The following is a 68,416-nucleotide window of genomic DNA, read 5'->3' as shown; positions in this document are numbered from 1 at the left end:
TTTTTTTTTTTTTTTTTTTTTTTTTTTGCCTACAAGTTTTGGGATTAATCTGTTTTGTCATTTTTTTGTTGGGGATAAATAAGCTTAAATATTGAATTTTGGATTGATTCCTTGATGGGTTTTTTATTTTCAGGTGTTGATTTTGTAAGAGGAGCTTAAAGATCACTGTTTTGATATGAATCTTCCTTTGTGATTTTTTGGATGAGTTTGCAGTTTTGGTTGGACTTTGTCTTTGATGGGTTTTTCTTGTATATTAATCTAGAAGTAGGGGCTGAAAGATCACTGCTTGACAAGGATTTTTCTTTGTGATTTTGGGAGATATAGTTGACGAAATACATAGTTTCAGATCGATTTGCTCGTGGGTCAAGCTTAGATTTTGATATAAGTCACATCTTGAAGTATAAGCAGTTGTGGATTAGTTGAGAGTTGAGAAAGTGGTATTGAAAATGGAGAATCAGGCAGTTCATGTGAATATCGTCAGGGAAGAGGATGAAGAAGATTTTTGTAGTTGTTGCGAAGATGAGGAAGTGTGGAAGGAGACTGAAGAATTGGTGAAGGAAGAGTCAAAAGAAGATCTTGATGAATTTTCAGTGAAGATGTTCTTCAAGGGCATCTCAATATCTGATGTTGAAGACTCTGGTTCTGGGATTTCTGGAATTGGAGTGGTCATGGAAAGATCAGCCAATGTTCCTGTTATTCAGGTGCAGAAAAAGCTTGATCTTTATGTTGAGGAATCTGTGGCTGAATACTTAGCTCTAATGGATGGTCTGGTGGAGGCTGCCCAAAATAACATCAGGAGGGTATATGCTTTTACCGATTCCGAGTTGTTGTTTGACCAGGTGAGCCATTCATTCATTCTGAAATTGGCATTGCTCTTCTAAAATTCTTAAAAATTTCTCAATCTCAGATGATAAGGTTTGCATAATCAAATTTGAAAATCGTTGCCATTGTTGATATAAGTTTTGCATGAGGTTTTAGAAATTGGCATTGTTATATGAGTATATTGCCATTGTTTTATCATTTTATAGTTTGTCATTCTTCAGAATTTCTTGATGCAAAACATAGAATTTTATTATTTTCTTTTTCAGTTTTGTTGCTTTTTTAATTTCTATACGCTGAAATTTAATTTTGTGTGGGTGTGTGTGTGTTTTTTTAAATTAATTCTGGTTTACTTTCATTTGTTATAAGGGGGGTTGTTTCTTTCTTTGGAGGGACAATTTTACGGGTTCATTACGAAATGTAATTTCAGCATTATGTATTCCACTTAAGAAAAATGAGACCAGTTTATATTTTTCGTGCGTCTATAACTTTCCTCTAATGATGAATTGCCTTGGCAAAGTTGTTCCTTTGGGTTGTAACTTGTAACTCCTATGCTTCTTGGGGCACAAGAATAGTGGATAATCTTGTAAACATGGTTCTAAATGAATCTCAGCATTAGCTCTTACTTAAAAGACAATATAAGAAGGAATTTGGGATTTGGTGACAAGGTATGGCAGGGAAAGTATTGAAGTATTCTTCTGGCTTAATAATTGAATCAGTCGTTGTCATTGACATTGAATTGGAGAATTATTTTTTAGTGAAAAAATGGTGCAAAAATGAACCTTTAGAACCAAGTATGAAGAGAAAAAATCACAATTATCTCTTTCTGGATTTACTTGAACCCATGAATTATGAACCTGTCATTAACATCGTTGTCAAGCATGAGCTTCTTTGATTTGGTCTGGATATGAAGTTGGTAGTATTTATTAATCTAAAAAAATTAATAAACAATGGATTTTCTATCAATCCATAGTTGCATGAGGTATGTATTCTCCAGACAAACTAAGATAGCACTACAGCTTGCTCACAAATGGTTAAACTGGCACTAAACTTGATCTTTTCTAATTTGGAATAAATAAGATCATGTCACATGGAGCCTACTACATTAATACCAATGGTTGTCTCTAATGGAAGGACAATTTTGAGACAAGAGGTAGGGAGGGGACATTGATAAGATTGAAAATTTAGGGAGGAGATGTAAAGTCTGAAAACTCCAAAGTTTTGGTTTGCTAGATAATTTATCTGTTTCTGGAATAAAAGATGGTGTCATGTCATTGCTTATGGGGAATTTCTTGATTTTACCTTACATGGATTTAATTGCAATAATGCATTTTTCAGCATGATTGTTATTGCATGTGATTGATAGCTAACAACACAAATAGTGTGTCTATATATATATATATATATATTTGAGTTTTTAAATGTGATTTGGTGATGTGGTGTGAATCTCTTACAGTTATCACATGAGGAAAAGCTTGAGATCCCGCTTCTGATGGCACTTAGGGAAAGGATTCTAGAACATGCCAGTAATCTTGAAGCTTTTGATTTGAAACTTGTTCCCAGTATTGATCTTGAGCAGCCTTTGCAATTAGCCCAAGTGGCAATTGGGGTTGTTTCTCTTCCTTCCCTGGGTGATAAATCACTTGAAAACTGTTTTATCTGTCGTGATGACAAGCAATCGCTGATGATGATTACTATGAAATGTTCTCACAAGTTCTGCTCGAATTGTATGAGAACCTATGTTGATGGGAAAGTGCAGTCCTCTCAAGTCCCAATAAAATGCCCTCAGATGGGATGCAAATATTACATCTCTACCGCTGAGTGCAGATCCTTTCTTCCAGTCACTTCCTTTGAATCTTTAGAGAGAGCACTTGCTGAAGCAAATGTTCTCCATTCAGATAGAATCTACTGCCCATATTCAAATTGTTCTGTCCTGCTTGATCCTCATGAATGTTTGTCAACCAGAGCAAGTTCATCTAGTCAATCAGATACTAGCTGTGTTGACTGCCCAGTTTGCCATAGGCTTATCTGCTGGGTATGTGGTGTTCCTTGGCATTCTTCGATGAGATGTGAAGACTACCAAAACCTCCCATTGGAAGAGAGAGATGATGCAGACATTACCTTGCATCGCTTGGCACAAAATCAAAGGTGGAAACGATGTCAGCAGTGCCGTAGAATGATTGAGCTTACTCAAGGTTGCTACCACATGACCTGCCGGTATGGGACTTTCTTTCTACTTTTTTCTGAGATTCTTATTTTAGAGAAGTTCATTTATTGAATGATGTAAAGCTGATCTGACCATGATTTATTCTTGGAATCTTAGAAACTGATTTTGATGTAGTAGCAGTGTGTTTTAGATATTGACCTTATAAATTAAATGCATCGGTAGCCTACAAACCTACCTTTATTGATGACAGAACAAATAATTTATTGCCCAGATCCAACCCAAATAGAAAGTGTTGTGACTACACTTACAAGTTACAGCAACAACAAAGGCCTAGTCCCAAATTTTTTGGGGTCAGCTATGGATCCTCTACAGATTAGTTAGGGTCAGCCACGTCTATTCTTTTCCTCCATCTTATTCAATCCAGCCATAAAAAACAATATAATCATTCTCTCTCACCTACATATCCCTTACCATCATATTGTACTTGTATAGATTATATTATTATTTCTAAAAAGTATCCTAACAAAAGCTGAATGGATAATAAGTAAAATATTAAGTCAATTTCGAAACTCTCAATGTTCATGCAGTCAAAGCTTTAAGAATAGAATTTTCTTCTTGTGATTATTAAACTTCAGACAATGCAACAGTTCCTGCAGGGATTTTAAGGTATCCAGTGCAGCTGATCCAAATATCAGTCCAGCCAATTAAAAAATGATAATCAATCTTTCTTGATAATTAAATTTTTACACCAGGTTTGGTAACATCAGATCTTTTCCAAAAATCATGTATAAATTATAGTGTCGATGTTTCGTTTATAATAGTAAGAGAACCAATCTGCCTTGGTCCTATTGAGCCCCAATTTGGCATCACACATGCTTAGGAGTATAAATATTGGCCTTAATGATGCTCCACAACCAAGAAAGGAATTGAAAGCTGAGAGAGAGAGATGCAAATTTTTCTTGATGTGGTGAATCTAACTTCTCAAGTTCTTTTGATGCCCATATTTTTCTTAGCTCTCTGGATAAGTGATTGGATTAGAAAATTTAGATACTAATTTTAAGAAAGTTGATTTCTATGTACATCATATTCGCCTTTGTATTTGTTAAGATTAACCTGGATTCATTTTGTTCTCTTTCTGCTGGGAGATGACACCTGGAGTGAACTAAATTTAGATCTTTACTCGTTGAATTTCCTTCCATACTTGGAAGCTTTCTTTTAATTTAACAAATGGAGTGGGATTTTCTGTTACTGCATCTTATGATTTGATTAAGGTGGGAGTAAGCTGTTGATGATTCATGTTAACACTCAAAGCACAGCTGCAACCATAAAGTTCAAAATGTTTATTTCTTATAATTAAACTCAAAATAACCCAGCCAAACCTTTATAAAAGTGTAAACTAAGTATGATGATTTTTAAGGTAAAGACAATAAGTTTAAAAACTAAATATTTTGATTCTGGTACCTTAGGAAAGATTTAGGATTGTTACGTCACTTTGCTTGGTATTCTTTCAATATTTTGTATGCACAAATGCACTGCATTATAGTGCTGAATTATGGATTATATTTATATTCAACTTTGATGGCATGATTTTAAGTTGCCAGAGACAATTTTGTTAACATCTCTCATTTTCAGGTGTGGACATGAGTTCTGTTATTCTTGTGGTGCGGAATATAGTGAAGGCCAACAGACCTGTCAATGTGCCTTTTGGGATGAAGACAACTCTGAAGACTTTACCCACTCTATGCAAGAATCGGAACAATGGGCATGGGAGACTTTCAATTCGCTCCCTATGATTATGGATGCATACTCGGAACAAGATTATGAGATATATCAATGAAGCAAAGACAGGATTCCTCTTGAAATTAGGAAAATAAGTTGCAGCTTCCCAATAATGCTTAAAGGGAGGGAGAGAGTTTCTCACTCTACTCCTCCAACTTCATTCACAGCCCCATGCAGAAATTGGCTCTTTTCTTTCTATGGAGTTTTCTTAGTCATTACATACTGGAAAATTGTGATTCCGATGGTCCTTGCATAAAATTGAGGAGGAGAATTTATGCTTGATCCATGGCTTTCTTCTCGAAAGAAAAGGAAATAGAATAGAGAACATTTCTTATGTAAGTGAACTGAGAATATTTACTATGTCACTGAATTTAAAAGTAAAGCTAATGAAATATATATTTCCATTTTAAAGACTGACATCTGTGGTTAGATGAGCAATGTTTTGGTAAATCATTCAAAACTGGTGCTCTTCTATGTTATCTTATAGGAGTTGCTGAAATTTACATTGTTGAGCTTCTTATAACCAGTTGTTTTGGACCAAATGGCATCTCGCATTCTCATACTTTGGTGGAGGGTGAGGTCATGGATGCAATCACAGATGGGTGTCCCAGTTGTATTTGCTAATCAGTTTAGCTTGGTGGTATGTTCATTTACTAGTGTGTAGCAATATCATGCTCCGTTTGAAATTGTACATTTTCAAAGTAACAACTTTTAAAAACTTCATATTTGGAATGTTTATTATAGGCATGGCTTTTTCAAACAGCCAATGTTTAAAAAGCTGAAAAAACAAAGGGTGTAACAAGAGTGATGGTTATTGTAGTGTTATTTATGCAAATTTTTGTGGGTGCATTTGGACAGATCAATGGTGTGGGGATTCTTCACTTCAATTGACTTTTCCGGTTGTGTATGAGATTGCCTCCAATAAAGGGGCATTAGTGGCCTCTTCTCTTGAACAGTTGGGGATAGAGGAACGGAGAAGTTGGAATGTTCGTTTCATTCGGAGACCAAATGATTGGGAAATGGGTGGTGTGGATGCATTTTTTTGTACCTTGGCTCTAATTTACTTCCAACTAAGAATGGAGATCGTATGCAATGGAAGTTGACAAAAAATGAGGATTTTGATATCCGATCGTTTTATAATAAGTTAAGAGGACTCGTGCCCATTATATTTCCTTGGAAAAGTGTTTGGAAGATTAAGGCTCCTCAGCGTGTTTCTTTCTTTATGTGGACTGCTATACATGATAAAATCCTTACAGGCGACAATTTGAAGGGTAAAGGGATAGACTTTGTTGACTAGTGCATTATGTGTCGTTGTAATGGGGAAACGGTAGATCATTTGCTACTGCATTGTGGTAAGGCTTACCGGTTGTGGAGTTTGGTGTTTAGATCTTTTGGAATTTCTTGGGTTTTGCTAAGATCAATTGTAGATACTCTCTTTGGTTGGTGGAATTGGTTTGAGAAGCATTCGTCTAATATTTGAAATTTAGCTCCGTTGTGCTTAATGTGATGTTTGTGGAGGGAGCAAAATTGGAGGATGTTTGAGGACATGAAAAGTTCCAATGATCAATTATTGGCATCTTTCAGTGGCTCCCTTTTTATTGATCTAGGTCTTGGGGACTCTCCTCTAGTGATTCTCTTCCTATGTTCGTTAGCTCCCTTCTTTGTAATTAGTATCTTTTCTTTCGGTTTTTATCATCTTTTTTTTACTTTTTATCTCTGTCTTATGATTTTCTTCATGAGTCAGTATTTTTGAATATACATCTTTCTTACTTATCAAAAAAAAGAATTTGGGGATGATATGACTTTGCTTGCATTGCACCACCATATTCTTGCTATTGAGTCCTATAAACAGGCTATAGTTCATAACCTAATATACATGTGAATTCAGAAAGAATCATGCATCATTTGATGAAAATCCAGCAATTATTTCTGTGGCTGTAGTGAAGTCTTTGCGAGTTACGCCCAACACTACTACCGGATTCCTAATTGTAGATGCTGATTTGAAGAAATGATGAGACGTGCTTAACAAGTAACAACAACCCAGAAATTACCAATTACAAATAACCAGACTGCAATGTACAAATATTCATTACCCAATTCCTAAATACAATCTTTATTATTAACAAGCAAGTCAAGAGAGCCGGTTGGCTACAATCTAAAACAGTAATCACAAGCTCGGGGCCTAAGTATAGAAGATAGATACTAAATACAGTGGCAAAACATTGGATACCCGATCTACCACCTCCATATTCACATCATAATCTTATAGAGTTATAGTACCTACCATGTATTTCATTTCAACGGGGAATCCTAATTCCTAACACCTCCCATTGACTCCACTCATAGCTTCCTTCAACAAATAGGTACTACTTTAAAGGCTGAATAGTCTGGCATAACTAACCCAAAGAAAACATGCAATTGCATTTACTGCCTTAGGGAAAAATTGTCACGCAGGTCAGTGGCCTTGAAAGTTGAAGCTTTTATCAAAAGGCCACACCTACTAACAGACAAAGAAATGGATTCCATTATTCATGAATTATGCTAGGCACACAAATTTTTTTCACAACTGTTAACATGGAAAATTGTGATTAGAAAATCACTTTCACACTGACAACACTTTTATTTGCACTATGACAGTATGTCAAAAAATAGAATCTCCATCCTGTATTTTGTGTTAAGAACATAATTGAAAGATTCTTATATAATATAAACAGCAAGAAACAAAAAACAATTGAAGCAGAGAGTAGACTCAAGTACTTTACTCACCCAACTAAAAGGTCATTCAAATAGCTTTTAGTACTAATCATTTCAAGTATGATGTAAACTAATTAGTAAAAGCCTACAATTAAAGGCCTGGTTGACTGGTTCAGTCTTATACCAACTAAGTTAGGACTGCATTTATTTATTTATTTATGATTTTATCTGCAGTCATGTCATAAACTGCTCTAGTTAAATTATTCAAGCCCCAGTGTTGAGATTTAATGGAAGAGTGTGGCTATCGTGACCTCAAATTTAACTAAAAAGGCAATCAAACAAGGTCCTATGTTACTAAGGCACATGTTTTCTCAGATATTTAATCGAATAAAATGATAGGCCTAGCACTTAAACCACAATAATGCATAGTGATGCCAGTCAATTGAGACAGCCTGATTAGAGCAGCTACTCAAGATAAATAGCAAGACACGCCATTAAAGCCACACTCCACTTACCTAAACTTCTGAGCGTAAATGTTTTCCACTTCCACTCAAGGACTCTAGGATTATCTAAATGTTCAGTAAAAGCACCATACCATAAAATAAAACAAAGAGGATACGCCAAAAGACTCTTTGCATTTGACTATCAGGAGGGACCATAATTCCTTAATTAATGTGGAGGTGACAAAGTGGGTGACTGGCTAAACCTTTTCCTTGCTGCACCAACCTTCAAGTAAAAGAAAGAAGGAATAAAGAGGAGAGAAAAGCTCAGAAAGCAGAGGATCATTGAGAAGTAAGCAACCTGGAGATCCCCCATATTCCAATTGTCATTTTGCTGAACTCCTATGATATGATTTTCTCTTACAATAATAATGTCTAATCAATTTAAAATCAATGCAATTGCTGAAGTACAAAATATATACTAGACTCTTTGATTCACCAAGTCCTTTATCAATGAAAATGATGGCATAAATGCAACATTACTCGTACCATTTGTAATAAGAGATAATTACGCATAACAAATGTACTTTAAAAATGCAAAATAAAACGCATAACAATTTATATATGCAAGTTCAGGAAATTTGTAAATGCACGATCAGGGAAATTTTACAACTTTATAAGATTAACTTTGACTTTTATTATGCAAGAACTAATGCAGGATCTGAGAAATTTTGCAACTCTAAAGATTAACTATGACTTCATTGGACAGGAACAGGTAAAGATGACATTTTGCATATGGGGTCTAAATCTAATTGCATGTGCAAGATCAAGAAATTTTGCGACTTTATAAGATTAACTTTGACTTCCATTGGGCATGAACAGGTAAAGATGACATTTTGCACATGGGGGCTAATTTGCACGTGCAAAATCAGGAAATGTTGCAACTTTATAAGATGAACTTTGACTTCCATTTGGCAAAAATAGGTAAAGATGACATTATGCATAAGAGGGCTAATTTGCATAATTGTATGTGCAAGATCAGGAAAATTTTGCAACTTTATAAGATGAAGTTTGACTTCCATTTGGCAAGAACAGGTGACAATAACATATTCTAAATGAAAGTTTAGGACAAAGATGAATGTAAGTAACTTAAGAATCAAATCCATCAAGAGTAAAAGTTGGATCCTCAGCACAATAGACTGCCTCTGAACGTCAAATTAACTATGAAAATGAAGGTTCAAAAATGGAAATTAGAAGAAAAAAAAAAAAAAAGCAGGCGCCGCAAGGGGGGTGGGGTGGAGAGAGAGAGAAAGGAAACCCTGTGTTTGAGTTCTTGGAAGATCAGCAAACTGAGACAGACCTAGCATACCAGTGCCACTCAATTCAAATTTTCTTTTCATTTCCCTCAGACTCACAGTATTGCCCACAAAAGAGAAATAGTTAGGACGTTTGTTCTCTAAATAGCAGCCTGCACAAAATTTAAGGCTCCCCAAGATCATTATAATTACTGGATCCAACTTTTCCAAAAAGCACAACATATTTACCTTCAACAACATAGAAAATCCAACAAGTAATGTGAAATCTGAAGGGATCTCTATTACTGAATAATAAATGTACAAGTGATTACGTAAGTGTGCTGTAGGAAAATCTACAAAAGATGTAGCCANAAGAAAGATCACAGCTGGCATTGATCCAACGGTTCCTTGCCGGAGGTTTTAGTTTGAGTGACCATCACCCCTACCAATCCCCACCCCGCTGTACAGACTCCTACGTAGATGCTATGAAAGATATCCATCAGCTTCCTTGGCTTGAGAGGTTTGTTTCTGTGATAAGTGACAACTACTATGAAGACTATATCCAATGAAGCAAAGACAGGATTCCTCTTGAAATTAGGAAAATAAGTTGCAGCTTCCCAATAATGCTTAAAGGGAGGGAGAGAGTTTCTCACTCTACTCACTCCAACTTCATTCACAGCCCCATGCAGAAATTGGCTCTTTTCTTTCTATGGAGTTTTCTTAGTCATTACATACTGGAAAATTGTGATTCGATGGTCCTTGCATAAAATTGAGGAGGAGAATTTATGCTTGATCCATGGCTTTCTTCTCGAAAGAAAAGGAAATAGAATAGAGAACATTTCTTATGTAAGTGAACTGAGAATATTTACTATGTCACTGAATTTAAAAGTAAAGCTAATGAAATATATATTTCCATTTTAAAGACTGACATCTGTGGTTAGATGAGCAATGTTTTGGTAAATCATTCAAAACTGGTGCTCTTCTATGTTATCTTATAGGAGTTGCTGAAATTTACATTGTTGAGCTTCTTATAACCAGTTGTTTTGGACCAAATGGCATCTCGCATTCTCATACTTTGGTGGAGGGTGAGGTCATGGATGCAATCACAGATGGGTGTCCCAGTTGTATTTGCTAATCAGTTTAGCTTGGTGGTATGTTCATTTACTAGTGTGTAGCAATATCATGCTCCGTTTGAAATTGTACATTTTCAAAGTAACAACTTTTAAAAACTTCATATTTGGAATGTTTATTATAGGCATGGCTTTTTCAAACAGCCAATGTTTAAAAAGCTGAAAAAACAAAGGGTGTAACAAGAGTGATGGTTATTGTAGTGTTATTTATGCAAATTTTTGTGGGTGCATTTGGACAGATCAATGGTGTGGGGATTCTTCACTTCAATTGACTTTTCCGGTTGTGTATGAGATTGCCTCCAATAAAGGGGCATTAGTGGCCTCTTCTCTTGAACAGTTGGGGATAGAGGAACGAGAAGTGGAATGTTCGTTTCATTCGGAGACCAAATGATTGGGAAATGGGTGGTGTGGATGCATTTTTTTGTACCTTGGGCTCTAATTTACTTCCAACTAAGAATGGAGATCGTATGCATGGAAGTTGACAAAAAATGAGGATTTTGATATCCGATCGTTTTATAATAAGTTAAGAGGACTCGTGCCCATTATATTTCCTTGGAAAAGTGTTTGGAAGATTAAGGCTCCTCAGCGTGTTTCTTTCTTTATGTGGACTGCTATACATGATAAAATCCTTACAGGCGACAATTTGAAGGGTAAAGGGATAGACTTTGTTGACTAGTGCATTATGTGTCGTTGTAATGGGGAAACGGTAGATCATTTGCTACTGCATTGTGGTAAGGCTTACCGGTTGTGGAGTTTGGTGTTTAGATCTTTTGGAATTTCTTGGGTTTTGCTAAGATCAATTGTAGATACTCTCTTTGGTTGGTGGAATTGGTTTGAGAAGCATTCGTCTAATATTTGAAATTTAGCTCCGTGTGCTTAATGTGATGTTTGTGGAGGGAGCAAAATTGGAGGATGTTTGAGGACATGAAAAGTTCCAATGATCAATTATTGGCATCTTTCAGTGGCTCCCTTTTTATTGATCTAGGTCTTGGGGACTCTCCTCTAGTGATTCTCTTCCTATGTTCGTTAGCTCCCTTCTTTGTAATTAGTATCTTTTCTTTCGGTTTTTTATCATCTTTTTTTACTTTTTATCTCTGTCTTATGATTTTCTTCATGAGTCAGTATTTTTGAATATACATCTTTCTTACTTATCAAAAAAAAGAATTTGGGGATGATATGACTTTGCTTGCATTGCACCACCATATTCTTGCTATTGAGTCCTATAAACAGGCTATAGTTCATAACCTAATATACATGTGAATTCAGAAAGAATCATGCATCATTTGATGAAAATCCAGCAATTATTTCTGTGGCTGTAGTGAAGTCTTTGCGAGTTACGCCCAACACTACTACCGGATTCCTAATTGTAGATGCTGATTTGAAGAAATGATGAGACGTGCTTAACAAGTAACAACAACCCAGAAATTACCAATTACAAATAACCAGACTGCAATGTACAAATATTCATTACCCAATTCCTAAATACAATCTTTATTATTAACAAGCAAGTCAAGAGAGCCGGTTGGCTACAATCTAAAACAGTAATCACAAGCTCGGGGCCTAAGTATAGAAGATAGATACTAAATACAGTGGCAAAACATTGGATACCCGATCTACCACCTCCATATTCACATCATAATCTTATAGAGTTATAGTACCTACCATGTATTTCATTTCAACGGGGAATCCTAATTCCTAACACCTCCCATTGACTCCACTCATAGCTTCCTTCAACAAATAGGTACTACTTTAAAGGCTGAATAGTCTGGCATAACTAAACCAAAGAAAACATGCAATTGCATTTACTGCCTTAGGGAAAAATTGTCACGCAGGTCAGTGGCCTTGAAAGTTGAAGCTTTTATCAAAAGGCCACACCTACTAACAGACAAAGAAATGGATTCCATTATTCATGAATTATGCTAGGCACACAAATTTTTTTCACAACTGTTAACATGGAAAATTGTGATTAGAAAATCACTTTCACACTGACAACACTTTTATTTGCACTATGACAGTATGTCAAAAAATAGAATCTCCATCCTGTATTTTGTGTTAAGAACATAATTGAAAGATTCTTATATAATATAAACAGCAAGAAACAAAAACAATTGAAGCAGAGAGTAGACTCAAGTACTTTACTCACCCAACTAAAAGGTCATTCAAATAGCTTTTAGTACTAATCATTTCAAGTATGATGTAAACTAATTAGTAAAAGCCTACAATTAAAGGCCTGGTTGACTGGTTCAGTCTTATACCAACTAAGTTAGGACTGCATTTATTTATTTATTTATGATTTTATCTGCAGTCATGTCATAAACTGCTCTAGTTAAATTATTCAAACCCCAGTGTTGAGATTTAATGGAAGAGTGTGGCTATCGTGACCTCAAATTTAACTAAAAAGCGAATCAAACAAGGAAAATCTACAAAAGATGTAGCCACTGAGTTGAAGAAAAAAAAAAAAAGCAATACACAAAATTACATAAAGGCAAAATGTACCAATTCAGTATCAAACTGCTATCTGGACATTATCTATCACTGATTTTGTCTATGAAAAAATAAATAAATAAAAATCCCTGTTAAATTGTAACTATACCAACCAATTCTGCCAGTGTATGACAGTGTAACTATCTATATATTTCAAAAAGGAAAGCAACCTCAATAACTCCATCAAATGGGAAAGATCGCAGCAGAATCACATACCATGAACATCAACAAGAGATGTCATTAGAGCCATAGCTAATAGCTTGAAGGCTTGAATCTGACATATTTGTCATCCAGCTTCGAGGGCCCTTCGATTCCCCTAATATGTTATACGCATATGATGGCCACCTTACATGCATCCCGCACGAGCTTGTGACGCCCATTTTGATCATCTTCTGTGTTCTCTCAAGAGCTATGAGACTTGAAAATGTAGAAAAGCTGTTGCCAACAAAGACATCAGCCCTTAAACACACTTCATAATCAATTGCTGATTGAATGAGATAGGGATACTTCTTGTAAATTCCATCAACACCCAATTTCTTCTTCTCCAAAGGAAGCAAGCCTTCCTTCCAACCATTCAATATAGAAGAATCTTCAAGAAGACTATCAGCCACAGCAAGGTAAACAACAGTTGGGGTCTTCAGGCCCACAATGTTACCCACTCTTTCAATAATCTCCTCCTTGCTGCTACAAATTTGGCTTATGTTTAATCTCTGCTCTAACTTCTTACAGTGAATCATCCAATCTATCTCTATCCTCATATGGACAGCTACATAAGGCACTAGCTGCAATGTAGACCCCTCAGAATTAGCCCCATCTTGTACAGGCTTGGTATTGCTTCTCAACTCCATTACTTTCTCTCTAATCTTTGTTACAACTTTATCTGCTTCTTTGGTAATCTCATCCACCAAAACTAAGCACTCAAAGACCTTGGCATAGTCCTCAACAGGCCAATGATCATGCCACAAAAAGGGGTTCTTCCCAACTATGCGTATCACCTCATATCCATCAATAGGGTCCTCTGTATGCTGTCTCAACTGATCTAAATCTCTCTCAATTGTCCACTTCCTTCCACTTCCTTTATGAAGCTCAAACACTCCAGTCTGATTAAAAAGATCCGAGTATCGACCCAATCGGACAAATCCAGCGCAGAGTGAATTGAACTTGTCAAATTGGAACACTTTATCAAAGGAAATTGGTTTCAAGAGATCAACTTCTTTGTAAAACAAGGAAGCACTTAAGCTAGGCATCAAAAGAGTTCGGTTCAGCATTCTAGCAGTTAGACAAGCTCTTGCTAATGCAATCTTTTGATTGTTCAAACCCCATACAATCTGAGGAACCTCCAAGAACTTATCTTTTCGAATTCCCAAGTCAGAATTTACTGACAAAGAGCGGTTGTGGAGTAAGACCAAGCTTTTCTGCTCAATTCCACCAGAGCCAGAGAATGTAATAGTAGGAAGTAGAGCAGCTCTAACAACCAGAGAAATCACAACCAAAATAACACATTTGCATGCTATTGAATTCAAATGCCGGCCAAAGAATTTGGATTGCCTACAATTAGACGATGATATGTCCATTTAAGATTCACTTGTAAATACTCAATCCCATGGGTTCAAGTCCAACACAACCAACTTGAATACCACAAGAAATCCACATCAATCCAGAGAAAAGTTGCACACAATCGGCCTAACCCTGAAAATTAACAGAACCATAAATCAATAAAAAGATCCAAAGAAAAAAAGGGGTTGATCTAAAACAGGACTAGGGATGAAAAAATTTGACAGGCTTTGCATTGCACCTGAATTCAAATGGGAAATGAAATGGGTGAAAGAAGCAAAAGGCATCCAAACCCAGATGCCAAACTCAAGGCAGAAAGCGCCAAGATATTCCCACGTGATACTCTCATCAAACTGCGTTCAGGTAAAGCATCATCAAAAGTCAAAACCATCTCTTTGAAAACACCAGAATTCACAAGAAAACAACAAAGTACTAGGAATGAGAAAGAATCGCGTGCAATGCTAAAAGAACTTCGAGGTGTCACGAGAGAGATAGAGACAGAGAGAGAGAGACTGGGGGTGTCTGTTGTTGTGTCTATGTTTGTTTCCAATGAAAAAACCAAAAACTGCAACAACAAAAAAATCTCACCTTTTTAGAACGCAATAACTTCTGAATCCAAATAAGCTTATGAGAAAAAAGGAATCTGAATTTTTTTTCTGGATTCTGAGCCAAAACGCAGAGACCCCAAAAGAGAGAGAAAGAAAAAGACAAAAAGAAAAATAATCATGCATGAAGAAAACGAATCCACAAAAGCCTGGATTCACGCAAACCAAAAGCAACCAGCCAAACCCATCAATGTCAACCGAAAAATCAAAACCAATATGATAAAGACTTTAAAAAACAACCCAAAAAAATCAAAACTAAATCTTTTTCTTTTCTTTTTTTAAGTAAAACCCGAAAAGAAATATTGGGATGATGGTTTAAACAGAAGAGGAAATAAAAAGAAAAGCAAAGGGGAAGTGAAAAGGAGTCAGAAGAAATAAGGGATGTGTACAGATGAGAGAGAAAGCAGAGAGAGAGAGAGATTGAAGGGTAATTGTCTAATCAGGGTGAGGCAAAAGGACATATTGAGATTTCATTCACAGTCAGACCAGAGGATTACCTGTACCAGTCAGTCAGTCCCACAAAAATTGACAAAAGGCCAAAGTTGGAAGGGAACCATGAGCTCCTAATTATGAGTTTTTTTAAACAAAGCAACTACTCCTATAAAGTATTGTATTGTATTGTATGCCTAAAAAGGTGTCTTCGACAGTTGGTACTCACTTGGCCACTTGATGCAGGTGAGCCTGGCCCTTTTGAGCTGTTTTTGTTTTTTTTTTTTTGTTTTGTTTTGGGAGAAAGCCCTTTTGAGCTGTTGAAATAGGCACTAGTTACATTTCTCACTAAAATATAATATAATATAATATAATATATGGTCCCTCTTTTGCCTTCAACTTGATGTTCACAAATATATATAAGTTTTGATCCACACGATTTTTTAATTCTCAATTCTCAATTCTCAAGGAAGCTGTTGTCGTCGTCATCGTCGTTGTTTTTTTTTTTTTTTTTTAATAAATTTTATAATTGAGCAAGGAAGTAAAAGTTGTTAAATTATTAACTAGAAATGCTAAATGATGTCCTTAAGATAGGAAAATTATTAGGTATTTTTAGAGTATTATAAATACGTAGTCTCTCATCTCATATGAATTAGTGGAATCCATTATTTATGCGAGATGAGGAAATACACATTTATGATACTTTAGGAGTATACAATGATTTCCCCTTAGGCTTCGCTTGGGAGGAGGGAATGGAATGGAATAGAATTAAATACAAAGAATAATTTTAGAATATTCTTCTCTTCTCTTATTTGGGAGTTTTAATGGAGGGAATGAGAAGTCCATTCCCTTGTTTGGGAGTTTAAGTGGGAGGGAATAGAATGAGTAAGAGGAAATACTCATTCCTCTCTATTCCCTCAAAACCTCAAATTTTATTCCTCTCGAAATTGGAAGGAATGAAAGGGAATGGAATTAGATTTAATGATTTTTTCACTAAAACTCCCAAAATACCCCTGTATATTCAACCATTTATTTTAAAATAGGGGTCTAATAGTAATATTGTCATAAAATGATTTCATTCCATTCCCTCTATGTTGCTCCCAAACAAGATTACTTACATTCCATTCATTTTCATTCCTTTCCATTCCTTCATTTTAAAACATCCAATTAAGGTTACTAAATTCCATTCCATTTCATTCTTTTCCATTCCTTTCCCTTACTAAAATACATTCCATTCCTTTCCATTCCCTTATGATCATCTCATTTCATTTCATTCCATTCCCTTATGAACTCCCAAGCGAAGCCTTAGGGTAATGGTTAACAATCCAATAAAAAAAAAAATTATGGGAAAAGAAAAAAAAAAGTGATTAATGTTTTGATAGCTTTTTCTATTTCCCAAAAGAGTGATGTCAAAATTTTCCTAAAATTGATTGATAACATTTTCTCAAAAAAAAAAAAAAAAAAATGATTGATAACCATTCTTCTAAGGGCACCCGTTAGCATGACCTATTATTAATAGAAAAATGCTAATGAGTGTCGTTAGGGCATTGGTTAATAATTTATTTAAAGAAAATTTTTATGAAAAAAATAATAATAATTAATATTTTAACAGCTTTTTTTTATTTTTCATAAAAAGCAGTATCAAAACTTCCCTTATTAATATCATATACAAAAATATTATGCCATGTTGCTATTAATTATGCTCATTATTTCAAATTATTAGCTGTCATTATTTGGGAATATTACCCCTCTCAGTATGGAGCTGGTATCTCATGCGCTCGGGATATGAGATTTATGTCTCATTAATATGTGTAGGGCTTACATGTCATGAGACATAAGTCTCATAGGTCGAGTGCATACAAAACTTTCACTGGGGTGTGTGGAGTTCGAGCTATTTCAAACTAAATACGAGTTAACTTCAGTATACTGGAATTGATACGATATAGACACGTGTTTAATTTTTGCTAAGTATTTGCATTGTGTGGAGTAATGAAGCTAACCCCTATCCAATCACTATATATATATATATATATATATATTGATTATGAATAATAAAATTTACTATTGTTTTCTAATTTTTTTTTTTTTAAATGAAGAATGAGTTTGTTATTACTATTGGGAGGGTTGTTTTTTGGAAACACATACTCTTAGTGTGGAAATAGTGTTGTCGAATAGATTTGGAGAAATTTTAGGGAGATTGGAGTAAATACCCAAGCTAGCATTAACATTTTTCACTATATATATATATATATAAATAATAAATAGAGGCAAACTTACTGAAATCTTTAAGTAACAAATAGTAAGCATGTCTATTTACAAATTTATTAAAAATGAATAAACATAGGATTATAAATAAAAAATGAAGTTTAACAAAATTATAAAGTAATTAATTAAAAGAAATGAGATAGAGCAAATGCATAGTAAGAAATGTTATGTTTACAACATTTTTATAACAAATCATACGTGGCAGGTTATTACCAATTGTTATTGATTAACAAAAAACTAATTTTAGCGGTAGATTTAAATTAAAACCAATAATAATTAACAACCTATGAATTATTGTAAAAATGTTATGATTGTAGCACTTTCCAATATATAGTTACAACAATTCGAGGAAGGGAAAGGAATTCTAAAATGCACCAAAATAGTGAATGACTCATCAAAAGATTCAAAACATATGTTCCAGAATCCAATAAGAGGAAGGGAAATGAATTCTAAAATGTACCAAAATAGTGAGATGGATGTTTTGCAATGGTCACACATAATCTCATATAGAAAATTCCAATGCTACTCTATTTTACAATTCTAAAAAGTTTCTTTATCATTATAGCATACCATTTTACAATACCTCCACATCCTAAACTTCTACTTCCCTCTTTTACTCATTAAAATAATATATCTACATAATAAAATAATATATCTCAAAATTATATATTTTCTCTCTCATCTCTCTCCTCTCTCTACATAATAAAATATTATTATTTTTTTACAATACTTGCTACAATGCAATTCTATGTTTAGAATTGTACTGTAACAGTATTGCAAAAAAATTTGCAATACTGCAGTTTAGCATTCTCCAATGCAGATGGTTTTGGAGTTTAAAATTTCAAATTTTCCTTAAATTTGGCATTAGCATTTCTCAATGCTAATGCTCTGACATTGCAATTGCAAGTTTCCAATTCATCCATCCCTTAAAATAATGTGAGCATGTGATTATTATTTATTTTATTGTAATAATTAATTGTTAATAATAATAAATAGCTACTTGCACATGAAAAAGGACATGCACAGATCACAACCTTCTGATGTATGGAGGGCGGTTTATGAAGGGGAGGGGGGTCCTATACGTGGATTTCCACTAATACCCCTTTTGACATTCTTACCTCAAAGTTTACAAAATTAAATGTTTATCCGCTATTTATTGAAGCTAGTACGTGTTTTTGACGCTCTATATTTTTTTAGATTTTATTTTAGTTTTTTAATTTACTTTTATTTATTTCAGTCTTTTAAATTTTAAATTTATTCAATTAAAATTTTTTTATTAACTTTTGTTAAATTTTTTTAAAAAAATCTGAAAAATATTTTTTATCATTAATTGAGTTTTTTTTTAATTTAAAAAATTTTAAAAAAAAATTTTAAATTGAAAAATTAACCACAACATATAGCAAATGTTAATAAAAAATATTAATTAAATAAACTTAATAGTTAAATGACTGAGATAAATGAAAACAAATTTAAGGGATTGAAATAAAATTTGAAAAAACTTAATTAATTTTTTTGCATTTTAACCAAAAATAATAATAATAAAAATAATCTCTATGTGAGAATTTTAACTTAATTTAAAAAGAAAAAGAAGAAAAAAATATAGAGATTATTTGTTGTCAATGTCATCACTCATCAATTTGCAGGTTGGAAAGTTATTGGACAGGTAGTAGTTGCTTTAATGAAGGCAAACTCATCGCTCATCATTCATTGTGGGAAAGTTTCGTTTTTTGCGAGGGCAAACTTATAAATTTCAAAACAACAGAGAAACAATTTTATGGCAGTACAACTCAATATATGATGACTGATGATTACACAGTACGTTGCAATAATATACTCAAGACTTGTGCTTATCTCAATTCTTTTAAATTACCTTAATTACTGGATGATGTATATAACAGTCTATTTTCTACTCTTAATTATAAACCCCATTCTCCCAGTTAATATGAGCCTAGTACATAAAACACTGTAACTCGTAGTTGGAGGAATATCCTTTCCACCTCTTTCTTCTTGACAAGACTAGACTATTGTTATTTGATGAGAAATTATAAGATTCTCATTATAGATAAGTCATGTAATCTACTGTTCCAGTAAAAAATTTTAACTTGTTTAAAATTGTGAAATTTTAAATAAAAACTAAATAGTAACTTAACAATTTTAAATAGGTAGGAGTCTTTCATTAGAATAGTAAACAAATGACGTAGTCTACCATGAAGACCATATAATTTATCATAGAGAACGACCTAACTAGGCCCGCTTCTAAACCTTAGATCCACCGTTGTCTACTTCAATGATTTGCAGATATTTCATTTAACCATCTAGGATTGGAAACTACCAAAAACCTACCTCAATAAACTTGAGACCTCACCATAGAGTTGTACATTGGGATTGATGAGTTTATATCAAAAACTTCTTCTTTTTTTATTCAAAAAAAAAAAAAAGGGGTCGAACTTGAATTTTGTATGGACTACATGAAGTTCCTAAAATAACATATCACCTTGTTTTTACTATTGTTTGCAATATGATTCGAAAAATCAAGGAACAATGGAGGCAAAAAATTAACTCACTTCAAAAAACACCACTTTGCTTAATAATAACTCAACTAAGGAGCACATAAAAAGAGATGGTTATTATTATTATTTAGATGATTATAACATGCTACTAACTCAGCAGCTCGTACCATTTTTCTCTAAACCCTTAAATATTTTATACATGAGAATGTGCCAGTTCAGTTACAAAGCCTTTAGCAATCAAGATAGTTAAAGCCACTTCCAAAATAATTCTTACTGTCCACTTGTATCGTAAGCCCAATGAATTAGATGGGCAGCTAAAGTTGTTTTAAAGGAAAGTTATAGTAAATTAAAGGATTCTAAACTGTGCATGGATCCTTAAAATAAATTAGACCATTTAGTGAAATTGGAAAATTGCATCCGTCCAGAAGATATCTATCCAGATGAGCTCAAGCTTGAGTGGATGTGATGTGAGTTTAGCTAGGTTGAGAGCATTTCTAGCGGTCTAGTCATATTTTCATCCAATTTGGAGAGTAATTTTTTATTATTATTATTTATTCTGACCTCCTACTCTTTTCAATTTTCAGTAAACACTCTATCATTTGATTAATTTCTTTATTGTATTTAAATATTATTTCTTTATTCTTACTTTAATCTCCTTTTATTTTTTATTTTTAATCTCTCTCCATTCTTTTGAAAGGAGAGAGTGAAAGAGAAACTAATGTTTTAGTTTGACTTCAACATTTTTATCCTGAAAAATTATTTTGCTAATGAACATTAACTTTTGAGACCAAGAGAGTGATTATTATTCATGAGAAAAAACTTTTTGCAATTTAGAGATTCTGTTGGAGTTATATTTCAAGGGTTTACTCTCTAAAGTAGAGAAAACTTTGACATTGATTCAATTGAGAATTTTCCAAAAAGAAATTATCTTTAGCGATGTAAGTAGCTAACCTGATACTTGCGAATATTTGGGGAGTTTGAAACTCCAAACTGTCATGAACCTAATTTCTACTTAATTTATAAATTCCATTTAAAAAAAAAATTACTCATATAATTCCTCCTTCAATCATAATACTTTCTTTCAAATTTTGTATAGATTTCACTTCTTGATTATGTTACAATTTTGAAAGAGACAATCCGTTGCTTTGTTCCCCCCTAACATGGAAATTTAAAACTCTTTAAATACCTACTTATACTTCTGGGTATGTTTAGTCCCATCGTTCCGTGTTGTTGTAAAATAATATGTTTACCTAAGGATTAAAGAATAAAAGGAGAGAAGTCAACGCATATAATTTACGTAGTTGAGCAATATATTTACATTCAAAGAAGGAAGTGGCTAATAATTTACTATATGAGAAAATAGGGTTACAATTGTGTTTATGTAATCTATTATATGAGAAAAGTATTGTCTTGCTCATTGTGCTCTACTCCACTGGGCTACACCCGCAATGCCTCCGAGCCAATAGTCCAATGTCAAATATGAGCCAACTCTAACGCATAGAAATTAGGTAATTATAAAAAAGAATTTTTCAGAATTAATTTCAAGACGCTTACTAGAAATTTTAAACACAATATCTTATAGGTCTTATGAAATCTTAGGAAACGCAAACCTTAGCCCCAACACTCCCATAAAAGTAGTTATCCATTCCTTTATCAGTTGTAGCAACACACTTATTCACGAATGAACATATTAATAAAAGTAGAATATAGTAAATAGAAGGAAATATCTATCAACACGGCAAATGGCCGAGTGGTAAAGAACTTGAATCAACAAGAACTTTCGTCTTGAGTTTGAGTCTCCCTCCCACTAATGAGTGCGTTTGTGTGTCCATCTCCTTTTTGGTTGTCTTGAGCATGTAGGGTCTCATACTTACGCATTTTTTATTATCTCTAACCCAATAAAAAAAATGAAAAAAGAGAGACAGAAATGTTCTATTAGTGTTATATATATAGATAATAAAAGATGTTCTATTAGTAAGAGTTCGGTTAACAAATTCCATTTATTAATAATTTTTTTTAATAAAAAATTATTAAAAAATTATAGTTATTTTTTCATCTTTCCATGAGAAATGTACTAAAATAGTTGATTAACGAACGCAGGCACCCATTAGTAAAATCTTAGTAGTATTTGAACAGCATGCACAAGCAGTCAGATGCACATAAAAGTTGGAAGATGGAACCTGTCCAGAAAAGATAAGGGAAATGGGAGGGATAGGGTATCGTTGACGGCATATAAAAACGAGAATAGCCGATCGAAAAGGAACAAAAGTACGGTGTCAGAAAAATAATATGAGACAATGAGGGTCGGGTGAGTGACAATTGCTACAGTATCTAGTACAACGTGGTCCGTGCATTATGCCAAAGCCACTGCCACTGCCACTGCCACTGCCACTGCCACATCACAATCGCAATCAAGCCCACACATCTCACGTGTGCTGTACCTGTCTGTGTTATTATGGAATACGGAGCATTGTATTGTATGTGTAGCGTGTAGGGCGGGTGTTCACTGTTCAGTCATCACCGTTGCAGTGTTGCGAATCTCACAAGTTCTAATAAAATAAAAGAGCAAGGATTACAAATTTTGCCACGGTGGTGGAGTTGTACCCTCACTGTTTTTACTCCACCATTTGCAATTTCATGCAAATAAATTGTGATAAAAATTGTGGTTTTAATATTTTTTTAAAATAAAAATTGACAAACATAGACACAGTAGTCTTACTTTGAGTAATTCTCCCTTAATGTTCTGAAAGCAATATTTTCTCCTCCCACATAAGAAGTAAGTCTCGTGATAAGACCCACGCGTAAAATTCCCTCTTAACGTGAGAGCTAAATTTTTCCCTTACTTTGTCGTATGTGCTCTCTCTAGAGCAATTTCCAACCCAAAAGCCAAAAGGGCCAAACCCAAACAGCTTTTACAGGTGCTTTTCTAGCTCACGAACCTATGTTACTGCCTTTGGAGTTTGGACTTATATTGAAATGTCAAAAGCATCTATGCGTGACAGTCAATAAAGTTGAGTACATATAGGTATATACGGTTCTCCACTCTTGGGACTTGGGAACCTGGCTCTGGCTGCTTCCTCCGCCAGAGATAAAACTTGATGGTCCTACCTTGATAAAGAAGACAACAATTGCCTTCCAATTCATGGAACACAAAATTAATGGACCTACCCCTGATAAAGAAGACAACAAGTATTGCCAATTATGCAAAGGAAATAAAGGTTCTATGATGTTGCATATTATTAACTTCTATTGACTCGGTATGATTAGTTTTAGTCTTTTTAAGTGGTTGTTGCCTACTCTTAAGCTAGAGTTTGAATTAAATTTGAAGTAATTTTGTAGATTAGAGTTCAAATAAGGTAATATTGATCAACTAAAGTGCTTGCTCTTTTGAATCAATTTTGTTAGGCTTTTATGGATGTATTTGGGTTGAATAATTTGAATAGTGTTATAGTTGGGTATGATTAAGAGGTGATTAAAGGTCGTAAGGTTTTGATTTGCTCAAAGATAATGAGTTAATATGATTTTTTGTCTAAATCAATTTTGACCTAATTTGAATTCGAAATGAGAGATATATAACTATTTGAAATTAACAAAATTGTGTTTCCGAAAGTTCCCTCAAATCTTAGTAAATGCTCACTTGAACAAAAATGGTGATAGACACTAAATTGACATTGAAGGTTTGACAACGTAATAGTAGATTCTTATAAACAATTTGTTAGTGAATTTAGTATAGGATTTGATCATTGGAGTGGTTTTCTTTTGAAGATGTTCTTCATTGGTTTTTCACTTCATTATGAAATTTGTGTGCCTATATATAACTTTCATTATTATTGTTTTAGATTTAGTGATTGATTACTGTGGTTGAAATACTTGATTGGATTATATGTTTGGAACACCCTTAATTTGTTAAATAAATCAATTAATGTCGCATAAGTGTTTGGGGTGTAAACACTATTTTTCAATTGATATCATATCTTAGAGCCTTATATGTGACTGATAATTGGCCTTAAAACTTTGGAGGGTCATCGAACATTGTATTAAGGAGGAGAGTGGTGATTTTTATTTTTTATTTTTGATGATAGATCTACCTTCTCCTCTAAAAGGACTTGAATAAAATCTATAACATACTGGATGAGAATTCTTCCTTGAAGGTTACAAGGAGTAGAGGTTACAAGGGAGGACCGCTGAGGCAAAGAGTGGGGAGGGGTTATAAATATAATCCCTGGGTACATGCTTAAAAAGACAAAAAGAAAAAGGAAGTATTAAGGAATCTAAAATGTCCTCAATAATTTAGTGTCGTTTTCTGTCTTGTTAAAAAAAAAAAAAACAAAAAACTAGAAAGTAAAGATTAAAGTTACAAATTGTACCAATGATATTTTCCAAGTTGGTGTAATAAATAGACGTGAATCATCACTCTACAATCCCTACCGCCCACTACTCTCATCCCATTCCCGCAGCCCTAGCCTTGACAACACCTCAGGAAATGACTCCATCACCATTCACATCAAACACTTTTGGTACTGTTTTGTTTGATATGGAATGGAATCATCATAAAATGATAAAATTGACAACAACCACAACTCACTAGGCCCAGCCTTGCCCTGGCTTATTTGTTTTGGACTCCTATTTTTAAAGAAGCCAATTTAGCCCAATCTCTTCCTAGAGATCATGAGACCTTGTGGTCCAAGAGTTGATTGGGCTGGACCCATGTCTGCAAAGTCTAGTAGTCTTCATCTTAATCTTGGGTACCTCTCTGACTCTCTTTCTGGCAAAGACAGAAACAAAGAAAAGAAAGAAAGAAAGCAGTAGTTTCTGCTTATATAGAGAGAGTATGAGTATGAGAAAGCATTGGCAATTTACATACCAGCACTACCACCTAACATTAAGACATTGTTCTCACAAGCATCATGCTTTCCACTTCCACTCTTCCACCACTTTATCACCACCACCTCATCTTCTGCAACCTCTTCCACGTCGAGCCAAAAGCCACCAATTTGCCCACCTTTTGCAATTGCCAATACCCCCATCACACTCACACAACCCCATTTTGTATTACCAGACACTTCACGCTCAACTTGTCGTCTCTGGCTTTCATAACCAAGTCTTTCTTGCCAACATTCTCCTCCACAGCTACTCTAAATGTAGTCGTCTACGCGATGCACGCTTGTTGTTCGATGTAATGTCTCAAAGGAATTTGATTTCTTGGTCTTCATTGGTATCTATGTACACCCGACATGGTTTTAATCAACAGGCCTTCATTGTGTTTACCCAATTTCTCACTAGTTGTGATGAGAATCCTAATGAGTATATTTTAGCTAGTGTTTTTCGGGCTTGTTCGCAATTGGGTGGAGTTTATGAAGGTGCCCAGCTGCATGGTTATGTTGTTAAGACTGGTTTTGAACAAGATGTCTATGTGGGTACCTCCTTGATTGATTTTTATGCAAAGAATGGTGATTTGGATGAAGCAAGATTGGTTTTTGATGTTTTGGCAGAGAAGACTGCTGTTACTTGGACTACAATCATAACGGGGTACACGAAAAGTGGAAGAGGTGAAGTATCTTTGCAGTTGTTTGAACAAATGAGAGAAACTGATGTTGTTCCTGATAAATATGTGCTCTCCAGTGTTTTGAGTGCGTGTTCAATGCTTGAGTTTCTTGATGGAGGGAAGCAAATTCATGCTTATGTGTTGAGGAGGGGAACGGAGATGGATGTTTCCGTAACTAATGTGCTTATAGATTTCTATGCAAAGTGTGGCTTAGTGTATACAGCACGAAATTTATTTGATCAGATGGTGGTCAAGAATATGATAGCCTGGACCACAATGATTGCAGGGTACATGAAAAATTCATTCAATTTGGAGGCCATGAAGCTGTTTGCTGAAATGGCCAGATTGGGTTGGAAGCCTGATGGATTTGCTTGTACTAGTGTTCTCACTTCGTGTGGTTCACTTGAGGCTTTAGAACATGGGAGACAGGTGCATGGTTACACTATTAAGGCAAACCTTGAGTATGATAATTTTGTGAAAAATGGTTTGATTGATATGTATGCAAAATGCAATTCATTGACTGATGCAAGAAGAGTTTTTGAAGGTATGGCTGATCATAACGTGGTATCTTACAATGCTATGATAGAAGGATACTCAAGCGAAGAGAAGTTGCATGAAGCATTGGATCTTTTCTGCGAGATGAGGCTTAGATTGTTAGCACCAAGCCTCTTGACGTTTGTAAGCCTTCTTGGTGCATCGGCTGCACTATTGACATTAGAACTGAGTAAGCAAATTCACAGCCTGATCATCAAGTATGGGGTCTCCCTGGATGTATTTGCTGGCAGTGCTCTGATAGATGTTTATTCCAAGTGTTCTTGTGTAAGGGATGCTAGGCTTGTATTTAATGAGATAAATGAAAAAGATATTGTAGTATGGAATGCAATGTTTTTTGGATATACTCAACAGTTGGAAAATGAAGAGGCTCTCAAACTCTACTCAGAATTACAGTTGTCAAAGAAAACACCTAATGAATTCACTTTTGCTGCATTGATCACTGCAGCCAGTAACCTAGCAAGTCTCCAGCATGGTCAACAGTTACATAACCAAGTCATAAAGTTGGGAGTAGACTCTGACCCTTTTGTCACAAATTCCCTCGTGGATATGTATGCTAAGTGCGGATGTATAAAAGAGGCCCACAAAACATTTACTTCCACATTTTGGAGAGATGTTGTGTGTTGGAATTCCATGATCTCAACATATGCACAGCATGGGGAAGCAGAAGACGCTCTTCAGATGTTTAAAGGGATGATAGATGAGGGAGTAAAACCCAATTATGTCACATTTGTGGGTGTGCTCTCAGCGTGTAGCCATGCAGGGCTTGTAGAAGATGGGCTTCGTCACTTTGAATCAATGGCACATTTTGGAATTGAACCGGGAACAGATCATTATACTTGCATAGTTTCTCTCTTGGGCCGAGCAGGTAGAGTCACTGAGGCAAGGGAATTTATTGATAAAATGCCAATAAAACCAGCAGCAGTAGTATGGAGGAGCTTGCTCAGTGCATGTAGAGTTGCTGGTAATGTTGATATCGGGAGATATGCAGCAGAGATGGCAATTTCAGTTGATCCAACAGATAGTGGATCATACATTCTACTTTCTAACATTTTTGCATCTAAAGGTATGTGGGAAGATGTCAAAAGGCTGAGGAAAAGAATGGACTCTAATGGGGTGGTAAAAGAACCCGGAAGCAGTTGGATTGAACTGAATAAAGACGTTCATTCATTTATTGCAAGGGATAGAGCTCACAGCAAGGCCAATCTTATTTATTCAGTTTTGGACAATTTAATTCTGCAGATCAAAGGGGTTGGTTATGTGCCTGACACTTTTATGCTTCTCATGACTGATTAAGAGGAAAGATGGTGGTAATTAACACCCTCAAAAGGCCAAGCTTTTGATCTCCTGAGCTATTGTAGGATGAAGTGCTCCATCATGCAGCTTATCGGAGTGATCCTGAGCTTGAAGGGATCAGCATCCTGAAGATGTTTGTATTTTGGGCTTTTGTGGACTATCCTAGTGGAAAGAGTAATAACTTATGCAATAACAATCTAGCTGAATTGTGGCATGGTATTTACAACTTAAGAGGGAGACCAAAGGGAATGTACATGGCTACATGCACATTTAAAATGTATTTCTCCATCCACATGCAGTTTGTAAGAAAAGAAAGTTTATACACTGAGAACTCTAAGCTACTTCATGTCAACGTCACAAAAGCCCAACTTGGTCCTTTGTGAGCAGCTCCTTGCTTTTTATGCTACCTTAATGAGACAACGTTTCTGAATCTTCTACATTGCAAGATTGGATATAAAGAATTAATGACTAGAGTTGTTGGATTTGCTTTAGATCACATAACATGCAATGAGGTCATGACAGTGGTGTAAGGCGGAGTATTTCTGCTGGTTACTGGATTTGATGACTATGGGCCACAATTATACCTGGTAATGTTTCCCTGATAAGCTTTAAATTATAGTTACTAACTGGCTGCAATTTATGTCTAGATCATCTAATAGGTTGCACCTCTGAACTTGTTGGCATACAGTAACCTTCTTCTGCACTAAATTTATAAAATTCTTTTGTCTTTGCCTTGTCTCAATTATAATATAGTTTACTCTTTAAGAGATTAGTTTGATGCTGTTAGTGAAGAATCTTTAGAAGGGTATTCATAAAGAGGAGCTAAGGAAAATTGTACAGCCTTCATCCTCTATTATTCACTTATATAGGAGAGTTAGTTACAAATGGATAAGAATATTCTTGGCAGTTGGTGGAGACACCTCACCACTAGAGTATTCTAGACTCTTTTAGAAGAGTACAAACCAATAGTACCACTTATGCAATATTAGCTCTCTACAGATCTTGTCATACGGCTGGCTGAGTTACAATTTGATCATAGCTGGATTGTGAGAGTTTACTGTTTAGCAAAATCTTTTTAGGGGGATTTTTAATAAGTAAACTAATTTGATTCAATCAAAAATTAAAATTTTAATCAATTTAAGCATTTTGGCCAGCTGTAACTGTGAAATTTCCACTCAGGTTGTAGCATAAAAAGAGAGTATAATTATTTGATGAAAGTAAAATTATATCTTTTCTTCTAGTACTTTGGCATATAAGTTAATTCTACAATTGTTGATTGTTATTATATATTTTTCTGTAGGTGGATTACTATTTCTCATGGAAGGCCTTGGCAATGGGGAAGAATGTTTCAAATGCAAAAATATTCCTAGAGAAGAGGTATTTGATTTAGAATTTTGTTGCCACTTACATTTCAAACTGGTTTAAGAGCTGTTGCTTCCTTATTCTAAATTTTTTATGTTGTTAATATTAACAATAAGTTGAGATTAAAGAATGTAATCCTTTCACATGCACTCTGTTTGTGACTTTTTATGATGCAATTACATGATCTGGTTCTAGGAGCATTTAGCCTTATATGCATGCTGGACTGAGTACATTCATCTAGCAACATGGTTTTCCAGAAGATATACATTGCATGTCCTATACCATTTTCTTATCGATCCATCATAGAGTTACTATATCGACTTGCATTGATATATTTATGTGTTTTACAATAACCGATGTACGATATTTTCACTTAACTTTATTATCTGTCAAAACCACTCCCACACACTCTTTACCCCCCAAATTTTTTTTTGTTAGGTTTTGCCAATTCTTCTGTCACTTGAATATGAAGTTGACTATGTTTCCCTTTCCATTATAGTACACCGTACACAGATGATATGGAGCTTGATGATGCTGTGCATACGGCTATTTTGATGCTGAGGGGTAACTAATTGTTAAGCTTCTTTCTTTTTGAAATAAATATATTTAAATAGCTTTGGTGGGGAATGGCTAGAATGATAAAAACTTAGGGCATTCTTGATGTGTATATGCTTATGGGGTGATGCTTGTCAGAGAAGATGTGGACGATGATTGAGGCTGAGGATCGCTGAGTAATTTTTTGGAATGGTCTAACTTCATGATGCAATACGTTGGTTTAAGACATTGGCTTCTTGGAGAAACCAATTTGCATTCCTGCCAGAATGGGTATTACATGGAGCCAATCCTGGAGAACGGAGATTTCCTTTTGTGGTTGTGAGTTGTCTCTTAAATGGAATGGTTGAAATGCAACGGTTAGTTGCTTAGTAGGGGAAATTGAGATAGGAATAATCGAGCTCTGAGCTTAGGACTGGCTCGCTTGGGCTGGTTGATTCAGGTGAGAAAGCCCATGACTGGTGCTAGAGAAGTTCAAGCCAGGCCTCAATTTGCTTTGGGCAAGAATGGGCTATGTTGAGCATACCTTTTCAGAATGACGATGAATGCTCCTTCTCTGTCATTACCAATTTAATAATGGCAACATAATAAGCCTCTTTTCCTTGCTCTCCTATCTAATTATCTTCCTTCCCTTCAAAAATTATCCTTTATGTTTCCTCAAATTATTATTGATACTGTCCTCATTATATTCAGATTTTTCAATCATTTCGAGTCCTTTATGATTCTCTGATCGTGAAATTTCTTTTTTACTGAGTAACTGATACTAATAAATCTGCTGTGCTTGCTTTTTGCAGAGTAGGAACCACAGCTAAAAATGATGATTATTTAGCTGAAGTGGAGTAGCTTGCTCTTGCCAAACAGCTTTGAAGAGATATTATTAATCAAATTAAAAATAAAATAAAAAAGGTTGCATTCCTTCACATTGTAGTAGGGGTGATCAATTTGATGTAGGTTAATTGATTTTGAATTGATTGGATTAAATTGCCAACCTGTCTGAATTGGAGAAGCAAACTGTTGAGCCAATAGACTGGCGTCCCTTTTTCCTAGGGCTGTAAATAAACCAAGCCAACCATGAGCAACTCGGGCTCGGCTCGATAAAAAACTTGTTCATATTTGTTTGTTTATAAATAAGCCAAGTTTAAGCCTTAGTTTTAGACTCGTTTAATAAACAAGCCGAGCTCAAAAAAAAAAAAAAAAGTTTACAAACAAGCTCATGAGCTATTAGGTTTAATACAAAATAGTTCAAGCATAGACTCAATTATAAGTTTATATGTGTTAATTAAATATACTCATTACACATATCTTAATAATGACATGGCCAACATGAGACTATTACCCATTACCTTAATTTTTTTTATCCCTTTAAATTGACTAAGAACCACTCTAGACTATAGTTACATTTTAAAATAAATAAATTAATTAAGTGGGCCACATATAATCCTTTCCTATCAATCATCTAAAATAAAGTTATGAAACATGTTAGTATTTTCTCATTCATAATAGTAACAAACAAGTATTTTTATAGTTCTTCACCATCTAATGTGAATGTAAAAATTGTATTTTGAACAATTTCTGAAGCCGTAGATAATGAATGATGAATGAATAAATTTAATTATATAAATTTTTAATTTGAATAATGACTAATAATAAGTAGAACTAGAGGCATAATAAAATTAGTATATAAATTTTTTTTTTTTTAATTTTAGAGATTTAAGCATTTGATAATGTCATTTTTTTAGATCTCAAGCTTAAATGCTTGACCTGAGCTCGAGTTTGAGCTTGACATTGAGCTTGAGCTTGGCTTGACTAATTAATTAAGCTAAGCTAAGTTAAGCTCAAGCTTTTTAGCTTTCCCACGAGCTCAAGTTCAAACACTATTTTTAGACTTGTCACAAGTTCGAGCCAAGCTTAATCTTTTAAATTTTCTTAACAAGCCAAGCTTGAATATGCATTACTCTACATAGTTTGGCTCGTTTACATGCCTATTTTTTTGGTTTATTGGAGACTATAAAATTCCTTGTCACCTAACACTATCATTAAGAACAGCAAAAGCTGACGTTGGTATGGTTTAATACTTTTAGTTTAGTTTTGAGGGGATTTGTAGGATGTAAGTTAGAATTGGATAGGATAGGATCACAAGAATGACATAGGATTGTTGGATTTGGTGGCCTACACTATAGTTTTTATCGGATTGTCTAGTATGGAAACATGAATCATTTTTAAATACCCAAATCTTTTGTTTTTTTTTTGTTTTTTTTTGGAGAAAGAAGACATCAGACTTTATTGAACCAGAGGGGCCAAATCAGCTTGTACAAGATGATAGATAAAAGGAGGAACTTCTTCCATCCAAATTACACACTCTGCTAAATTAACAACTAACTTAGCTAAACAATGTGCCACTTTGTTGCCCTCTCTCTTTATGTGAGAGTATGACACTTCTGAGAAATTTCCAGCTAAGGAACAAGCATCCCTGATCAACAATCCATAAGCAGCCAACCCCACATCTTTTGTTTTCAGAGCTTGCGTCACTACCAATGAGTCACCTTCCACTATAACATTATCAAGACCAATGTCAGTAGCAAACTCAAGAGCACAGGAAGTAGCCAGAGCCTCAATCTCCACTGCTTTGAAATCTTGGTTCAGAGGTTGGGCCAAAGATGCGATCACAAGGCCGTCTCCATTACGAATAACCACACCAATACCCGACTTGTTTGTGTCTGAATAGAGTGCTCCATCATAGTTAATCTTGAAGACATTCTAGGCAGGGGGAGACCAAGAGGTCTACTACTAACGCCGTTGAAGCTGCTGGTTTAATTGCTCTGAATTCATTGAGCCTGTCCATTTCAAACTGAGCCAACTGGTTTGTGGAACAACAAGGCTGCTGGTTCCTCACATGATTCCGTTGAGTCCAAATGGACCAAACCAACATTGCAAACAATTCCAGAGCTCTGTCATTATTTAAAATCTAGGCCATAAGCTCACCAAAGCATTGGAAAGAAGTATGAGCCTGAGACCCCTACAACACCATAGCACCCCAAACCCTATCAAGCTTAGAGCAGCTCCACACCGCGTAAAGAATATCTTCACTACCACCTGAACATTTGTCACAAGAATGGTCATTAATAATTTGTCAACGGACTAAATTCCTTTTAGAAGGGAGGGAGTTCTTGCAAGCTCTCCAAATAAGGTGTTTTACTTTGTTTGGGACATCAAGAGACCAGACTACCTTCCACAAGCCTTTTTCATAATCTGGAGGTTCTTCAAGCCGATTGAAGTCCACATCTTCTCTTAGAAACCGATACCCCAGTTTGCAAAAGTACTGCCCATTTGGAGATAGAGGCCAAAAAAGAGAATCATCAGCCTTAAACCGGGACATAGGGATCTTTTTAATGAGTTCAGCCTCCTCAGGGATAAATATACCATCAATCATCTCTTCATTCCAGCTTCTAGTATCAGCATTAATCAGGCAATCAACAGTCGCCTCCTCCATAGACTCCAACATTGGGGAAGAAACTCTATTTGGACGTTTAATTCGCAGCCAATGGTGCTGCCAAATCTTAATGAATTTGCCATTGCCAACCCTCCAGCCCCCTCCCTCAAGGATGACATCCCTTCCTCTAAGAATGCTTCGCCAAGTGTAAGAACCCAAAGCCGAGTGCTGAGCATCTAAAATGGAGCAATGGGGAAAGAATTTGGCCTTGAAAACCTTATAGAAAAGTGATTCCCTATTATTCAACAGTCTCCAAGCTTGCTTCGCCAAAAAAGCATCATTAAAATGAATTAGATCTCTAAAGCCCAAGCCACCTACCAGCTTTGATCTGGTAAGAACATCCCACCGCATCCAATGGACTTTTCTTCTATCACCACGTTGCCCCCACCAAAACTTCTTGACCATAGCTTCAATCTCATGACAAAGGCCCAAAGGGAGCTTAAAACACCCCATAGCAAAGCTTACCTCTTCCCACCAGAGATGGAAGCCCAAGGTATTTTCATAGAACCTGATTTCTTGAACTCCTATAAGTCCTTTGATAGTATCTTTAGTTGCTTGAGGGGTAGATTTGCTGAAGAAAAGTGTTGTTTTTTCTTTATTGATCTTTTGGCTTGATGATTGTTCATACTCCCCAAGGAGCTTAAGAATATTGCTGCATTCCTCAAAATTAGCTCTACAAAATAACAAACTATCGTCTGCAAAAAACAAGTGTGTTAGTTTAGGGCCTCTTTTGTATAGAGAAAAGCCTCTAAGCTTACCCAATCTAGCAGCATCTTCAATCAAACCATGCAGCCCCTCCGTGCATAAGAGGAAAAGGAAGGGAGAGAAGGGATCACCTTGCCTAATCCTTCTAGATGGTGTAATAAGGCCTTGGGGGTCTCCATTAATCAAAATCAAGTAAGTGACCGATTTCACACAAGCCATAATCAGAGTAATCCATTTTGCTCAAAAACCCATTTTCACCATGAGAGTTTCCAAGTAAGTCCATTCGACCCTATCATAGGCCTTATTCATGTCTAACTTGAGGGCCATAAAACCTGTTTTACCAGAACTTTGATTTTTCATGCAATGTAACGTTTCAAAAGCCACTAGGATGTTGTCTGTAATAAGCCGGTCTTTTGCAAATGCTGATTGGTGCTCAGTAATAAGGTTAGGCAGGAACTTTTTTAGCTTATTTGCTAGGACTTTTGAGAAGATTTTGTACAAAACATTACTTAGACTTATAGGGCGAAATTCAGTTACCAACTCAGGACTATCAACCTTGGGGACAAGTGTAATGAAAGTGTGGTTAATGGGAGAGGACAAAATACCTGAATTCAACCACATGAGGATAGAACTAGTCACATCCTTATCCACCAAAGGCCAAAAATGTTGATAAAACAACGAAGGTATCTCGTTTGGGCTAGGGGCTTTTAATGGTGCCATTTGTTTAATAGCATCAAAGATTTCCCATTTATGAAAAGCACCAACCAAATTATCATTCATTTCTTTTGTAACTACCTGGGGAATTTTGTCTAGAGCTCCACACTGGCTAGCCGGACAAAAGGAAGAGAAGAGCTCAATGAAATAATTGATAAAGGCTTGACCAATATCCTCTGACTGGTTCAGTCACCTCCCAGTAGGGTCTCGAATACCTAAGATTGAATTTTTTCAAAGTCTCTTAATGGCTTTACTGTGAAAAAATTTTGAGTTGCTATCTCCTTTGCTCAACCACAAAACTCTAGATCTTTGGCTCCACAATCTAGACTCTCTATCGATCAGAACATTAACCTCGGTTTTTAATAGACGAACCTGTGAGTTGTTCTCTGTTCTCATCGCTTCCACTTCTGTAGCAGCCAACAATTTCTTCTTATCTGCCAGTGTCCTCCTCACATTTTCGAAGCAGTTATTATTCCACCAAGTTAAGTCCTGCTCACACTTAGCTACCTTTTTTAGAATTGTACTACTAGGATTTGGACTTTCAGTACTTGTCCAGGCAGCTTCAACAGTTTCCCCACTTTTATCATCTGAGAGCCACATTTCTTCGAATCTAAACACTTTCCTTTTCCCTGGAATCTCCAAGCCAAATAAGTTAATAAATAAAGGTAAATGGTCAGAAGAGTAATAGTGTAAGTGGTAGATTTTTGTACCTGGGAACCGTAAAAACCAATTGTTTGTTGCCAGACCCCTATCCAAGTGTTCCCAAATAGACTGACTAGACTCGAAATGTTTACTCCACGTGTACTTTGGACCCACAAATCCTAAATCCATAAGCCCACACTCATCAATTAAGTCTCTGAAATGTTGCATCTGATTAAAACTTCTTAAAGCTCCTCCCCTTTTTTCTTCTTGTCTAGTAATTTCGTTGAAGTCACCGGCACACAACTAGGGAATGTTTTGGTTACTGTTCAGACTTCTGAACTTGGTCCAAGCTTCATTCATTTTTGCTGCATCGGGTTCACCATAAAAGCCTGTGAACCTCCATTCATCTCTCTCATTTTTATTAATAACAGCATCAATATAGTATCTGTGGGAGCCTACTACTTTCAAGTTTATTGAATTTTTCCAAAACAAAACTAGGCCACCCCCTCTAATAGTTCTTGGTACCACCCACTTCTGATCAAAATTCATGTAACTAAGTGTACGGTCTAGCCTTACTTTATTTTCCCATGTTTCGGTTATAAACACAATAGAGGGATCTTTTGCTCGTAAAATACTTACAAGCTCTTTCTCTGTACGTAGGTTCCCAAGCCCACAACAGTTCCAAACTAGGAGATTCATTGCATTTGGCGGAGCTGGTCACCAGCTTCCGCCAATATCTTAGTTTAGGGACCATCTCCCTTGGAAACCTGACGCCTTTTTCCTGGTAACTCCGAGAGAACTCTACTGTCATCCTAGTTTCTTTTCCCCAAACTAGGAATAATACCCTCCTCAGGAAGAGATGGGTTTGTACCTACTGTCCTCATAAGCCGTGTCCACTTCCCCTAGATAGGAGCATGGGAAGGAGAAGCTTTGATGTTGGTGATGTCACATAAAACCTAGGGATCAAGATTTTCCTTTTGAATTATCGTAGTAGGTTCAGAAGGAAGCACCGAGTTTCAAGTGCTCATAAGGCCTTGGGGACAGCTGTAGTCAGTAGGGCAAATTGCCTTAGGTAAAGATGTAGCCCCCTCCACATTATTAACCAAATCAAATTTCCTAATACCCTCATCAATCTCAGCTAGTTTGGAAAGGAAAAGAGAATCATTAGAAACCATCTTGGAGAAAATTGTGGGATGCTGCTCCGGGGGTAAGTTAATTCCAACACTCGCCTCCCCTAAAGACTCAACTTTTCCTAGTGTAGTGGTTGACTCAAAATGAGAAAGAGAGTTGGAGTTAGTGGTGTTACCTCCCAATTCCGTTACCAAAACGGGCTAGGGCGCCGTCGAGTCTCCCTTTGGCCTGCCATCCTCCCCTACACCTGAGGCCACCATCTCCCCATTATCCTTCCCTGGGGTCTCCTGTTCAAACCACCCATGTACATAAAATAAATTCTTACTCCCCCTTTGAAAAGGAGCAGCTCTTAGGAACGAACCAAACTGTTGTTTTTCAGTCGACAATGATCCCTTACTGTGAAACCACAGTTTGCATTGTTTATCATCGTGGTCTAGGCGACCACGCCAGTAACACGTGTTAGGGAGCCTCTCATACTGAAAGCGAACCCACTATTTTTCACCATTCTTAAGCGTAATTACCCTTCCCTTACACAGAGGGAGAGATATGTCAATATTTACTTGAACTTGAAAAAAATTTCCACCATCATCCTCTGTGGACTTTGGGGACTTGTGGACCTCCCCAACTGTGTCACACAGACTTTTTGCCACCCTTCTCGACATAAAGCTGAGAGGGATATCATGCACTTGAACCCAAAACCAGGCTTTATCAAAGATCAGATTTTTTACCTGTGAACCTTCCTTATATCTTTTCAAGACCACAAGGTGTTTGTCAAAAGTCCAAGGTTGGTTTTAAAGGATCCTTTCCACGTCATGTGCATTATCAAACTCAAATAGGACTATATGTTTACCCAGATTGCGAACCTTGAAGCCTTTTTGTGACCTCCATAATTGCTTGAAGGTGCGAACCACTGCATTCATTACTAGAAACCGGGATGTGAGAAACTTTGCCGCCACAACAAATGCTATAAACTTTTGGATCCGTGGTAGAGTAAAGCCAGTATTTTCCTTCTCCGAGAGCGAAAACTTACTCCAATCTTTTGTTAAATCTTCCATGAGGAAAAAGCCCTTGAGAAGAAGACCGATGAGAAGGAGGAGTAGAGATTAGATAAGGAAAAGGTAATAGTGTTTCTCAGACCCCACGAAGCAAAGTACCCCACTAGTCTCGAGATACTCCTTTGGAGGCTCAAGAGGATAGAGAAATCAGACCGAACAAACAAAAGCAAGGTAAGAAAAAAATAATCTCTTTCTTAGAAGGGACAAAAACTACTACTGCCTAAAGAAAAGGGAAAGAACCCTAATCTCTAGTTAACAGCCTTAGAAATAGAGTTAGATGCAAAAGCTATTGACAATTGTTGACTTGTTAGCTAATTCTAAATTTCTCTAATAATGCTGTCCCTTCCATTGTGGATGATTGTAGGTTGTTGATTTCCAAGCTTCCCCATATTCGAATTATAAGTCATTAGTTTTGCGAAACAAACATCTGTGTTTGTGGTTTGGCAAGGATGGGCGCTAATCAAACCAATAATTTTTTGAAGTATAAATTTATTTTTTGTACCAAAAAAATTATTATAATAATAGAATGCATCGCATGACATGTGGATATTGAAATAAAGGAGAAAATAAGGAGAGGTTGTCTACCTTATGCAACCAAGAATTGTATGAAATTTTTTTTAATATAATTTACTAAATTTAGATATAAGTTAACATAATGTGTAATTTTATTATGAATAACTTAATAGGTAATTATTATATATTTTCACAAACTCATATATAGTAAAAAACTAGAGATCATTAAATTTCACATGGAAGGATTTTTTTTTTCTTTTTTTGGGTGCTTGGTTTAAGTCACAATTTATTTGAATTTCTATTACATTTAGTTAAATAGACTCATTGAGTTTATGAATTTAAAGGGTTTTAAAGTCTTGTTTTTAATTGGATTATTAAAATTTAGTGTTCAATTTGTATCAAAGTAAATTTTCCAATTTTTAATAAAGAGTAATTACTTTTTATTTTCCTTGGAATAACAAGTAAGTGTAACCACTTGCTATTGTGGAGATAATCACATAGGGAGACTAGGGATGGCAATGGGGTAGGACGGGGTCGAAGGAAAGGATCTTCGTCCCTACCCCGCATGGTTTTGTCTTGCCCTATCCCCACCCCGCATCACATGACGAGGAAAACTTTCTTACCCCATCCCCGCCCCTTGGGGCCTCGGGAAGTCCTGCCCCACCTTATAAAATTCTACTTTTTGTTAATTTGCCCTACAACTAGTATAATTTTTTTAATGAAACCTATTTCATTAATAAAAATATACTTGAAATTACAACTAAATTTATCCCTTCAAATCAAATCATTTTTAGAAAAAATTGAATAATATATCTAAGTGTTTAACAAGACAATTACAAAAAAAAAAAAAAAAAAAAATCTCATAGACATTTAACAAAATAAAGGCAAATATCTAAGTGTTTAACAAGACAATTACAAAAAAAAAAAAAAAAAAAAATCTCATAGACATTTAACAAAATAAAGGCAGACGACCACATTGGGTAGAATAAAATAAGCTAATATTGATATGTTTCTTTAAATTGTAGAGTATTAGGGTATGAAAAATTTACAATTATAACACTTAGCAACCCGGGGCGGGGTGGGGACGGGGAGAGGCGGGATGGGGCAGGGTGGATCTAAAAAGTCTAAACCTATCCTCGCTCCACCCCATGGTGTAGGACTAAAATCTTGCCTCATCTCGCCCCATCACCTTTGCGGGGCAAGAAAAACCCGCTTGAGGCGAAGCAAGGAGAGGCGGGGAAAAAAAAATTGCCATCCCTAAGGGAGACATGTCATGGGATATACAAGTAGGCTGGTTGTACTACCTCTTTGTGCTCGTGGCGAACCCTTAGTTATGGTTTTGGTGCAAGCATCCTCATTGAGCTATAAAAATTTTATAGATTCCAGTTAACTTAACTGATAAAGTTTTTGATAGTTGAATAAGAAATTTGGAGTTTAATTCCCACCTACACTTATCAACCATAGATTGAAACTCTATTAAAAAAAACTATAAAACTCTTGAAGATATCAATATAATTCATTGTATGAAAAGTAATAAAATGTCACATATTTTACCAAAAAAAGAAAAAAGAAACACACGAGTGAACATAGTAATGAATAATTTTGTCACGATTTACTCACCTAGGCTGTGGCCAAGAGGCGGATCCACATGCCCACTAGTGGCAACTTGCCGACTAGGGTGACATTAATCACAAGCTGTCCGTTCTTTTTTGCGCGTATAAGATTCAATACGGGGCCAATTAAAAGAGAGTTTGCAGTTAAAAGTGAAAAAGTCGAAAGCTATATATAAATTCAAATTGAACCCTCTTTCTCTCCCTACTGGGTGTGGTAAGGTTTCTACCAAAATTCAAATTGACGAAATAAGAAAAGAAAAGAAAAGAAAGCGAAATTTTGATTTTGAAACGCGTCGCGGTCAAGGTCACCAGGTTTTCCTCAATATATATTTATTTTTTCTCTTTCTCGCTATTAATTAATTTTATAATTCCTCTCAAAATTAATTGTTTTATAAATTTTGATTCCATTCCATCTCATGCTATCTATCAAAATATCTATATTATTTTTTTTTTCGATTTTTATTTAATATTTTTCTTGCGTGTCTGATTAGTTTTCCAAATTGCTATGGACGAATCGATGTATGTTTTAGAAAAATGAAAAAATTGAAAAATATTAAGGCATTGGATGATGATGATGAGGAAGTGGGTTTTCATATTTTATTTACGAAATCTGGTTTTCAATATTGTTTGTTGCACATACATTTTACTATGCAATTTATGTCAAATTCCTTTTTTTTTTTTTTGGTTTGCTCATGTATATGTTTTCATCAGATTAAAAAGGTCATTCATGCTGCTTTTTGTTATTCTCCATTATGGGTTATCAGTGTTGGTCCACGATTTTCTTAATTCTGTAGAAAAATTTGATTGCAAAATGAAACAATTCGGTGTTACTATATGCATTTTGGAAAGGGTCATCTGTGTTCATTTTTACTATATGAAAATTGTAAGATTGTTTATATTGAGCACACATTCAATTCTAGAGAGAGAGAGAGAGAGAGAGAGAGAGAGAGAGAGAGAGGCCTGTATGTATACAGACACAAATCTTTTAAGTCTTATAATGCTACTTCAACAAATATAAGGGTAGTACAACAAGTACAACAGGCTTGGGCCCATAAGTGGGCTCGAGCTAGTATAACTCGAACAACCCCCCTCAAACTCAAGGTGAGTTTTACTGACAGGATGATGAAATCGGCCTGGCGGATAACAAGCTCATTCTAGGGGGAGATCGAACAAAGCTATTGAGTGCCCTGAAGTAGATGATGTGAACAAACTGAAAGTTGATCTCAATATGTATTGTTCGCTCATGAAAGACATTGTTATGGACGATCTGATGACAATTCTGTTGCTGCAATGCACTATAATGGCTGAAGAGAGAGAAAGAGAGAGACACCTATATCCTATAGTAGCTAGTGAAACTAAAAAAGTTTAGAGGTAGTAAAAGCTAAGGCTCGATACTCAGTCCCAGTGTTAGAATGGGAAACAATCATTTATTTCTTTCTACACCAATAGATAAGAGATTCAACAAGGAGGAAACAGAGCCCCATGGTGGAATGGCAATTGATAGGGTCTCATACCTAGTCAGCATAGGTGTAAGCTTGAAGTACCAAAGAGGACTGGGGAGGAATGGAGGCTGTGAAACAATTTACGCTTGACATAGATGAGAATACAGAGAACAGTTGCAAAGTGTGTGGAGTGAGGAACTCCATATATTGACGGACTTGATGAACAACATAGGAGAGATATCAGCTCAAGTGACAAAATGATACACAAGGTTCCAACCAGTTGTTGGCACAATGTGACATCTTGGAGTGGTTTACCATCATGAGTAGTGAGGCATGCGTTAGTCTTTATAGGAGTATCAGCAATCTTTCTATTAGAGAGACATGCATGAAAAAGTAGATCTAAGGCATACTTAGTTGTGCTAGATAATATCCAATACTTAGCTGTTTTAGATAATATCCAATCAAGGAGGAAGTAATTTCAAGTTTAAGAATGTAGATGAGAGGGCTAAGATCCTTCATTACACATTCAACTGTATAGAGAGAGGCCTACATATATAGGCACAAATTCCTAGGTCAAATAATGCTAGTACAACATGTACCAGGGTAGGATGTAAGTTTCACAGGCTTGAGCTTGCAAGTGGGCTTGGGCTATTATAACTCTAAATGAAGCAGAGTAGAAAGGATAGGGAGCAAGGTAACTCAAAGGATGTAAAGTTTCCATGAAAACATGAAAATGGAATAATCCATGCAGAGTGAATTTGAAATGCAGCAAAATGTAAAATTATTATTATTATTATTTTTATGTTTAATGTCCATGTGTATACTTGTCTATTCTTGTTTCCTCTTTACATTTGTGTTAAAAAAAGACTGTGGTAGTTGCAAAATAAAAAGCTTCCACTTCATTTGGGAGGGGGAAAGGTGATGTAGGACCGTTAAGAAGTTCAGCACTATACTAGGTTTCTTGATGAATTCTTGAATAAGGATTATTGTTTAAGAGTTTAGGTTAGAAAAGTATGAATGTTGATGGCTGAAGTTTGCATCACAAAACAAAGCTTAAAATAAGTTGCTGAATTTTATTAATCAAAATATTCTAAAATAACATGACTACAAAAGAGCCTTTATATAGAGGCTATAGTTATCCTTTTCCTAGTAGGACTTGGATTCTAAATAACCTATTCCTAGAATGAATAGAAATACTAATAATAATTAAATAAAAGACTTTATAATACGAAAACATAAAATAAGACTCATGGGCCTTTGGTACGGCCAAGGACAACCCTTTCTAGATTTCTAGAAATTACCAAATTGCCCTTATTCTAATAAAACTTAATTAAAACTGATCCAGCAGCTTCTCAACCTAAAAGACTCAATACTAATAACTAAATGACCTATCAAGGGTGCAAAGAAAGTCCAACATCAAAACTAGACCACAATTCTTGAATCTTTGTATATTTAATCTTCTTTTTCCTTAAGCTCTTCCTTGTCCTCATCAAAAGGGGGGAGGGGGGAGGAATGGAACATATAGAATTTTTAAAGAATATTCCTTCCATAATCACATTTGAGAGTTTATAAAGAATGAAATGGAAGTCCATACCATATTTGAGAGTTTAAGTAGGAGGGAAAGGAGGGGAATGGATTAGTGATACTTGAAATTCTTTGTCTAATTCCTCATGATGCCCCTTATATTTTGCCAAATTTCCTATATTATCCATCTGAACCCAAGTCCAGCCCTATAAAAACTTAATACATAAGGTAATTAGAAACAAAAAAAAACCAGAAGCAATACAAAATAAACATTATAATCACAAAATTAGCGTTTGGGACAAGGCTGAGGTTGATAGAATTGAATACAAATCAAGAAGAGAAAGGCCCACCTGAATCATGCTCTATGAATGAAAATGGAAAAACCCAGTCTGCACATTGTCACACCAACTCATTATGAAATGAACATGAACCCTGACCATAACCGTATCATTCGATAAATACCTCCTAAACATTATTTTCGCTCTTTTTGATAGGTTTTTATTGATTCATTCTAGAACAGTATACAGTATTAAAACTCAATTGTGTATGGCGGGCCTTTACCTAAATAGCAAAGGACTCTCAAGTAGATTTTTTATACCATTCTAAGCAAGCTGTGCGTGTGCCATATCTTCACCTCAACTTGAGGGGAGTATTGAAATATATAGTCTAGATCTCATTTAAATTTGCAAATTTTAACCCTTGTGGGGGTTCATGCATAATTTGCATACTATGATTTGAGTATAATAGAATCGGTGTTAGGGTTAATCAAATAAACCTAACACAAGATTTTCTCCAAAATATAATATATATGGGGTTTTAATTTGGAGGGAACACAATTCTTGAACGTTTGAAGATATTGAGAGACCTGTAGATCTATTGAAGTCTTTGCTAGCTGGGATTTTGTTTGAGTGGTCTTGTATTTGGGGTTTTACGCATTGTATTTCCATGTCTAATTTCCTTATTTCTGTTAGCTCTTCCCTTTGATTTGTTTGTATCCGTTTCAAGTGCTGTGGGTTTACTATTGTAAACACATTGTACTTTTCTTATCAATAAAATTTTTATTAACTATAAAAAAAAAAAAAAAGGGTTGGACTATGATGCCAAATGATTAGAGAGGAATAGTAATAGAAAGGAGAGGGAATACAATTGAGTCCATGAATATAAAGATCATTTCCTAGAGTGTAAGAGGTCTGAATTGTGGGGTTGACAGTCAGAAACCTACTGTAAAGAAGATCAAAATAAAATTAATATAATGCTCTTTCTATGCTCTTTTCATTGATCCTTACATGGACAAGATAATTTGTGATTGATCCAAGGATATATTTATTTGCTATAATCCTTGGTATTAACTTAAAATGTAATGTTATTATTCATTTTTTAGTGCTCACCTTGAGGTTGGGCCTTGGTGCAATGGCAAGTGCCTTTCACCCAAAGCACATGTTGAGGGTTTGAGTCTGAAATCAGCCTTTTAAAGAAAGAGATGAGGTTGTGTATCAATTATATCTCCCAAAACCTACAGAAGCGGGAGCTTTGTGCACTGGATACGACTATTTACTTTCTAGTGCTCACCTCACTCTCTTTTCAAATTCTTCTTGTCTTTGTTTACATAGAATATTTGAGTGAGTGTAGAACTACTTTCTATACCATTTTGAAATGCCTTATTATTGTCAATTCTCAGTAATGCTTAAGGTACCATCAACCTTGGGATATTGAATAGGATCTTCATGGAAATTAACTTGGTCTGTAAGTAACCCTTAAGTGCCCTATAAGTTACATTTTAGTTCTCGTACTATCTTAAATTACAGTGAGATGCTTTGTGGAACTAACTCTTTTTTAGGGGGAAGGGGTGGTGGATATTTATGGGGTTGTGGGATGAAATAGTGGTTGTTTAAGATTGAAAAAGTTAGAGACCGATAAGAATGATTTATATTCTTTGTTCTTGTAATGATCTTTTTGATAAGTAATAAGTTTTATTGATATCAAAAAAGGGACACCCTAGAATACAGGGGTCAACAAATCAAGTACAAAAATTACAAGAATCAAGAAAATAAAAAAAAGAAGAGAATGATTGGTTTCGCAAAGCAGAAAACCAATCCAATAAAGTTCTAAAGAAAAATAACTTGAGGTCTGGTATGGATCTCTCATTATCTTCAAAACGCCTACTATTTCTTTCCCTCCTAAGATACCACATTAAACAATGGGGAACAATTAACCATATATGAATATTTCGATGATGTCCAAGCCTGCCTTGCCAACAAGTTAGGAGCCCCACAATTGACTACAGCATAACCCAACTTACTCCAATTAAACCCAAAACTGTAGACCACAAATCCATAGCAACTGGACAATGAAGAAAGAGATGGTCAACCGATTCACCATTATACTTGCACATATAATACCAATCCAATATCCAAACCTTCCTTGTGGTGATCTTTATCTTCATGAAGTAGTAGTAGGGGGTGTAGACAAAGTCTAATCAACCAAAAGAACCAACCAAAGAAATGCAATCATGTGGTGGTGAACCTCCCATTCTAATTCAGTGCTCTGGTGGGTTCCCTTAACCAAGCCATTGCCTATGAGCTGTTGGCTCATTCTTCAACAGGCATGCAGTCAGAGCCCTTGGCTCCTCCCACTGCTTGAGAGCTTACAGTTTGGTGTTCTATTTTATTCTCTGATGGGGGTTGACAAATAAATAATCCAAAACTGAGAATATTGGTTCACTTTGCGGTATACAGAATTAAGAAACTGAGTTCCAACCAATCAACTGCTACATATCTGTGTGTGTGTCTGTGTTTGTCATATTGAACATTAACTTTGAATTTTGAAGGTCTTATGAGATTGGCTATGAATGTGGTTAACTGTGCATGTTTCCATTCGATCCTTGACATAACCTTTGGATATTCACCTATTACTTGCTCCATCTCTTTGCCTCAAGTTCTCTCTTCTTAGTAAACTGATGGAAGAAATATGTTTGCTTTTTTAACTTGAATAATTAGTTGAATACTTTCTTAGGTAAATTTTGTAGGTTTTATTTATTTTTTATTTTTAATATTTTTATATGTCTGAATCCATGTAAGTTTTAGATGTGTTATTACTTATTAGGGAATTATTCCTTGTTTATGTTTTTATTTTAAAAACGTTTATGATTTAGTCCTTATTTTCTAGGAAAGGGAGAGAAGCAATTTTACTAGACATTCATTTGGTGAGCGTTTACGCATCTTGAAGTGGTTTAGTTCTCAGTATTTGATTGGCTAACCCATGTTACTATTTGAATTTAAAGTGCTTATCTTCCATGCTAAACTGTCGTACTTCCTGTCTGGCAGAGGGTTACTGATTTGGACTTAGTTTGGACTTTGGAGAGGCTAGAGATATGGTGAAGTTAACCATGATAGCTCGTGTTACTGATGGCCTACCATTAGCAGAAGGGCTGGATGCAGGTCGGGATCCACAAGATGAATTCTACAAGCAGCAGGCTAAATCCATATTCAAAAATTTGTCAAAGGGCCATAACGAATCCTCAAGAATGTCGATAGAAACTGGTCCCTATATATTCCAGTATCCTGATTTTTGTTGTCACTTATTATATTGTTAAAAATTTACAAGTTGTGTCATATGGATGGAACCACCATCCCTTACTTTGTCCATTTTCTTGTTTATTTTTCTAAACTCTTTTTTCATTCTGATTTCAACTTAATTATCTGTCTTAAGTGTCTTTTCTATTTGCTTTGAAATTGCATGCCAGTCAAATATGAGGATGTTCTTTACCAAGAATAGAATATCTTGGTACTAAGTTGGTACTGCAATATCTCCACTTGTTAGAGTCTGGCTTTTTTTTTTTTGGTTGAAAAAGGTTTGCAATGGTTATGACCTTTTAGATGCCAGAGCACAGTTAGAGGGGTGTGAAAGAAATGGTAAAATCCCGTAAAGGGTGGGGTGGAGAAGACAAACTGTGCTGGATTCCTTCCAAAGGCTACAAATTTCTATGAAGTTTTGAGAGCTCTAGTGAAGGCTCTACATTCCCATGGAAGAGTATTTGGAAGACCAAGGCTCCTATGAGAGTGACTTTTGTTGCTCCATAGCATTAGGGAAAATCCTAATCCTGACAATCATATAATAGTGATAGATTGGTGCTGCAGGCGTAAGACGAGGGGGGAAACCTCTAACAATTTGCTCCTCCATTTTAATGCAAACAAAGAACTTTGACATGATTCTATGTTTGTTTGGGGTGTGGTGGGCTATATCTAAAAGAGTGGTGGATTGTTGGCTTTGTTGAAAAGTATTGTTTGGTAGTGGGTTGGGCTCAGCGGTTGTACTGTTTCCTTGACAGGTCAAAACTGCCACAGCATGACGATATTTTCTATTAAGAACATGTTGCCTTTTAATCTATGAAAAACCCATGACATTTAGTTTTCTAAACATTTGAGTTTCATGAGATTATACCTTCTTGCCTTCTATACCATTTGTAACTTGGACACCTTGACACAAGTATTCAGCTACATCATTGAAGGCCGTGTTTGTTATCTGACTATGTGTGATCGTTCTTATCCAAAAAAATTAGCTTTTCAGTACTTGGAAGAGCTCAAGAATGAGTTTGAGAGAGTCAATGGGGATCAAATTGAAACTGCAGCTAGACCTTATGCATTCATTAAATTTGGTATTACTTCAGTGGAAAGGGGGGGGGGGGGGGGGGGGGGTGGTTTATTAGATACATATATACAGAAAATTAAGAAATTGTATTTGGACACCCGCTCTCAACGGAATATTGCAAAGTTGAATGATGAACTCTATGAAGTTCAGCAAATAATGACCCGGAATGTGCAGGAAGTTCTTGGTGTTGGTGAAAAGTTGGACCGTAAGTTCCCTTGCTCTCTTCTCTCTCTCTCTCTCTCTCTCTTACTATGAAACTTCCTGTTTATATGATTAATGTTGAAGCGAGGTCTTGTTCATTACTAGGTTGTTGGTTGACTTCTTTTTTCCCCCAACATGGACTGCTGCATTTAATAAACACTTGGTTAAATTTGCGGGTTGTGCCAAATTAAATGAATAACAATTTGTATTGCATTGCATGTGGCTATGAATTGGCAAGCTTTCATCATAAAGCAAAAAATTGTTTTATTGAACCCCATTCACAATTCGCTTTTGAATCTTAAAACATTTCACTGCCACTTTTCTTCTTTCCTTGATGAGTTCTTGGACCTGACTTTATTTCAATTCTCCAGCTGGCCTTTCCCTGGTTATTTGATTTGTTCGCCTGATAAGTATTCTCAATCTCCCTAAAAGATGCCAAGGTGACACAACCAGTGATGTAGGGAAGCTTTTTGTATTTATTTTTCTTGAAGCTTGTATCATTCAGATTATGGATGTTGTACATAATAATAAGTGGTGGGTTATGTTTTTAGAGGAACTGGTTGCTGGAAATTTCCTGGCAGCAACAGATTGGGGGTTTTAAGGTTGGTTTGGAAGAGTTAGTTGCTGTCAAAAGATTGAGAAAATCTTTTGAAGAGTTTTAAAATGTATGAGCGAAGGGTTGTGGGTTGGGGTTGAAAAGGAAGGAACTGCTGGCATTTTTAGTCTTAATTTTTACTTGTATCAACATGGAAGAGCAAATGTTGAACTTGACAATTTATATTTGTCACCTTGAACATAATCTAAACAAATATGAGAAGAGAAATCCTGGCTCATAATAACTAGCCAATCAAGGCATCAAGGCCCTCTGGTCTCAAAGGAAGAGTTGGTTAGAACTATCCTTAATGAGGTTAGTTGGAGAGCTGGTGCTTTCATTCCTGAGAAATGTTCTGCTAGAGTTAAGAAGCTTTGTACTGACTTGAAAATTAACTTGAAGTTCTGGTTGATTTGGGCTGGTTTGTTCTGTGTGTTGACTGTAGGTATATTTTTGTAGTTGGGTTGGTAGTTTCTGGTCTGGTAGTATGCTGTCTTGACCAGTGTTGATTTTTTCGTTTCCTTGTTAGCAGCTTAGCTGCTTGTTCTGGGTTTTGCGCTGTATTGTATATCTTTGGTAATGAAATCATCTTATTCTTGGAGTTGATATTCTTTCCAGGGCATGCCTAGTTTTGTGCTACCTAAGAAGTTGAAAGCTTTGAAGGAAGACGTTCGTTGGTGGAATATAAGAGAAGTTGGAACTGTAGGGGTGAATAAGAAGAGGGTTGTTGGAGGAGTTGGTGAGGCTATATGAGAAGGATGGGGTTAATGGGCTCACACTAGCAGAAAAGATGGAAAGGGATGGAGTGACATCAGAAGTGAAGCAGTTGGCTTCATTGGAGGAAATATCGTGGAGACAAAAATCTAGAGTTTTGTGGCTTAAGGAGGGAGATAACAACAAGTTTTTCCATTTTATGGAAAATTCTTATAGAAGGAATAACCATTTGGGTAATTTAGAGGCGGATGGTGTGGTATAGGAAGAGGAGTCAGAGGTGATTGACCAGGTGGTGGAATTTTATCAGAAGTTGTATATGGAGACAGAGATATGGAGACTAGTGGTGGATGACTTGAATTTTGATAATATTGGGGCAGTGGAGAATGGGTTGCTTGAATAGAGATTTGAGGAGGAGGAAATTCTACAAGTTATGCATGATATGGAGGGGGATAAAGCTTCGGTACTAGATGGGTTCACGATGGCACTTTTTCATCATTGCTGGAGGGTCATGGAGAGTGATATTTTAGCTCTCTTTGAGGAGTTTTACGAATATGGTAATTTGAGTAGTCCCTAAATGCTTCATTTATTTCTCTTATTCCGAAGAAACATAAAACCTCTAATATAAGAGATTTTAGATCAATAAGTTTGGTGGGTAGTGTCTATAAGATCTTGGCCAAGGGCATATTGTTTGAGAGGGGTGTTGGATGCCTCATTTTTGAATTTCAAAATGCTTTTGTGTTTTGGGGGGGGGGGGGGGGTCGTCAGATTTTGGATTTAGTTTTGGTATTTGTGGTGTGTCATCAACACCAAAATAGCATAGTCTAGTGTCTCCATTAAGAACTAATTTGTTACTAATTTACACTCGCTTGAAGTTGAACTGTTGAAACATTGCCAATGAAATAAACTATGATTTTTTTTTTTTTGTGATAAGTAAAGGAATTTTATTCAAAAACTTAATAATGAGTCACCTGAGTATACAAGAAGTATACAGCTGGGACCAAAATAATCAAATATATAAATTACAAGCATCTATCAAACTTAGACCGAAAAAATAGAATGACTTTCTATGATAAACACCATCCAATAGAGTTTTAAAGAAAAAAGTTTTAAATCAGTTATAGTCCTTTCAGAATCTTCAAAACACTGGTTGTTTTTCTCCCGCCCAATGCACCACATCAAACAATGAGGGACATCCATCCAAATAACACAATTACGATGATGACCAAAATTTCCTTGCCAACAAGCAAGGAGCTCAACCACGTCTTTGGCATCCCTAGTGGATACCAAACAAGGTGAAACCATCGACCACAACTCATAAACAATAGGACAATGTAGTAAAGATGGTCTACCGATTCTCCATTACTTTTGCACATATAACACCAATCTAGTATCAACACTTTCTTCTTACGTAAATTATCAATAGTCAAGATAGTTCCTAACGCTACAATCCAAACAAAAATGCAACTCTGGAAGGAACCTCTTTCTTTCAAATACTTCTCTAGGGAAAGGATTGATTACATACACCCAACAAAGCCTGATAGTAACTGCTTACCTCAAAGCCCTTGCTCTTAGCAGATGTCCAACACATTTTATCCTCACCAATACCTCTCAATGAGACTCCATATATAACATATGAAGCACGGATGCATTTCCAGATTCGGATGCAGTGGGACTCGGCAATTTTTGAAAAAGTAGGGTGCGGGTGCAGTGATTAAAAATTATTAAAAATATTTTTATTTATATTTTCTATATATTTTTACTATTAAAATATTCTTAAAAAACACGTTACTATGGCCTTGGCTCACAAGACAAAGAAAGAATAAGGCAAGAAACAAAAAACAAAAAAGAAAACACAAAAAAAAGCAACAAATATTTAGAATAAAATTGAGGAATGACAGATTTAGGATGTTTGGGCCTCATTCAAAGCCAATTTCGGCTATTCCGGCATGATTCAAGGCCAATACGACTCGACTCTGGCCGAATTAGCCCGGTTTGGTGTGAATCAGCCCAAATCGGTGTGAATTGAAGCCAAGTTGGTGCGAATCCGGGGAAAAAAANTGGTTGCAAATGAGTGGGTTGACAGTCAAATTCGTAGTAGATTCTGGGTGTAATTTGTAAACGTACATAGAAAAGCCTATGATCTGTAAATTGGGAGGCGTTGCTTTACTTGTTAGGGAGGATAGATTTTGGAGCTAGATGGTGGCAATGGATACATTATGTATATCTTCCGTCCAATTTTTAGTATTAGTTAATGGTCTCTAGCCTTTTTTTACATAATACGAGAGGCTTAAGACAAGGGGATCCTTTTTCTCCTATGTTATCTCTCTTAATGATGGAAGTGTTTACTAGAATACTTAGACGGATGGAGGGGACTGGTATTATCAGGGTTTTCAAGGTGCATGGAGTGGGAGGTGATGAGTTTTGTGTATCTCATCTATTATTTGCAGATGATACTATACTTTTCAGTGATACCAGTGTCAGCACATTTTCATATTAGGATGTTGCTGACTTTATTCACAATGGTTATAGGGCTAAGGATTAATGTTAGTAAAAGTGAGATGGTTTAGATTAGTGATGTGGATAATCTAGACACTCTAGTTGATATATTGGGTTGCGAGGTTGGGAGTTTGCCTATGTCATACCTTGGTATGCCATTGGGAGCTTCCTATAAGTCATCCTTTGTTTGGAATCCGATTTTGGAGAAACTGGAAAGACAGTTGGCAAGATGGAAGAAAATTATCTTTCTAAGGAGGGTTGCCTGACCCTTCTTAAGAGTATGCTTTCGAGCATTCCCACTTATTTGTCTTTGTTCACCATTTCTACTAGAGTGGCTAATAGGATTGAGAAGTTACAAAGATTTTCTTCGGTGAGGTTTAGTGGATGAGCAAAAAATTTATTTGGTAGGACAGGATAAGGTGTGTTATCATATGGTTGATGGTGAGTTGGGTATCAGGAAAATTAATACCTTTAATAAAGCCCTTCTAGGTAAGTGGTTGTGGTGGTTTGGGGTTGAGGAGATGCTTTATGTTTGTGATAGCCTTGAATTTTGGGGGGGGGGGGGGCTGGTACTCCATGTTGCAAAGAGTTTCACATTGGTGTGGTTTATGGCAAGTTATATGGATGGGGTGGGAGAGTTTTAGTAAGTTCACTTATTTTGAGGTTGGGTTGGGGAGTAGGTTTCGGTTTTGGCATGATTGCTGGTGTGGGGAGTAGCTGTTGAAAATAACTTTCTCGATTTTATTTGAGATTGCTACTTATTGGGAGGTTTTTGTGGCTGATATGTTGGTGAGTCATATGGTGAGGAAGGGCAGAGTTGGAATATACAGTTCCAACATAGTTTTTTTCATGCTTTGGAGTCACAGATCCTCAAATGAGGATGGAGGATAGGATGATCACAGAATCCTCCAAATGAGGATGGAGGGTAGGATGAGGTTGGGGTTGAAGTCAAAGGGGAATTTTGACACAATCCTTTTTTGGTGCTTTGAGGGGTTCTAACTCTACTACTTTTCTTGTCCTTTGAAAAGCATTTGGGGTGTGAAGGCCCCATGTCAAGTGTCCTTTGTTTGGCCAGCTGCATGGGGGAATATTTTTATAGGTGATTATTTGGGAAGGGGCGTTCCAATTGTGGATTGGTGTTGTCTATGCCAGTGTAGTGGGGAGAGTGTTGATCACCTTTTGTTGCACTGTGGTGAAGTCTCTGGTTATGGAGTCTTGCTTTAGACTGTTTGGTGTTGCTTGGGTTTTACCCAAGAGTTATTGATTTATTAGCAGGATGGACAAACTGGTTGGGGAAGCAGTGTTCGAATATTTAGAATTTGGTACCACATTGTGTGATGTGGATTATTTGGGGGAGCGCAATAGTCATATTTTTGAGGACGTGGAGCTTAACGGGGATCAGCTTTTAGCTTTATTTGCAGGGACCTTGTTTGATTAGTCTCATGGTGGGTTTTACTTTAGTGAATCCATTCCATTGTTTTTAGATTCCCTTTCTTCTTGTACATGGTTTTTGTTTTGTTTTTGTTTCTTTTCTCTTGTTTGAACATAATGAAGTAGTCTTCTCTTAATACAAGTTTTCTTACCTATTAAAAAAAAAACAAAAAAACAAAAAAAGGAAGTGTTGCTTACAACCATGAGCAATATTATCTCTTGGTTTGTTTAGCGTTGGATGGAATATCTTACCATTCCTGTTAAAACTTAATTTAGAAGAAAGCCATTAGTATGATTTTCAAGGTAACAAAGAGTATGAATTTGGAAGAAACTATGGCATAAAAGAATATATGTGACTATCCAAGGGTGGAGGGAGGGGGGCCATGACCCCTGGCTTTTCAAATTTCTCCCTCCCATCTATTTTACTAATTAAAGTTTTAGAATATGTGTAAATTTTACTTGATCCTCCCCTTCATATTAAAAGAAAATTATACAAGCACTCATTTAAAGTATAAATGTCTCATTGTTTATTTCAATATTCACTTTTGTAGTCATATATAACTCATTAACTTAGGAGCATTAAAAGTATTGTTTCCAAAAATATATGAGTAAATTTCTTTTGCAAAAGCTCCTTTTCTTTTCCAAAAACAAACTATTTTTCATTTTCCATTTAAAGAGGGATATAGAAAGGCATGGATAATGTGTTTGTGTTATTTTGTGGATTTAAAAATTATTGATATGTTGGCTTTTAGACACTGCCTGTGTGCCTTGTTTTATTTTTCCCTATTATTGATTTTCAATGAAGTTTATTACTTATCAAAAAAAAAAAAATTTATTGATATGTTTGGCTCCTAAAAAACTTTTTGTCTCCGCCACTGGCCGATGCTAATACTTGATGTTTTTCTAATATGATTTTCAGTTATCATTTGATGAGGTTTGAGGGATTCCCCAGTGTTTCCAGCACCTCTTGTGGTGCCTGGGCACTGGGGTTCCCATCAGGACCCCTCTTTACCTAGCCAAAAAAAATAATTATCCTTTGAAGTATTAATTATAATGCATACCCAGATTGTATGTTTTTCTTTTTCTAATTATGCAGATGTTAGTGAGAAAAAAGAGAGAGTTATCATTTAATGTACTAATTATATTGCATATACTGATTGTATGTTTTTCTTTTTAACATATGCAGATGTGAGTGAGATGTCCAGTCGTTTGACTCTGAATCTCGCATATATGCTGATAAGGCAAGAGATCTAAATCGACAGGTCAGTCTTTTTTTTATTGCTCATTTTTCCCTTTGCTGCTACACAAATCCATTTCTAATCTTTCATCTTTTATTGGTAGTTTTATTGTGACACAATAGTAGTACTTAGTGCTACCATTTATGTTTCTTTAATGCTTTTTTTTGCACTTAGTTTTCCACTGTCTCTGCTTTTGTTAGTATTGGCACTTAGTTTTAGTTGGTGCGAATCCGGGGAAAAAAAAAAAAACTTACACTCAGCACCAACGCGTGGGCAAAGGTGTCGGTTGCCGCACCCCGCGTCGGGCCGTGTTAGACGGTGTGGCACCCTCCTAGCCGCCTCGGTACTTCCTTGTATATAACATTCCAAAAAATAGACAAAGAATCTGACTCCCTATCATGAATTTCTCGCAAGAATTCTAAGTCCCAAGAAAACCCCTGTTAGGAAACTATATGAGATCAGCCACATAAGCCTCCTTATCATTACTGATTCTAAATAAATCTGGAAAACACGTACTTAAAGGATTATCCCCACACCAGACATCATGCCAAAATTTCACTCGTCCCATCTCCAATCTGAAACTGAATGTAACGAGAAAAAGTAGACCAACCACTACTAATAGTTTTCTATAAACTCACCCCTTAGGAGCTTGGAACAGAATTAGAGCACTAATCTCCCTCCTCAACTCCATATTTAGCCCTTATAACCCCTCTCCATAACACTTCTCTCTTATACCCAAATCACCACAATCATTTTCCCAACAGTGCTTCATTAAAGTATCTCAAATTTCAAATTGCTAGACCCCCAGATTGGATAGGAGAGCATACCTTGGACCAATTCACCAAGTTACGTTTAGAATCATCTCCCAGACCACCCCAAAGAAAATTTTGTAGAAGTTGTTCTATACGGTATGCTATATTTGCCGTAATTGGAAAAAGGGAGAGGAGATAAGCAGGTAAACTGGATAAGTACTTTTTATGAGAGTAAGTCTCCCCCCTTTGGATAGATACAATCTTTTCCATCTTGCTAACCTCCTTTCCACCTTCTCAATGATGGGATTCCAAACTGCTCTATCTTTCCATTTTGCATCCAATGGAAGACCTAAATATTTCATAGGAAGTGAGCTCTGTTTACAACCCAATGCATCTACTAGCATCTCAAAATTTGGAACTACTCTCACAAGAACTAGTTCAGACTTATCCAAATTAATTTTCAATCCCAATACAATCTCAAACCATGACAAAATCAAGTGCAAAAACATCTGGTCAATATCAGCATCGCACATGACTAACGTATCATCTGCAAAGAGAAGATGAGTTACCTATAAGTGATCACTTGTGGAGGTACCCACACTACATCCAAACAATCGACCTTCTGTCACCGCCTTATCCAAACTATGAAATGTTGGGTAGTAGCAACGCATTTGTGAAATATTGTGTGTATTTTGGGATTGAGTTTTACTTAAGAATTATTAATTCTGAGGAGATACTCTAGAATTTTAATTTTAGAAGTAAAAATCCCTTGGGATTTAAGAAATCTGAAAGTTTTCATGGATGGAGAATTTTTTGGTGAAGTAATTTTAGCACTTAAATAAAAAATTGGCAATTTTGGTGATTTCTTCTTTTTAATTGACCATTTAGTAAGGTACTTGCATGTTTGATGCACAAAATAAGCCTTAATGAGTTTTGACACCAATTTTGATATAGGACCTTTATGAGTTCAACATTAAATTAAGGTTCTTGATGAGGGTTTAATGTTTAAGAGTTTAGGTATAATAAGATTGAATCTTGTATTAATTTTGTTAAATTACCAAATGTCCTAAATGCTTAGTTAAATGGGTGTTAGAGTAAGCCAAAGATCGAACTCAGGATCTCCTACTCTGATATAATTTAAATTATCGATTGTTCCAAGAGCTTAAGATGTTAGGAAGTGGTGAATTTAATCATTTAACCATAGTTCTAATAAGTTTGATGGCTGTTTAGTGTTAAAATAGTGAATTGAATGAGAAACAAAGTAAGATAAATCCTAGGCAAAAACACCTAAGTTTTCCTAATCAATCACATTAAGGAAGGAGAATGTGACCACACACTTAAAATACGTTGTTGGAATTTTATTAAAATCATCTATATGTCCTTTATTGAGTACATAAAGATTCTTTATAGACTATTTCCAATTCTAATCCAATAAGGACTAGGACTTGTAAATAGTGTTTTCCTAGAAAGATTAGGATTCCTGATAACGAATAAAGTTGGTTAAGAAATTCTAAACCAAATAAAGAAAGGACCCAAAACAGAAAATAAAACTCATGGGTCTCCGCTAGTACGATATTTGGTGTGATGGGGAAGCTTCAATACCAGATCATATGTTGTTTTGTAATAACTCTGTGCAATGGGCTTTGAATTTTATGAGACAGATACATGACAAGGAGTTGGAGGCCTTATTTTCTTTTTTGGATTTAATTTATTGTACTTCAGTGCAAGGCAGTGGAGAGGATAAGCTTTGTTGGAAGCCATATGCACAAAAAGGATTTGATGTTAAATCATAATATTGATTTATAGCATCTAATGGCAATATGAGTTTCCCCTAGAAATGCGTCTGGAAGCCTAAATTTCCAAGAAAAAGTTGTTTTCTTTTTGTGGATTGCTGCATTGTGGAGAATCTTAACAATAGACAATATGAGAAAAAGGAATATCATTGTGGTAAGTTGGTGCTACATGTGTAAAAGGAGTGGGGAGACAGTTGATCATTTACCCCTCCATTGCTCTACTGCTAAAGAATTGTGGACTATGGTTTTCAATCTTTTGGGGTTCATTAGGCGATGCTTAAAGGTGTTTTGGATTTATTAGCTTGTAGGCAATTTTGATTTGGTAGACATTGGAATAGAAAATTTTGGAAGGCAACTCCTCACTACTTAATGAGGTGTGTATCAGTGCATGCCGAAAAAGGAATAGTAGAAATTTTAATTGGAGCGAAAGGACCATCTTAGATTTCAAACTGATGTTCTTTAGAGCCTTGTTTGAATGGATGACATTGTTAGGATTATTTACTATTTCATAATCACACTTTTTAGATTTGATTTTTCATTGTAATTTTGCTTGATTTTGGGTGTGCCTATTGTATACATCCTGTGTACTTGGGTTTTATGCCACTTTATTTCAATAGGATATTTTTACTTGTATATAAAAAATTAAAGTAGCCTATGAAAGGTGCCAAGAAGGCTCAACATTGAAAGTTTGAAACTAGGCAATAATTCTTGGATATTCTTGGTATTAAATGTTGTTCTTACTTTAATTCTTGAATATTTTGGTATTAAATGTTGTTCTTACTTATACTCTTTACTATCTGCATCAATGTTAGAAAAGGAAGTTTGGGAATCCTATAAGTGGAAAAATTTGGAGTGCAGTTCCTAAATGCTTCATTTAAATAGATGTATTTAAAACGAGGGATTTGAATTTGAATTTGAATTTGAATTTTTAGTTTAAATGAAATTCAAAAAGTATGAGAGGGAATTTATTTTTTTGGTATTGATGAAATTTATGGATGGATTTGAAATGATTAGATGAAAACTATTATTTCAAATTCGTAACATCATGAATGTTTTGTTGGAACAAAATCTCCAAAGCTAAAATAATTTTCTGGTGTGAAATTTATATAAAGCAATTGATATTAGCAATTGTTCAAAGTCCTTGATTTTAAACTATCATTTTCAAATGCAACCTTATGCATTTTGTGGATTTTTGGATAGAACAAAAAAACCACAAATTTAATGGTGTTGAACTTCTTTCCAATTAACTTTGGTCCATTTTTGTAAAATCTTTTTAACTGAGTGGTTGTTTTAGGCAAAATCTGGTGTTTGTTGCTTTTATTATTATTATTATTAAATATTTTGTAGATCTCCTTAATTTTGGATTATAACATTTGGAGATCTCCCTTATATATTTTAATGAATGTGTTACTCGTAGAAAAAAGAGAAGGGAAGTGTAGATATTTTACTTTTAGAAGCAATAAAGCGACTGCATTCTCTAGAAGTAGCAAAGAAGTACTTAAAGGAAGCTGAGCATGTTGTTCCAAAAGAGAATGAACTGGACTTAGGTCCGGTACCTGGCTGAACCTGCTAGTCTGGTCCGGTCTAGTTTTTAAAACTATTTTAGCAACTCAGCACAGCATGAATTTAAAACTTTTAAAAACATGCACTGGAATTTTGTTTTCATGAACAATTTTTTCTGCACAATCAATTAGTGTAGTATCATATTTAATATTTTAAAACTAGTTCCGGTTTCCTTCATTTGATTTATTATGTCTCCCCCCCCCCCATTAGCCATGCAAAATTCTGTTCCAAGTTTTAAATGTGTTATACTCTTTTGATGTCTTTTGAATTCTTGAAAACAAATTAGAATGAGGGATTTGGCTTCTAGTTGTGTTTTCTTATCCCATTCTATTGATCTAATTTTAGGCGTTGATCCGGAAGTGGGCACCAGTTGGGATTGTCATTGCTGTCGTTCTTCTCCTTTTTTGGGTAAAAAACAAGATATGGTGATCCTTTTGCTCATGCATTTCAGCTGGCATCATTGTCAATTATCACATGCCAGATGGAGTACGTTTCAGGATTGTGCAGAGTTTTGGTATGGGGTACATATCCATACTAAGGAAGAGCAGTGGATATTATCAGGTGTTCAAGCCTCAGTTATATAAGTCGATTAAAGGGAAAAATGTACTTGGTAAAATTTAGAAGAGATCGATCCTTTTATTGTTATTACTTTTATAATATAACTAAACAAATTAGGCTCATCGTTCATACAGCCATGTATCTACTCGGATTCGATGATATATTCTAAAAAGGAGAAATTTCAATTATTTGTTTCTTTTCCTCGTACTAAATGGCCCACCAGAAATGATTTATTTGTTGTCCATATCTTTGGATTCTCATTGATCTCTTAGTTTGCGCATTGTGTATTAAAAATTGTGGCGGATTTTTCATTTCCCTCTTGCTTAAGACAATTTTGATATTGTCAACAGAGAAGGTGGGTGGGGACAAGAGAACATGGGAAGACTATCTACACGAACATAAAGTTGAAAATAGGTTGTTCTTTCTGTTAGTTGATTCTGCAGCTGTTACTAAAGGACCACTGAGAGAAACAACAACTAATACACTTACTTGGAAATACCAGCAAAATGACAGAAATTCAGAAGATATCATAAAATGTATGTATCAGCAAGGTTATTGGTAGAAAAATGTGATAGAAAGATTTGAGATAGTATGTTTGGATAGAGCAGTATGCCAGGTCATCGTAGCCAATCAATTATTATGCCAATGAAGCTTTTGATGGTGACTAATTTTCAGAGAGAAATTCTGAGGAAAAAACACTAGAAGATGATGTCCAGCTCAACCCGGCACTCGCATATAGCTTTTACAAAAATAATGGTAGAGTTATTGTCATCCTTGGTTTTGAACCACAACTACAAGATGGTCCCCAAAAATCCATTAAGCTCTTTATATATGGATCATCTATAGGTTCATAGAAAACTTGAAAATGAATTTGGGAGAGAAAATCATGCCACACTTGGGAACTCACAAAATTCTATTTTGGTCATTTAGCCTTAGGTTAGTTGCTAGTATTTTATAACACACCATATGATTTTTGATATATGATTAATATTTTTTATTATTTCGATATATATCATTTATCATTAAACTGAGACACTAATTGGTTTTTAGTGCAAGCGAGAATAGAACCTCAGATCTCTTATTTGACAACAAGAGACTCTAACAATTGAGCTAATTGGAACCTCCTCGATATATATCTTTTAAGTGTATTGTGATACTATACAATACATAATAACGGTATCTTGTTTATCACTTGATACACTTTAACGTACTTGATTACATCATTTTTATTTACATTTTTTAGAAAAGATATATATTTAAATTTTTTTTTTTTGGGGGAAAAAAAGGCACTTCCCCCCTAAATCTATGGGAATTTCACAATTCCCCTCTAAACTATAGAATGCACTATCCCCTTAACTATTGAAAATAAGCAAATACCCCATGCTCGTTTGATTACTAGAATATTCCACATGAAAAAAAATTTAAAATTCCCTTTAAGGGGATGTCAAATGACCCAACGTTTCTAGATAATGTCATTCAAAGAACCCACAAGATTTTATTTTTATTTACCACAACTTAAAAACTTTCCTCTAAAATTCTCATCCGTGAATGCTATATTAACTAGAGCTTGATACAGATAGTAACATTATTTTTGCTGGCTTATACCTTTTACTTGTGGCGGAGCAATGATTCTGATTCAAGGGTGGCAAGATTAATATATATAAATATATTTATTTATTTATATGAAGACAAAATTAATTCAATTTTTTTTTTATTAATAGAAGGAAAAATCACTTAATTTATTAAAAAAATGATTAACTTAAAAAATATAATGTAAATGTAAGTTATATATATTTTTTTGTTATGTTTTTTTCATGCTTGATTTCAATTTATTTTTACAAGCCTAGTATTAGAGTTAGTACAATCAATGTTACACCTAAACTTCTTCATTAATTAAGTTGACTATAAAAATATATTTCAAATAAGTAAAAAAAAAAAATCATTAATATATTAAGTTCAAATATTAATCTAAATATAAGATATTCAAATTTTTTTTTTTAATACTTAAAATTAAAATGAAAAAAAAAAAAAAAAACTTAGAAGTATTAACAATATGATCATATACATGAAAATTTTAAAATGTTTTGTGTGCCTTGATTTTTCAAAGACATTATATAATGTTTTTATTTTGAATTAACTTAAAAATATCAATATTTGTTTTTTTTTCTATCTTAGATTTCAATTCTAACTAACTGATTGTAAATGACCTTAAAAAGTATGTAGTCAAAGATTTTATTTTATTTTATTTTTAAAAAAACATATGTAATTCAGCAGAAACATGATATATTATAGCAATATCTACTAATCAATCTGCTGGGACCTGGCCAATAGCACAAAAATTATACAAAGTTTCTTTGGGAATTACTTCGCCAATTACAATTCCACCATTGTCATTCTACCATATTATCACACCCATGTCTCGTTTAAGTTCTTTACAAGTATGTACAACTGCAGCTTTGATCACTTGGAATCTGTCCACAAGTGTTTTTGGTATTTGGTACTGCTTCCTTGATTGCATCAACAATAGCATCACCTATATGAGTGCGTTGTCAACTTCTAGCTCCAATGGTTCAAATACATCTTCATCTAAAGATACTAGAGTGTGCAGTTTCACTATTATCTGGATAATTTTAGTATGCAATTTTTTCTAAGATAAGCTCCAGTATACAAAAATGGAGGAAAAGGAAAAAAGATAATCCTAATGTGGAAATATACTGCACACACTACCATACAACCCTCGTAATCTTCTCCACATACATTTTTTCTTAACGTAGAGATAAAGAGATTCAGACATTGGTGGATGTCCAGAAGAGGGCAGTTTAATATTTGATGATTTGATTGCATTTCTGTAATTGGCCAATTCTAATGTCTCGAGCTACTTGGGATGATTGACATAAGCTCATTAGCTGTCCATGTCACCAGGGAAAGATTATGGAGATAGCTGAGCAACTCTTTGTCATATGATGGGAGCATAGAAACACATTCTGTTTGGAAAAAGTGAAAAATTAGTAATGAGAGAGGCAACCAACTGAAGGTACTCAGCTAATCAGAATCTCAGATATCAAAATATTGATTTTAATGCCCATTTGTAAAGAAACTAGGAAGAGTAATGACATCTAGTCAAATTTATGATAACAGTAAAGCTGCTCTAAAATTGGCTTGGTTAGCAGATGTAGAATCTATGTTGAATCACCATTTAGAAGGGATACTAGGACTTGGGTCTCTGTTGGGTGGGGCATCAGATAAAAATTTTATATAAATCAAAATGTGGGAGAAATGAAAGAATCGTTTGTCTGCTTGGCTGGTCAAACATGTTGGCCAAATTAGCTGCCCCTACAGTGAGGAGAAAGGATCATGACTTAAGGTTTCTGATACAGAAGTAACACATTTGGTAATTCCCTAGTCATAGAAGAAAGATGTTTTTAAGGAGTACAGATACATTATGTCATTCTTCTTAAAAGTACTTTCAAAGGTGTGAAATATTTCATACCTGAGCTCTTCATGAGACTCAGTAGTGAGTATGAAGCTAGCACTCTTTCCTCGAGATCTTTTTTATAATTCAAGGATTCTACCAACCGTGGCGTGAGAATTGAGCATGCCATAGACCGCAAATTTTCATCTCCAAGTGAATGGAGAAGGCTGGTCATCCAAGTAACAGTAATGATACTTGCTCGTGCTAACCTTGGGATGCCATTGGCTATGCAATCTGAAAGGGCGACTAACAATCTCTTGTTCCCACTGTTGAACAACATACTAGCTGCTTTCCTTTGCCAGTTTTCTGTTGCTTCTTCCTCTTCATCCTAGTAATGTAATTAAGACCATGTAACGAATAATTCATTAGAAAAGAGTGGTTATGATCAGATTTATAATTAGCAGGGGGAGTAGTCAAGCCCCATTCTTACAGCAAAAAGAAATTTCTGTCATTTATCTAGTTTCTTCCTGATTAATTCTATATTGCTCATGTAATGTAATTGTAAGCTTACTGAGTGCATGAAACCATCTATGACAATTTCCTTGCTATGAAATGAATCCCCTGAACTCTCATGGAAACCTGCTTGTTGTAAAAGCCATTTTTCTGCTGATGCCTCTCCAGTATAAGAAAACCAGCCTGCCAACATCAGAAGAGCTCTTGCTGTTTGTTCTTGAACCTTTTCGTGACATATTTGACAACTTAAAGCTGTTATGATTGCCTCAACTGCTTCTTCTCTGTATACACTGCACTTCATAGTATTACCCTGCAATGTTTGTGCAATTTGTTATGGTGATTGCTCAAGAATGCACAACCAGATATTACACAATTGGTCTGTTTGCTTGCTGAGAAATTTGAGGAACTAAGGAGTCAGAAATATGATAACTCCTTTTTTTTAAAAGATTTCTCAGCAACCATTAAAAAATTATCTGACTGAATAAAAATAAAAAAACAAGAAAGAAATTATATGGAATTACCAGAAGATCAAGCTGCAATAAGATTGCTGCTACCAGTGGGTATTCTTCTTCTGGTGCTCTGTGGAGACGGGCTAATAAAATGTGCATGGTGTTCAAGCCACTCCATCCTTCTTTTAGTCCACATAAGAATTCTATTATCTGTGTTCTTCTGGTAAGAATTTCTTGGATTAATATAATATGGATTGAGCTTATAGAAGAGAATGTAATAGGTAAAAGTTCATACCTATTAAGACAGAGTAACTCGGTTAGTAAAGAAAAAGCATAGCTATTAGAATTCTTGCAGTTCTCAAGGACAATAAGTTCAAGAAGAGAAGCCTTGTTCAAATTTTCAGCCAAGAAATTTCTACAGCTGCCATCAGCTCGAATGCAACAGGACATGATCAAAGCAGCATTGGTCCTTTCATGAGTATCCCCTCTCTCAATTTGTTGTGCCAGCAGATTCAATCCCCCAAGAGAAACCACTTGTCTAGCATTCTCTAAGTTCCTATCTTCATCAAAACCTGTCAGAAGTTGGTCTATAAAGTAAATTGCTGCCACTTGAGGACTGCACTGTACTGTGAAGAGGGTCTGCAACTGATCTCCAAACTCTAACACTCGAAGGAATAATGGCACCCAGTGAACTGATATCATCTGTTTTGCCTTTGGCTTTGCTAAATAAAGCAGAACAGCGGCTTTTAGAAACAGAGAAGTGCTTCTCAAAAGTCTCATGAAGATTTCTAGCTGTGGATCCAAATTCAGTATAATCTGCCTAATCACGTCATTCGTCCCTACAAATTCTGCTAAAATTGATATTATTAACTCTAAAATTTCATCATCATCAGAAGCAGACAAAACCTCTAGCATCCCCTCAATAATGGATGCCTCTGATAATGCAACTTCAATGGCGGGATCACCATGTGAGTCCAACCACGCTTTGGAGATTATTCGAATTGCAAATTCACATTCGCTAAGAATATCTGAGAAGCAAACAGTATTAATAGCTCTGATTAACTCACTTGAATTGGCATTCCCTTCCTTTCTGACTGAACAATTCTTGGCTGCAAGGTTGCCCTTCACTAAGCACTCTTTTGGCTGACTTTGGCAGGTAAAGATCTGGAAATAGTCTGATTTTTGTGTTTCAGGCCATGATTCAGCTCTCAAATCTCTATTGTTTTGGCTTGATGACCTTCGATGAGTCCCATATCCTTTCTGTACAAGTCAGAAAAAAGACGATCATCTGCAATGCAACAGTCACTTTTTCATATAACAGAAAAAGCAAAAGCCAAAAAAAAAAAACTGACTTTAATATAATGTAAAGAGAAATACCCACATAAACAAAACTGCAGTTATAGCTATCTTCATCTGTACATAGTTTATCCTTTTCCTCTAAATGCCACATATTGATTGAAGCTCCATTTCGATCACTGTGGCCCATAGATTTTCGCTCAAGTGAGGTCCCAAATACAGCTCGGTATCTTTTATGATTTAGGCAACCATAAAGCAAAATTCACAATTAGCACATAAACCAAATGTAAAAAAAAAAAAAAAGAAAAAAAAAAAAAAGAAATTGGGGATTAAATTTTCAACAAATTATATTGTTTATAGACTTACAAGTTGTTGTTCATGGAAGACTGCAAAGTGTAAGAACCTGAGGATCTCCTACTTGATGATCCATAACTGGGTTTTGATGGCAAATGCACGGTAGGAACAGGAGGGGCTTTAACCCCAACTTTAAGCCACCCTTTATAGTACAGAGCAAACTCAATAGTCCCCTTATCCATTTGGTCACTGTACACCTTGCTCAAGGCCTTCACTTTCCTCTCCTTATCAATGTAGTTGGAGTTTGAAATAGTTTCAAGCTCCTTAGTGTACCAGATCTTAAGATGGAGAAGGTGGGGAAGAAAGAAATGCTCCCAAAGATCAGCAAGCAAGTCATTTCGAGCTAGAAATGGAGAATCACAGAAAACTTGAAGTAGGTGCCTAGCACAAATCCTATCATTTTTCTCAAGCTTGTAGAGAATTGCTAATAAAAGCTGAGCAACTGCAGAGATATGAGAATTGGGTATTCCACATGTTGAACCATTCTTAGTCTTTTTAGAATTTAAGGAATCAACAACACTTAGAAGCCGAATGGAGTTCCTTAGTGTCTTCATGCTTAGCTCCTTCCTAGTCCCTTGTTCAACTACCAACTTGTCAATGTTGTCGATAACAAGTTCCATGTTTGCGAAAATCCCATTATCTGGTTCCTTTTTTCTTCTCACCAAGCAAGAGTTGCACTTGTCTCGAATTGTTTCCTGGAAATTCACGTCTTTCACGTACCGGCCAATGTATCCGCTGAGGATGGAAATCACTGCTTTAATAGCAACTTCATCAATTGGAGGCTCATCTGTTCTTGAACTCTCAGTCACTGTCGCCAATGATTTATTAGAATTCGATCTCTCTGATACCGAACCCACCCTTTTAGATGATGAAAATATGGAAGACCCTTTTTTGGTAGCAGAGAGACGGGCAGTTTTTCGGTGGTCATGGCAGATGTATATAGGGAGTGCTATTGAGTCATCTACTTGTCCTCTGTCTCTGATAAGCTTCACAGGCTTTGGAGCCTTACCAAAATATCCTTCCTTGGCAAGCAGTTCTTGTAAGGAGGCCATGTTTGTTGGTGGCACAGGGTTGGATTTGGTACTGGTTTTGGTAATGGAGCAAAGTATAGAGCTTGCAAAGGTTCACTGACATTCTTTTCAAAGCCCAAAAAAGAGTAGGAGATAACAAGAAGACAGCTAGCTGTTGCTATTAGGAGAAGAGAATAAGGTGAAGAAAAGACACAACCAATCAGAATCAGCACAAAAATACGAAGTAAAAGGCAAAATGGAATTTGGGTAGTAATTTTTCTTTCCTTGTGTATTTAACCGTCAGTGCTTTCTGTCTGTTTCAGGTAAACAGTTGGACCAGTCCGGTTGATAACTGTTAATAAAACTTCCTGCAATCTGTAGAATCAGGTTCAGTTCTGGACCGGATATGTGAATGTGAAGGAGTAAGTTTTGATTTTTGATTAAAATATAAAACCTATGTGATGTCTTTAGAAAACCAAGGTAACAAACAAGAATAATGCAGAAGAATAGGTGGGTATTTGGACTTTGGATCAATGTGAATTTTGTCTTTGCAATATTTGGGACCCACTAGTTTGGAAAAAAGTTTCATTCTTTGTTTAATATGGGGATTGGGAATTTGGAAGATAGAATAGCAGAACAGAGCAGAGGTAAATTAATCAAACTTAGGTGGGTGATGGGAAGAAGGATGATAAGCTCATATTTGTTGATCAGGTCGGTCGTCGGTCATATGTGCTATCATCATTTTATACGTATGGGTGAAATTGAGTTGATGGAATATATATACGTTGTAGTGTAGTGGAAGAGAGAGACTGGCCGTTGGATGGATGGCGACCCATCAACTTTTCATTCACGTGGGAAACCAAACCTATATGGATATTTTCATACAAACAACAAAATGCTTTTAGTAGTATTTGAATTTGCCAATGGTGAATGAATCATATGATCGGTGTATATTCGGTTCCCTCACTACTAGTGAACTTGAGTTTCAAGTCTATCTACAACAAAGTCCCTTCTTTTATTGTAACAAATAATAATAATAATAATAATAATTACTATTTGGGTTTGGATCAATTGCAATTTGCAAATCTATTGAATTTAAAATTTAAAAAAAAAAAAAACTTTGAGGTTTCCATAATTACGAAATTGATTTCTGAGACTAACTTTTAAGAATAACTAGCTAATATCCCGCGTGATGCACGGTGCATTTTCAAAACTTTTGTGAGAAATCATCTTTAACTCATTGGGTTTATCAATAATATTATTTTTAGTTACTATATGTGGGGGCAATTTTTGCTTCAAAGGCCAAGGGCTAGACCATGTTGTAACCTTAGACAATTTTGTTGTCCCACATAAGAAAGATTTGCTTCCTTTTCATGCCATATAAAGAAGCAAATCTTTCCTATGTGGGACAACAAAATTGCCTAAGGTTACAACAGTCGTCGGTCATATGTGCTATCATCATTTTATACGTATGGGTGAAATTGAGTTGATAGAATATATATACGTTGTAGTGTAGTGGAAGAGAGAGACTGGCCGTTGGATGGATGGCGACCCATCAACTTTTCATTCACGTGGGAAACCAAACCTATATGGATATTTTCATACAAACAACAAAATGCTTTTAGTAGTATTTGAATTTGCCAATGGTGAATGAATCATATGATCGGTGTATATTCGGTTCCCTCACTACTAGTGAACTTGAGTTTCAAGTCTATCTACAACAAAGTCCCTTCTTTTATTGTAACAAATAATAATAATAATAATAATAATTACTATTTGGGTTTGGATCAATTGCAATTTGCAAATCTATTGAATTTAAAATTTAAAAAAAAAAAAAACTTTGAGGTTTCCATAATTACGAAATTGATTTCTGAGACTAACTTTTAAGAATAACTAGCTAATATCCCGCGTGATGCACGGTGCATTTTCAAAACTTTTGTGAGAAATCATCTTTAACTCATTGGGTTTATCAATAATATTATTTTTAGTTACTATATGTGGGGGCAATTTTTGCTTCAAAGGCCAAGGGCTAGACCATGTTGTAACCTTAGACAATTTTGTTGTCCCACATAAGAAAGATTTGCTTCCTTTTCATGCCATATAAAGAAGCAAATCTTTCCTATGTGGGACAACAAAATTGCCTAAGGTTACAACATGGTCTAGCCCTTGGCCTTTGAAGCAAAAATTGCCCCCACACTATAGTCACAGGTAATCAACGAAGTTTGCTAGTAAAACAAAATTTAAACTAAACTATAGTCTCTAGTCATATTTTCAATTCCAAAATTGGGTATGCTTTGTTATGTAGTGTAAGAAGGGGATGGAAACAAATACATTTACAATGTTTGAGAAATTTTCATTATGCTAATACATTGGTGATTTTTGAAAAGGAGAGAGAACAATTGGATATGCTTGGATTCCTTGCCATTTCCCTTGTCATTGCTTGTGATTAATCATGCAAAGCTAGAAATCATATTGAAAAATTTAAAATTTTAAAAAAGAAAAAAATAAACATAAAAAGGAGAAACTTAAAAAGAAAAAAGAAGTGATGGTAGAGGGCATATTGTAACTGTGATTCAGTTTTTTTATTTTTATTTTTTAAATAATTTTAGAAGAAATTCATTGCATAAAAGAAAAGACAAAACAACAAATGGCCATTAGACTAAGCTTTTGCAATGTTAGCAATACAATTAGACACATCCTTAAAATAAATGGAAGGACTATCTAGAAATAGTGCAGCCTTGTTAGCTAACCGGTGTGCAGCCTTGTTAACTTGAGGTTGATGTGATCAGATTTCCATGCTTGTAAATCTGATTAAGCAAGCTTTGCATCCTCTTTGAGATGGTTGATCATTTGATGTATTTTCTGCTTAATTGGTGAGAGCATTTATACTGATAAAGAGTCACTTTGAAAATTGTGAGCATTTATAATAGTGATTTAGTCTAGGCTGGAAGTATGCTAAGATATAGTTGTGTAAAGAAGAAAGAGAAGGGAATTCAAAAGGGTGGGCAATTGAAGGGTTAGAAATTTTGAATAGCCAATTGAATTGATGGGAGGCAATTGAAAAGTCTGAAATTTTGAATGGCTAATTGA

The 68,416-nt window shown here is 35.4% G+C and overlaps 5 protein-coding genes and 1 long non-coding RNA gene across 18 annotated transcripts in view; 4 read left to right on the top strand and 2 right to left on the bottom strand.

Annotated features, from left to right (window-relative positions):
• LOC112010730 (E3 ubiquitin-protein ligase RSL1) overlaps positions 1-10,672 on the top strand; it is an 11,031-nt gene extending 359 nt beyond the window's left edge. Inside the window, exons 2-7 of one of the 3 annotated variants that reach the window (XR_010624953.1) lie at positions 134-839; positions 2,276-3,036; positions 4,619-4,804; positions 9,571-10,040; positions 10,233-10,345; positions 10,564-10,672. Coding sequence is in view for 1 of the 3 variants with exons in the window: in XM_065763370.1 (XP_065619442.1) it covers positions 447-839; positions 2,276-3,036; positions 4,619-4,804; positions 9,571-9,763 (1,533 nt within the window). In the remaining 2 variants the exon portion in view is untranslated. The other 2 variants (XR_010624952.1, XM_065763370.1) reach the window with 2 other exon arrangements.
• Positions 4,824-6,551, top strand: LOC136063253 (uncharacterized). Of its 2 annotated transcripts, none has more exons than XR_010624955.1 (3): positions 4,824-5,100; positions 5,293-5,405; positions 5,624-6,551. It is a non-coding gene; the product is annotated as an uncharacterized LOC136063253 (long non-coding RNA). The 2 variants fall into 2 exon arrangements; XR_010624954.1 differs by having other exon boundaries at positions 5,253-5,405.
• Positions 10,673-12,775: 2,103 nt separating the features above from the next.
• On the bottom strand, positions 12,776-15,638 carry LOC112010729 (O-fucosyltransferase 23). 4 transcript variants are annotated; one of them, XM_024043081.2, is made up of 3 exons: positions 15,465-15,638; positions 14,604-14,715; positions 12,776-14,497 (listed from the first exon to the last, which is right to left on the bottom strand). In XM_024043081.2, exon 3 carries the CDS (start codon positions 14,380-14,382, stop codon positions 13,033-13,035), a length of 1,350 nt encoding a protein of 449 aa, XP_023898849.2. In that variant the 5' UTR covers positions 14,383-14,497; positions 14,604-14,715; positions 15,465-15,638; the 3' UTR covers positions 12,776-13,032. The 4 variants fall into 4 exon arrangements, with proteins under 4 accessions (XP_023898849.2, XP_023898847.2, XP_023898850.2 ...); XM_024043079.2 differs by lacking the exon at positions 15,465-15,638 and adding an exon at positions 14,951-15,458; XM_024043082.2 differs by lacking the exon at positions 14,604-14,715.
• A 9,295-nt stretch (positions 15,639-24,933) lies between these two features.
• On the top strand, positions 24,934-30,616 carry LOC112010704 (pentatricopeptide repeat-containing protein At4g39530). Of its 6 annotated transcripts, none has more exons than XM_065763385.1 (4): positions 24,934-28,151; positions 28,865-28,941; positions 29,426-29,490; positions 30,273-30,616. In XM_065763385.1, the coding sequence occupies exon 1, from the start codon at positions 25,003-25,005 to the stop codon at positions 27,562-27,564; it is 2,562 nt and encodes an 853-aa protein (XP_065619457.1). In that variant the 5' UTR covers positions 24,934-25,002; the 3' UTR covers positions 27,565-28,151; positions 28,865-28,941; positions 29,426-29,490; positions 30,273-30,616. The 6 variants fall into 6 exon arrangements, with proteins under 6 accessions (XP_065619457.1, XP_065619459.1, XP_065619458.1 ...); XM_065763387.1 differs by lacking the exon at positions 30,273-30,616 and having other exon boundaries at positions 24,934-27,943; positions 28,057-28,151; positions 29,426-30,266; XM_065763386.1 differs by lacking the exon at positions 30,273-30,616 and adding an exon at positions 29,620-30,266.
• Positions 30,617-39,471: 8,855 nt separating this feature from the next.
• LOC112010733 (25.3 kDa vesicle transport protein SEC22-1) lies at positions 39,472-58,480 on the top strand. Its single transcript, XM_024043088.2, is given in 7 exon segments — positions 39,472-39,653; positions 45,631-45,862; positions 46,801-46,961; positions 47,013-47,159; positions 53,575-53,601; positions 53,604-53,650; positions 58,080-58,480. Coding segments are annotated over 6 exon segments (651 nt in total). The 5' UTR covers positions 39,472-39,653; positions 45,631-45,677; the 3' UTR covers positions 58,164-58,480.
• A 2,078-nt stretch (positions 58,481-60,558) lies between these two features.
• On the bottom strand, positions 60,559-66,039 carry LOC112010732 (putative E3 ubiquitin-protein ligase LIN). Of its 2 annotated transcripts, none has more exons than XM_065763372.1 (7): positions 64,329-66,039; positions 64,048-64,192; positions 62,962-63,926; positions 62,739-62,883; positions 62,276-62,527; positions 61,783-62,092; positions 60,559-61,276 (listed from the first exon to the last, which is right to left on the bottom strand). In XM_065763372.1, exons 1-7 carry the CDS (start codon positions 65,366-65,368, stop codon positions 61,155-61,157), a joined length of 2,979 nt encoding a protein of 992 aa, XP_065619444.1. In that variant the 5' UTR covers positions 65,369-66,039; the 3' UTR covers positions 60,559-61,154. The 2 variants fall into 2 exon arrangements, with proteins under 2 accessions (XP_065619444.1, XP_065619443.1); XM_065763371.1 differs by having other exon boundaries at positions 62,739-62,886; positions 64,329-66,038.
• Positions 66,040-68,416: the final 2,377 nt, after the last annotated feature.

The sequence above is a fragment of the Quercus suber genome, unplaced genomic scaffold (assembly GCF_002906115.3).
Source record: "Quercus suber isolate HL8 unplaced genomic scaffold, Cork oak 2.0 scaffold_504, whole genome shotgun sequence".
In the NCBI taxonomy this organism is placed as follows: Eukaryota; Viridiplantae; Streptophyta; class Magnoliopsida; order Fagales; family Fagaceae; genus Quercus; species Quercus suber.
This window is presented reverse-complemented; position numbering and strand designations above follow the sequence as displayed.

Bases quoted from the DNA above. Each gene is read 5' to 3' on its own strand.
- LOC112010729 (XM_024043081.2), bottom strand. From the start codon at position 14,382: ATGGACATATCATCGTCTAATTGTAGGCAATCCAAATTCTTTGGCCGG.
- LOC112010704 (XM_065763389.1), top strand. From the start codon at position 25,003: ATGAGTATGAGAAAGCATTGGCAATTTACATACCAGCACTACCACCTA.
- LOC112010732 (XM_065763371.1), bottom strand. From the start codon at position 65,368: ATGGCCTCCTTACAAGAACTGCTTGCCAAGGAAGGATATTTTGGTAAG. The intron at 64,193-64,328 runs GTAAGTCTATAA...AAATCATAAAAG, and splicing joins TCTTCCATGAACAACAACTT to ATACCGAGCTGTATTTGGGA. The intron at 63,927-64,047 runs GTGGGTATTTCT...TGACTTGTACAG, and splicing joins ATAACTGCAGTTTTGTTTAT to AAAGGATATGGGACTCATCG.